At 44.5% G+C, this 71,382-nt stretch overlaps 3 protein-coding genes across 8 annotated transcripts in view; 2 read left to right on the top strand and 1 right to left on the bottom strand.

Annotated features, from left to right (window-relative positions):
* Positions 1–19,379, top strand: part of LOC122554023 (spectrin beta chain, non-erythrocytic 5-like) — a 234,174-nt gene extending 214,795 nt beyond the window's left edge. Inside the window, exons 57-68 of the mRNA XM_043698510.1 lie at positions 1–22; positions 880–984; positions 1,169–1,831; positions 6,227–6,298; positions 10,821–10,907; positions 12,112–12,203; positions 12,573–12,670; positions 15,410–15,473; positions 16,261–16,347; positions 17,648–17,769; positions 17,979–18,113; positions 19,042–19,379. The exon at positions 1–22 is cut by the window's left edge and continues 155 nt beyond it. Coding sequence (XP_043554445.1) covers positions 1–22; positions 880–984; positions 1,169–1,831; positions 6,227–6,298; positions 10,821–10,907; positions 12,112–12,203; positions 12,573–12,670; positions 15,410–15,473; positions 16,261–16,347; positions 17,648–17,769; positions 17,979–18,113; positions 19,042–19,268 — 1,774 coding nt within the window. The 3' untranslated portion in view covers positions 19,269–19,379. The remainder of the gene's footprint in view (positions 23–879; positions 985–1,168; positions 1,832–6,226; positions 6,299–10,820; positions 10,908–12,111; positions 12,204–12,572; positions 12,671–15,409; positions 15,474–16,260; positions 16,348–17,647; positions 17,770–17,978; positions 18,114–19,041) is intronic.
* A 3,279-nt stretch (positions 19,380–22,658) lies between these two features.
* pcmtl (l-isoaspartyl protein carboxyl methyltransferase, like) lies at positions 22,659–54,387 on the bottom strand. Of its 6 annotated transcripts, none has more exons than XM_043698313.1 (10): positions 54,306–54,362; positions 53,635–53,655; positions 53,092–53,216; positions 40,337–40,441; positions 35,655–35,686; positions 29,774–29,878; positions 29,356–29,476; positions 27,718–27,803; positions 25,085–25,254; positions 22,659–22,940 (listed from the first exon to the last, which is right to left on the bottom strand). In XM_043698313.1, exons 2-10 carry the CDS (start codon positions 53,646–53,648, stop codon positions 22,928–22,930), a joined length of 771 nt encoding a protein of 256 aa, XP_043554248.1. In that variant the 5' UTR covers positions 53,649–53,655; positions 54,306–54,362; the 3' UTR covers positions 22,659–22,927. The 6 variants fall into 6 exon arrangements, with proteins under 6 accessions (XP_043554248.1, XP_043554249.1, XP_043554252.1 ...); XM_043698314.1 differs by having other exon boundaries at positions 54,302–54,318; XM_043698317.1 differs by lacking the exon at positions 53,635–53,655 and having other exon boundaries at positions 53,092–53,169; positions 54,306–54,387.
* A 5-nt stretch (positions 54,388–54,392) lies between these two features.
* On the top strand, positions 54,393–68,596 carry ccdc32 (coiled-coil domain containing 32). The gene is made up of 3 exons (XM_043698318.1): positions 54,393–55,375; positions 64,347–64,503; positions 67,626–68,596. Exons 1-3 carry the CDS (start codon positions 55,123–55,125, stop codon positions 67,759–67,761), a joined length of 546 nt encoding a protein of 181 aa, XP_043554253.1. The 5' UTR covers positions 54,393–55,122; the 3' UTR covers positions 67,762–68,596.
* The last annotated feature ends 2,786 nt before the right edge of the window (positions 68,597–71,382 follow it).

The raw sequence follows: 71,382 nt of genomic DNA, 5'->3' as shown, positions 1-71,382 counted from the left end.
TGTAACAAGCAACAACTATGGGGTAAGACTTACCTTATTGGTTATTGCTGGCTCTTGCTGTTTCCCTGGATTGTGGCAGGAGGCAGTAAGTAGGCGACTGGAGGGAACTGGAATTAAGAGGAAGTTCCCTCAATCTGTGTGCGTTCCTTTGGCCAAGACTGCAAATTGCTCTGATTCAGTTCACACAAAAACCAGTGAAACTGAGCTGAGCCAGGCCAGGCCAGGCCTGAACCCAAGGCCTGAACAATGGACCCACAAGCATCATGTTGGAGCTGAGAGCTTACAACTGTCAGGAAAGACAACATTGCAGGACCTGTCCACTGAAGAGAGGGCTGTAGACTGGCACAAGAGAGGTCTTTCAAGTGACGCTTGACAGACTAATGAATAAATGTTCCAACTGTGGGGAATGCCAATACTTGGGACAGTTACATCCTAAATAAGTCCTACACAGAATTCAATGGCTGTATCTTGTAACTGGGAAGGTGACTGTAAGTGGAAGTTTACAACTTACCGGCCACCAGCTTCTGGATTAGAGTGGTGCTGGAAAAGCACAGCAGTTCAGGAAGCATCCGAAGAGCAGGAAAATCGACGTTTCGGGCAAAAGCCCTTCATCAGGAATAGAGGCAGGGAGCCTCCAGGGTGGAGGGATAAGTGAGAGGGGGTGGGGAGAAAGTAGCATAGAGAATCACTGAGATTCTTGTAGAGAGAGGAGGAAAACTTCTTCAAGGCAAGCAGACTTGCAAGAGGATTCGCAGTAGGGTTAAGATCAATTCTGTGTATGTGTGTATCTGTGTGTCAGAGCGTATAGTGCAGTGGGGGCCACCAGCTGTCCCTTGAGCCATCTCCCTTCAGCACTGACTTTCTCATCTCCTCTCTCAGGATTCTGTTGACGAAGTGGAAGACTTGATCAAGAAGCAGGAGGACTTTGAGAAGATGCTGGCAGTTCAGAATGAGAAGATTGGCCAGTTGGAGAATGCAGTAAAGGTCAGGCGTACAGCATAGCTTCAGTTGAAACCCATGTCTCAGCCTGGCGATGGGCGAGAGTGCTGTTGTTAACTGTGTGCCGAACATACAGGGAGACGAGTCTTCGTCTTATCACCTGTACTGTCAGGCAGTTTGGTAACAGATGGAGTTGTGTAATTTCAGACTGTTTTTTGACTGGTTTTAGGGAGAAGGATTCCGAGCGGAGGCGAGTGTGAAGGAGAGAGAACGCAAGGTAGCCCGTGTTCCCTCCCTGAAGAGAAGAGGATCCGATAAGAAGCCGGCGCCATTGAAGATCAGTGAAAAACGCAGATCAGACCTTGGGAGGTCCCCGAAATCCTGGACCAAAGAGACAATTGTGAGCCCAGCCCCAAAGACCCCAACAACACCAGACCTGTTCTTCTCTCCAGTCAGAAGGGCTATCCAGAGAGGTCCAGACACTGCAGAGGACAGGAGACGGGCTTTTGTCCAATCACCTTTGTCACCAAAGTCCTTAAGCCTTCACAGTCCTGAAGCAGGACGTCCATCAGTGAGGGCTTTGAATTCTGTCTCACTGCCATCCAAACTACTCGCCCGGCTCTCGTCCAGCGAGGAGCAAGATCCAACCTCCCTGGCTCAAGGTGGCATCAGCACTGAGGCAGCTACAGCCCAAAGCCCTCCAACTTCTGCCGATTCCTCCCAGGACGAGCTTCATCCAGAACAGGCCACAGCACCAACTGACGGGTGCCAGTTGGACCCTGCGACCAGCCCATTGGAGATACAGGGGCTTACTGGCCCTGGGAACACAGAGCTGTTATCAATCACTGAGGCTCAGCCATTGGACTCAACAGCGGCACCGACGAGTGAAAAGGTAGGAACCCAGCATTCCCTTTGACGTTTTGGTCTTTGGGATGTTTGGCATTAACTTCTAAGATGTTGCTGCTTCCCTCCCTGCTGTCTGTCTGTCTGTCTCTCTCTGGCACTCTATATCTCTCTGGGGTAGATTATTATCTAAGCAATAATCTGGTAGGGCAGTCTGCCTGCCCTTTGTATAAAACCCGCCTGATTTTTTAAAATTATAATTAAACTCCTTGTACTTATGTCTCTATCTCAGTGTCTACACCTTCTGCTGGTCTATGTAAACCTCTCCCTTTCTTTCTCTCTCTCTCTCTTTCCATATTTCTGTGCCTTTCTTTCATAGAATCCCTACAGTGTGGAAACAGGCCATTTGGCCCAACAAGTCCACACTGACCCTCCAAAGAGTATTCCTCCCAGACCCATTCCCCTATTACTCTACATTTTCCCTAACACACCTAACCTACACACTATGGGTAATTTAGCATGGCCAATCCATCTAATCTGCACATTTTTGGACTGTTGGAGGAAACCGGAGCACTTGGAGGAAACCCACGCAGACACTGGGAGAATGTGCAAACTCCACACAGACAGTTGTCCGAGGCTGGAATCGAACCTGGGTCCCTGGCGCTGTGACGCAGCAGTGCCGCCCCGGTTCCTTAGTCCTTGCCATTGCTTTTCCCTGTGATTAGACCATAAGACATAGGAGCGGAAGTGAGGCCATTCGGCCCATCGAGTCCACTCCGCCATTCTTTCTATCCTTCTACCTCTGACCTACCCCCACCTCTCTGCTATTTTGCTTCCAATGTGGCTCATTTGGTATCAGGCTTGTTTCTGAATGGTGGAGCAGGCCCCAAGGGTTGAATGGCCTGCTCCTGCTCCTAGTTTCAATGTTATTTTCTGTACCATTGGTTCTGGGACTCGACTGATTAATTCAGACAGGAATGCCTGTCCTAGCCTCTCAGAAGGTGGGTCAGGGAACATAATCAAACTCGGAGTCAGTTTTCCAACTGTGGGTTAAAATGTTGAGCATTAAGTTCCCAGAAAGTTTCAGGCGGGACTCGTAAATATATCCTGAATATTCTTTACCGCCCCCAACCACTGAATTACTTTCACGTGCACAGAAAACACACGTGTTCACAAACCCATGAGGTATGCAGTACCTAGCAGAGTACACATCATCCTCCAGGCTCCAGTGAGTGTAACCTTCTTCAGTTTCTCTGCTCCTTGATAACCAAGGTGATTCCTTATGCATTAGGGATACAGCATTAGGGATGAAGCCTCTCCATGTTGAATGCCTCATGAGAAATCTCAGTCACATGAAGTGTCTGGCTTGTTGTTAACTGCTTAGAGTGTTGGCTTGAAGACCAACCAGGCTAATAGCCAAGCTAGGCAGCCAGGTATGCTGAGGCCAACAGACCTGACTGGGACAGCCAACTCAGGACCAGCTTTTATCCCATGGAAGCCTCTGATAAAAAGCTCTCACCTCTCTGTACATTCTCCTTGTTGTGTTGGAAGGTCAGTGAAACTGGTGGTGCAGGGGTTGCTAAGTGTAGCAGTTCCTCTGGAGATGCCTGTTGTGCGTAACAGCCATGTGTGGTGGTAATCTTACCATATTAACTCTCACTCTCAGTGCGTTGACAGTGGTACATACCCTGGCAGGGCACTGCAGATCATTCACCCTCTTGTGGCTCTTGAGCCGCACATGGACACTGACCTCTGTAGCCTTTTATGGTCATTCAGGATGGCCTCTAGTTGCCAGCTACATGGAAGTCAGCTTCAGTTCTCTCCCTGATAAGCCTTCAGGAGAAGCCCATTTCTAAAACATGGTCTCAAACATCTCCATGGAGAGAGTGATGAGCAGAGATTGAGAGATGGTCATGGGTTGCAGGAAGTAACTGACTATCTGGTTACCTTTTCAATATGGCACCTGGATGTCACCTCCCAGAAGATCCCAGTGGGCATCAAACAGTTTTACCCACACACCTGTAAAAGGTGGTCTCTTACCCACACATGGAAATGTAACGAGATGAGAAGAACATAATCACTTAGGAAACCCTGACCTATCCCTGACAATAATTCTCTTCCCTGTTTACGTCTGCCTCCACATTCAGTCTCCAAACAACAATTCCACCCGTCGTTTTCCAGATATTAAACTGACAGTCGTGAGGAGTATGTTTAATCATTACTTTAAAATGTCTGTAGAATCCGTAATAATGTTTGAAAGGAATTTGTAATAGTTTGCATTAAATATCAAGGAATCAGTTGTAATTTTCTTGCATAATAAATACTGGTGCATGTGGCCTGGAGACCATTGACCTGGAAGTAGAAACAGTAGGGAGGAAATCCAGACCAGCAACTTTGTGGCTGGCAGGCACAAAGGATAGGTATAAGCAGATGAGCTGGAGGGCAAGCCCCTCCTGATGAAGAGTTCATGCCCGAAACATCAATCCTCCTGCTTGTCAGATGCTGCCTGACCTGCTGTGCTTTTCTAGCACCACACTTTTCGATAATTGCAGACACAAAGAGAACCTAGACAGAGATAGGAAAGAAGAACATGGAGACTTTTTATGAGGAAAAGAAGCAAATTATTCTAAGGAAAAGATCTTTTTTGTTTGGTAGAAAAGGAGACAAGAGTTCTTGAATGCTTTGGATGAGATGGCAGTAATGGTCTAAAACCTGGAAAGCTGTGTAAATAGCTCAGAAGCATTAAAAGAGCTGGGTGTTTTCTCAGAAGTGGCTAACCCTTGAACTGGGTTCTTGATTGAAAATGAAATTATCAGGACTGTCATGATTTCATAGAATTAGCTATGAAGAGAGGTTAGATTGACTGGGTTTGTTTTCACTAGAACGCAGGAATTTGAGGGGTGACCTGATAGAATTTTATAAGACTGTGAAGGCATGGATAGAGTGGAAAGTATGAGGCTTTTTCCCAGGGTGAAGGGATCAATTACTAGGGGACACAGACTCATGGTGCGATGGGGGGGGAGGGAGTTTAAAAAAGATGTGCGAGGCAGGTTTTTCATACAAAGGGTAGCAAGTGCCTGGGATAGGCTGCCAGAGGAGGTGGTGGAAGCAGACACAATAGCAGCATTCAAGAAACACTTGACAAATACATGGATAGGAAGGGAATAGAGGGATACAGAACCTGTAAGTAAAGATAGTTTTAGTATGGAAGGGCAAGCTTGGATGGCCAAAGGGCCTGTTTCTGCGCTGTATTGTTTTGCTGTTTTTTAATTATTGATGGTAATCACACCTGTAAAGTTCAAGGGTGAAAGCTACCCAGCGTGAAGAAAGAATAGCACATTGTTGAGCTCAGTAGTTGTGTATGTGAGGTGCATTGTTGTGGTGTTGCAAGCTGTAAGTTTGTTGTATTGACTATTTAAAGCGAATTTATTATTTTATTTGAAGCATCACTTGTCTGTAATTTCATGTTTCATTTGCGTTAGTTCTGATTTATGAGAAAGGAAAAGTTATAAGTGATGGAAGCAGGTACAATTACAACATTTAAAAGGCATCTAGATGGGTTTATGAATAGGAAGGGTTTAGAGGGATGTGGGCAAAATTCTGGCAAATGGAACTAGATTAATTTACGATAATTGATCGGCTTGGACAAGGGTCTGTTTCCGTGCTGTACAACTCCACAACTCTAAATGACATTTTGTTTGTAAATTGAGATTGTTGGGTCCATTTGGGTATGTTGGTTTACAGATCCCCTGGGATACTGCCACATGGCAGTCTCATTGGCCTTTAACACTGTTGAAGAGCAGACATGGGGTTCCAGAAAGCATTCCTTCATTGTTCAACACCACCAAATGGTGGAATCTAGCTTCCAAAAAATAGACTGTGCATCTGCCTACAAAAAACTTAATACACCGCAATAGTATGTCATTGTCTGTGAAGCAGACCAGAGACTATGAAAACTGCTGCATGAGGGGAGACTCTTTGCACTATTTCCTCTATATTCCCTGCTGCTACCAATTCCAATCCTGTTAGGATTAGCCTATATATTGTATAATGACATTTCTAATTGTAATACAGAGATCACTTTTACTGAGGGGCCCTCCCTTAGATAAATTGCTTCTAAGACGCATCCCAAAACTTAAATTTAAAAATTGGGGGTGCTGCAGTGTCAGAGGTATTGTGTTTCATGTGATATGTTAAACTAAGGGACCCACTGACCCTCTGAGGAAAAATGTAAAAGGCACTTATTCGAAGAAGAGGGAGTTAACACCATCGTCAGGGGTAATATTACTTCCTCAACCAATATTGGCCAAACCAATGATTATCGTATCACTGAATGGGGCATTTCCAACACCCATTTCCAAAATAGTTAATTTGCACATAAACCATTTTTTGAGACATCAGTTATGAAAGATGCTGTATAATCGGGGGTTATTTTCTTCCTTAGGTTTCTGTAGGATATCAGGCGATGGAGGGCACACTCGAGCGAATGCACAAATTGCAACCCGGAGGGATTAAGGTAGGAACTGGTTGGAGGAACAGTAAAGAGGGGGAACTATTTTCAAAGGCTCCACGTGTCAGACAGGTACAGCCAGCTATACGGTCACATTCCCTCTTACAGCGATCTGAGAGCACTGTGACATGTTTCACTTCATTTAACAGTCCTCCTGGGCCTGAGTATAACTGCTGAGTTAACTCTTGGCAGTTTTGAGAAGAGGTTCTAATCCTGATGGGAGTTGGGGCTCAGGCTTGACCCACATTGGGATCTTGCTGGCAGAAATCGGAGCGAGGTGTGGCAATCAATCTGAGTGACACCGGAATTAAGAGGGGAACGAGAAGTGTCAGAAATGTTTAATTAATTTTGGAGTGCTAACACTCCTGTGTGATTGTTACAGCCATGCAGTCATTCCTTGTTGGAACTGCAGTCCAACAGGCAGTTTGATTCAGTAGTGGACTCTGGATGAGAGAAGTCAGTGGATGTTGAGATTAAGACCAAAGGACATAGGAGTGGAAGTAAGGCCATTCGGCCCATCGAGTCCACTCCGCCATTCAATCATGGCTGATGCGCATTTCAGCTCCACTTACCAGCGTTCTCCCCGTAGCCCTTAATTCCTCGAGACTACAAGAATCTATCAATCTCAGCCTTGAAGACATTTAGCATCCCGGCTTCCACTGCACTCCGTGGCAATGAATTCCACAGGCCCACCACTCTCTGGCTGAAGAAATGTCTCCGCATTTCTGTTCTGAAATGACCCCCTCTAATTCTAAGGCTGTGTCCATGGGTCCTAGTCTCCTCGTCTAACGGAAACAATTTCCTAGCATCCACCTTTTCCAAGCCATGTATTATTTTGTACGTCTCTATTAAGTCTCCCCTTAATCTTCTAAGCTCCAACGAATACAATCCCAGTATCCTCAGCCGTTCCTCATATGTTAGACATGTCATTCCAGGGATCATCCGTGTGAATCTCCGCTGGACACGTTCCAGTGCCAGTATGTCCTTCCTGAGGTGTGGGGACCAAAACTGGACACAGTACTCCAAATGGGGCCTAACCAGAGCTTTATAAAGTCTTAGTAGTACATCTCTGCTTTTATATTCCAACCCTCTTGAGATAAGAGACAACATTGCATTCGCTTTCTTAATCACAACTCAACCTGCATGTTTACCTTTAGAGAATCCTCGACTAGCACTCCCAGATCCCTTTGTGCTTTGGCTTTATTAATTTTCTCACCATTTAGAAAGTAGTCTATGCTTTTATTCTTTTTGCCAAAGTGCAAGACCTCGCACTTGCTCACGTTAAATTCCATCAGCCATTTCCCGGACCACTCTCCCAACCTGTCTAGATCCTTCTGTAGCCTCCCCACTTCCTCCATACTACCTGCCTGTCCACCTAACTTCGTATCATCGGCAAACTTCGCTAGAATGCCCCCGGTTCCCTCATCCAAATCATTAATATATAATGCGAACAGCTGTGGCCCCAGCACCGAACCCTGCGGGACACCGCTCGTCACCGGCTGCCATTCTGAAAAAAAAAACATTTATCCCAACTCTCTGCCTTATTTGACCTGATACTTTCTTGTAGAAGATGCAACAACAGGTCACAGGATCAGGAGCCAGTGTCCGACAATGTATCCCTTTTCTCCAGTCAGCCATTGACCCACCTCGGAGTCAGAAGATTGTGGGTTCAATTTCCACTTTAAAGACTCCTGCAGATAATCGGACAGTCCAGCGCTGGACAAAGGGAGGGACAGCTTGTGAATAAGATATTAAGCCAAGGCTCCAATTATAAATGTGTTCCACAACTTTTCTTTCTAATCTTTTTGATATAAAGTGTGTGGGCCCTTTCCTTTTCTCACACGACTGGCTTAAATGGGCCTTTGCACATGTTTCACATCCATGGGGCTTAGAGGGAACATTGCCAAGAGCTCTCCCATTTGGTTCTAAACAATCCAGTGGCACTAGTCAAAGAATTGGAGAGAAAAAACAGACCTGAAATGTTAACTCTGATTTTTCTTCACAGACAGACCTGCTGAGTTTTTCCAGCAATTTCTGTTTTTGTTCCTGATTTATAGCATCTGCAGTTCTTTTGGATTTTATAAAGTATTGGAGAGATCTTGCCCAAGTCCCAGCTAATACTTATTCCTTGACCTACCCCTGAACACATGGTAACATGTCATTATCTAATAAGTTAATGGCTGTTCATCCAAGTATCTAAAATGAAGCCAAACGTTGTTCTGACTGGATTGTAACATTAACTCTGTTTCTTTACTCTCTAGCTGCCTGCCAGACCTGCTGAGTTTCTCCAGAAATTTCTGTCATTGTTTGAAATAATTGGTTGGTTCTAATTTTCCAAAACTTATTGGACTTGGGAAGGTTCCTTTAGATTAGAAAATAGCTAATGTGACTCATTTACCAATAAAGGAGGCAGAAAGAGGGAAACTGCAGGCAAGTTAGATTACCATCTGTCACAGGGAAAACATTAGAAGCTACTATTAAAGATGTTCTAATACTTGTTCAATACAGTTTTGTCAAAAGGAAGCCATGTTTAATTAATTTATTTGAATTCTTTGAAGAAATTCAATTCTAGTCTCCCTGTTGTTGGATGTTGTGAAACTTGAAAGGGTACAAAAAAGATTGACAAGGATGTTGCCAAGGTTAGAGGATTTGAGCTATAGGGAGAGGCTGAACAGGCTGGGGCTGTTTTCCCTGGAGCATCGAAGGGGTAACCTTATAGAGGTTTACAAAATGGTGCATGGAAAGGGTGGTTAGACAAGGCCTTTTCCCTGGGGTGGGGGAGTCCAAAACAAGAGGGCATAGGTTTAGGGTGAGAGGGGTAAGATTTAAATGGGAACTAAGGGGAAATTTCTTTTCACAGAGAGGGTGGTGCGTGTAGGGAATGAGCTGCCAGAGGAAGTGGTGGAGGCTGGTATAATTACAACATTTAAAAGGCATTTGGATAGGTATATGAATAGGAAGGGTTTAGAGGGATATGGGCCAAGTGCTGGCAAATGGAAGCAGTTTAGTTTAGGATATCTGGTCAGCCTGGTCGAGTTGGACCAATAAGTCCATTTCCATGCTGTGCATCTCTGATTCTAAATAACTTGTGCTGTAGTTAAAGAGAAACCAGTGGATGTAGTGTGCTTAGATTTCCAGAAGACATTTGATAGGTTATTGTAGAAAATTAAATATTAAGGATAGAAGATTCCTAATAACAGGAGAGTAGAAATATTAGCGAGTTTTAACACATAAACACATTTATTAACACATAAATAGAAAGCGGGCCATACCACCAGTGCATCATCCGGAGACTCACTGATGATGTTATAGTGCTGAAACATCTGTAAACGAACTTTCCAGCTCAGCGAGCAAACCTACATCCAGAGTAGAAATATTTTTTAAGGTTGGCAGGATGTCACAAGTGGTGTGCCACAGGGGTCGATGTTGGGACCTCAACTCAGTACAATTTCTATAAGTGATGTGGATAAAGGAATAGAAGGTATGGTAGCTAAATTTACTGATGACACAAAGATAGATGGAAATTGAATTGTGAAAAAGACATAGAAACCTACAAAGGGATACGGACAGGTTGTGAGTGGGTAAAGACTTGGCAAATGGAGTACAGTGTGGGAAAGTAGAAAATTGTCCATTTTGGCAGAAAATGGTATGTTATCTAAAAGGTGAAAGATTACAGAGCTCTTAGATACAGAGACATCTCAGTGTCTTAGTTAATGAATCACAGAAGGTACACAGGTACAACACATAATGAAGAAAACGCATAGAATGTTATGTTTTTTGTGAGGGAAGAGAAGTGACAGTTACGCTTCATTTATGCAAGGCATTAGTGAGGACCACATCTGGAGCCCTGTGTACAGTACTTACAGCAGGATGTTAATGCATTGGAAGCAGTTAGAGATGGTAATTGCTAATAGTTGGCGTGAGTGGACTGCATTGTGAGGAAAGGCTAGGCAGGCTGGCTCTGCATCCTCGGGAGTTTAGAAGAAGTCTGAAGTGATTGAATTTAAACACAGAAGATCCTGAGGGGACTTGACCAGGTGGATGTGGAAAGAATGTTTCCTCTTGTGGGAGAATCTAGAAATAGAGGTCATTGTTTAAAAATAAGGGGCACCCATTTAAAACAGAAATTAGGAAACATTGTTTTTCTGAGAATGGACTGTCTTTAGAATACCCTTCCTCAAACATAGTGGAAGCATAATCTTTAACTGTTTTGAAGGGCAGAGGTAGAGAGATTCTTGATGACCATGGGGATGAAAAGCGAGATGTAGGAATGTAGAGTTGAGGCTAAAATCAGATCTGCCATGATCTTATTGAATGGAGGAGCAGGTTCAAAGGACCTCGTGGCCTACTCTTGCTCCTTGTTTATATATTGGTATCAGATTGCTGACTGAGAGAGTTTGCTTAGCACAGACTGGTGACTGCACTTTGGTCCATAACACTCTGCCTCTGAAATTCTTTCGAATGTAACAAAATACAATTTAAGCACAAACGTTGTCTTTTTCACTCCAAACTTTAATTTCATCTTTAGGTCATCTCTGAAGATTGGGTCACCTATTTTGTGACTCTGAAGGAGCAAGCCCTCTGTTTCTACAAGAACGAGAGTGATAGTTTGATGGTGAGTTGTCATTCCCTGGAACAGAGAACTGAAGAATTTGTAAGATAGGAGATTTTAATAATTCGAAACTACTTGTAATCTCAGTGTTAATCCAACCTCAGAACAGAATAAAACATGCTATTCAGCAGATAACACTGCAGAGAGATGGGATGAGAGTTAGATTAATCAAACTGAGAGACCAGGATACTGAGGAATAGAATTCACCTACAATCACTTTCTAATCAAGCACAGCACTGGGATGATACAAAGTAGTGCTCTCTCTACTTTTTTTAAACCGAAAGTAAAGGCTTCTCTATACTGTCTCTCCATAAAATCCTCCCAGGACAGGGACAAATACAGAGGAAAGCTACTTCTACACTATCCCTTCCAAAATTCCCAGAGCAGGGAGAGCACAGAGAGAATAAAGTGTAAGTCTCTTTCTCTACACTGTCCCCATACACTTCCAGGACAGGGAAAGCAGTGGATCTGATGCACAGTAAAGCACCTGGTCAGTAAGGTCCTGATCAGATACTCCTAGACAGTTACGATACTTTAAGAAATTGAATAAAGCTTCCTCTGTAATGAGGTTGGCTTCCAAAGAAAATGGTGAAATCCTCTGCCAGTGCAGGAATTTAAATATTACTTATTCGCAGAAGCAGTCAGAATTTCTGAGTTTGATGTGTACTGAAACCATAGCACTCTAAGAGCATGTGTGTGTGTGAAACTATCCCATACCCCAGTGACAGTTAGTGTGTGTGGGAGCTATACCCCAGTGAGAGTCAGTGCGTGTATGTGGGGGAGGCTGTACTCCAGTGAGAGTCAGTTCACATAGGACCTATATCCAATTTAGATTCAGTGTCTGTATGATAGTCATACCCCAGTGAGAGTCTGTGTGTGTGGGACTGTACCCCAGTGAGATTTAGTGCATTTGTGGGAGCTGTACCCCAATGACTGTGTATGGGAGCTGGACTCCAGTGAGATTGTGTGAGAGATATTTTGGTGGCTGAACACAGCTTTGGGAAATGTCTGGTAGGTGTGAAAGGCACTATATAAATGCAGGTGTTCAATTATTTTCTCAATTTGAGTGATGTTCTGTCCCATTACGCAATCCTTGTCTGAGGTATCCAGTTTCCTTTAAACTCCTCTGTTCTTGGCTCTGTGTCTTGCCATGTTCTCTTTAAGCAGACCCTGCCTAAGCTTTGTGTGTTCCTGTCTCTGTCTATAGGATTCTCCTTGCTCTCCAACCCTCGTGATCAGCGATGCTCGGTGTGAGGAAGCTGCCGACTCTACGGACAAGACACACACTTTCTGCTTACAGTACGTAACATCAGCTCAACAAATGAAGCCTAAACTTTACTTGGTTTGGGACAGTGTTTCCCAGTGTCCCTGAGAGATCACTGTAGAGAGATTAAACTCTAACACTAACCTCAAGCTCCTCTATCGGATATGGCTGGGGTTTTGGGGGCGGGGGGGCGCTCTGGAGGGGGGTGGAGTGAGTTGAAGATTCATTGGCACACTGTTCATGTGCACAGCCACTCTGAAATCATGTGACAGAGTGTGTGTGTCAGTAACTGTGTGTCAGTGAGACAATGTAAGTGAGGGGGTGTGTGAGAGACACTGCATCTGGTGTGTTTGATGTGGGAGGCACTGTCATGAATTATCTGACTATAGTGTTTTTCCTGATAGACTGAGTGACAGAAGTGAGTACCTTTTCTCTGCTCCATCGGGCAGCCTGATTGGCGAGTGGATTCAGAAGATCAGCAACAATGCCGGTAGCTGTGGAGGTGAGAGTCTGCTGTCAGCTAATATCTTCCACTTTTCTCCATGAAGATGCTTCCTAAAACCGAGCTCTTTGACCAAAGTTACCTGTCCTGAGATCATGGGACTCAGCGATTTGTTGTAGGCTGCAAAGTGGCAGAAGTAAACAGCTCTTCGTCTCTTAACAGTTGTTTATCCCTGTGAAACAGTGAAGCTAAGACAGTGTGTGAGAGACGGTGAGGCCTGTGACCATTGGAGTAGGAATAGAGGAGGAGATGACAGCAGGGTACGACTAACCAGACTGGACGAGCTAACCTCACTGTCAGGCTCCATCAGATCTGCCTTGGGCCTCTTGAGAATGATCTCTCTGGTCTTCTCCTCAACTGCCTCTGATATAACCAGGGCAAAGGTGATGGGCTCTGACAACATTCCAGCTATAGTGCTGAAGGATTGTGCTCCAGAACTAGCCATGCCCCAAGCCAATACTAGTTTCAAAATAGATCTAATCAAAGATGTGTAAAATTGCCAAGGTATGGACAAAGTAGGGCAAATCCAACCAGGCCAAATACCACCCTATCCATCTCCCCTTATCAACAGCAAATGGAAGGTGTCATGAACAGTGTTTAGTCAAGGTTCCATCAAGAACACTCGACTCCAGGCCTCTTCATGGACTGGCTCATGCTAAAGAAGGGACAGCGAATTTTTTTTTTCTTTTCATTGTGGGTTTCAGTGGCAAGGTCAGAATTTGCTGCCCATCCCTAGTTCCCCTTGTTGGTGAGCCATCATCTTGACCTACTGCAGTCCATGTGGTGCTGCCACAATGCTGCAGGTCCAGCATTACCACTCGGCCATGAGAAAGGATTGTGGTGATATATTTTGAAATCGAGATGGTGAGAGGTTTGTAAGGGGTGGTGTTTCTATGCATCTGATGCCCTTATCTTTAGGAAAGGTCACAGATTTGGAAGGTGCTGTCAAAGGATCCTGGGAGAATTCCAGCAGGCATCTTGTAAATGGTGGACACTGCTGCCGTGCCTGAGTGAGGGAAGAAATGACTGCTTAAATTGGTGGATGGGTTGCTTCATCCTGGATGAAGATGAGCTTTGTATGTTGTTGGGTCTGCACCCATTGAGGCAAGTGGCGATTATTCAATCATACACCTGACTTGTGTCTTGTAGATGATGTACAGACTTTGGGGAGTCAAGGGAGTTACTTGCTGCAGAATTCCTGGCCTCTGATCTGTTCTTGTAGCCACTGTATTCATATGCTGGATCAGTTCAGTTGTAACGTCCAGAATGTTTAGTGATAGTAACACCATTAACTGTGAGGGTGACTGTCAGATGCTCTATTCTTATAGATGCTCATTGCTAGCTCTTATGCAATGTGAATGTTCCTTGCTAATGACCTGCCTAAGCACAGACATGGTCTCCCTCAATATTTGAGGAGTAGCAAATGGTGTTGAGCATTGAACAATCATCAGCAAACTGATCCTATTATAGAGGGAAGTTCACTGATGAAGCAGCTGAAATTGGTTGGGTCAAAGACCTGAGAAATATCCTGGAGCTAAGATCACTGATCTCCAACAACAACCGTCTTCCTGTGTGCCAGGTATAAGTCTAACCAGCAGCTCCTTGATGCTGCACTCAGACAAATACGGCTTTGTTGTGATTCTCAGACAGAGTGCATTCCCAGCCCCTTAGTTGCAAGTGGTGAGCCTGGTTCTCAACTCTCACCCATCTTGGACCAATTCTGTTTTAGGTCCAGCAGGTCTTGCTAAGTGCTACTAACAATCCCATCTGTCATTTTACTGATGTTTCAGGGGCTGTAATTGGCCTGATTGGATCTACCCTAATTCTTGGTGGACAGGAGAAATCACTTTTTCTTGTAAGCGAACAAAATGCACGGCCTATGAAATATAACATGGATAAATGTGAGGTTATCCACTTTGGTAGCAAAAAGAGGCAGGCAGATTGTTATTTGAATGGAATTAGATTGGGAAAGGGGACTGGTGCAATGAGACCTAGCTATCCTTGTCCACCACTTGGAGTTAGACATACAGATGCAGAAGGAGACAAATACTATGTTGGCCTTCATGGAGAGAGGATTGGAGTACAGGAGCAGAGCTGTTTGGCTGTAATTTACAAGACCTTATGAGACCACACCTGGAGTATTATGTGCAGTTCTGAGGAAGACATTCTGACTAAGGAAGCAGTGCAACAAAGGTTTACCAGATCAATTCCTGGGGGACAGGTTTGACATGTGAAGAGAGACTGCTTCAGTTAGGATTATATTCATTACAGTTTAGAAGAATGGGGTTGGAGGGTGGGGGGGTTGTCACATAGAAACGTATAAAATTCTAACAGGATCAGACAGGTTAATTGCTGGAAGGTTATTCCCGGTGATCGAAGAGTCCAGAAGCAGGGGTCACGGTTTAAGAATAGGGGGTAGGCCATTTTGGACTGAGATAAGGGGAAATGTCTTCACACAGGGAGAGGAGTCTGTGGGATTTGCTACTACAGTAAGTGGTTGAGGCCGAAACACTGAGTGCTTTCAGAAAGAAGTTGGATCTAATTGTTATGGTTAAAGGGATCAAAGAATATGGGGGAGAAAGCAGAAACGAGACTGAGTTAGATGATCAGCCACGATCAGACTGAACAGCAAAGAAGGTTCGATGGCTTACTCCTCCTAATTTGTGTTTTCTACAATACTATTTTACAACCCTCGGGTTTCACTAGCTGATTGTTGACTCTTCCTGTGCTGTTTTCCAGGTTCTAATGAAACAAGCTCGTCAGCTGTCAATGTGTGTCCTTTGCAGTCTCCACAACACTCCTGGTAAATACAGTACCTCTTTCCATGAGTCTGTGTTACAGGGTGACACTGTTACATGTAAGGGCTTTGAGTTTCTCTGCCACAGGGAAACAGGAATTGTAACAAAATACAAGGTCTTCTCTCTCGGACCTCACCTGATCTTCCTGTGGGTGAACAAGACAGTGAGTGCCATGAGGCGACAACTGTTGCTGAATCAAATCTCACACATGCATAACAATCTACACTCATGCATGTACATGCAGGTGTTAGCATATTCCCTATCATGCACAAAAGCTATGCTGTTTCTATCTTCCCAGAATCAGAGGCCAACTATAGCCTCCTGATTGGAGCCCAAGCCATGTTCAGTGGTGCAGTCTGATAATCTTTAAATACTCCGTGGCTTCTGCTTATTATTCAGGCTGAAAGGTAGAGAAAGCAAGTTCCAAACCATGCAGGACAGCAACAACTCACAATTCATCAACGTGGTGAAATTGGAGCACACTCCTTTCCCCGGTTTCCTCATCCAGTTCCCTGCTCCTTCCCTCAGCTTTCTCTCTCTCTCACTCAGTCCCTGCTCCTTCCCCCGGTTTCATCTGTCAGTCCCTGTCTGGGATCTACATGTTCCTTGGTTTTCAATTCTGAGGTGTCTCAGCCCAGTTTGTTCCCTTCTATCCTCTTGGCCTTTCCTCCTTATTCCTACATTCTGGGCCCCACATCAATCCTCCAAGCCAACTGATGACAGCGAGAGGAGATGTTGCACTGAGTGGTGTCACCTGGGATCTCACATTAACACTTGTTCCTTTCTCCAAAGTGATCCATTTATGACCAAATCCCAGCTCACGACGGGGAGTCCGACAAAGAAGGAGAAACCCGGAACCAACAAGGATTTACTTCCCAGGTAGGATGAGGCCCTGAAGGTAAGGGAACAGAGATCATGGGGTGCTTGGTGCTGGGATAATGCAACACAAACCAAAATTGCTGGCGAAACTCAACAGGTTTGCCAGCATCAGCGGGGAGAAAGCAGAGTTACCACTTCAGATCTGGGGGAATGCTCTGTGTTACTATGGGTGCCTGTTAAGGAGCAGTTGTTCCAGACTGTCACATTCTGGAGTTTGCAACTGATAACCTGCTTGAATATTGTAGTTTATGGTCACTGAGTTTCACTCACTGTCATTCCACATAAGATTCTTCAGAATACTATTCCTGGGAATGGTTCTACAATATGTATCTATAACAGAACTCAACCATTTAATGAGTGATATAACATTCTTCTACACATCAGTCATGAGCTTGCGTCAGCAGACGCTTCCTGTCTGTAAATCCTAAACCCCTGTTGGCACATTCTTTCTGAAAATTTGTGCCAACTATTTCTGTTATAAATCTCAATGTCCGCATTCAAAAAGGCCCATTGCCAACTGCTCCTGAGCATCAGGAAACCCTTTCATACAAAATGGTTTTTGAACAATTGTCATCCACCACTTTTCATTGGCAAGTAAGGTCTTACTTTGGACAAGAGATATTTGAGATTAGATTACTTACAGTGTGGAAACAGGCCTTCGGCCCAACAAGTCCACACCGACCCACCGAAGTGTAACCCACCCAGACCCATTCCCCTACATTTACCCCTTCACCGAACACTACGGGCAATTTAGCATGGCCAATTCACCTGACCTGCACATCTTTGGACTATGGGAGGAAACCGGAGCACCCGGAGGAAACCCACGCAGACACATGGAGAATGTGCAAACTCCACACAGTCAGTCACCTGAGGTGGGAATTGAACCCGGGTCTCTCTGTGAGGCAGCAGTGCTAACCAGTGATTTTTGTCCTTTGCACTATCATTTAACATGTTCATTTAAGATTTTCATGGGAGAACTCAGCCCCCTACTCAGGACAGAACTAGTTCTTCCTCTGATGTTTTGGGAGTGTCCTCTGGGGCCAGTGTACTGGAAGCTTTACTCTTTATCTAACTCCATATTGTCCCTGTCCTGGGAGTGTTCGATCAGGACAGTGTCATGGGCATTTTACTTTCTATTTACTCCTAATTTTAATGTAGAAAAGCTTTACTTTCAGTTTAAAGGTGTGTTTGTGTAGAAAGAGCTTTACTTGGTATCTAATCCCGAGAGTGTTTGATGTGGATAGTGTAGATTGTGAAATGAACACAGGGAGATGATGTCACCTTCTTGTGTTTTTAACAGGAGAACACCATCTTTCAGAGTGAAACACAGCAACTCATCGAATTTGTCTCCACAGAGAGCAGGGGGGCAACGGGATAAGTGGAGAAACAGAGACCCTCCGCTGGGAACAAACGGGACAAAAGGTACCTCAGCATCGGCAAAACAATGTTTCAGATAATTGTTCATAAAACTTAGTGAGTGTTTTGAAACATCACGAAGCATTAGGAACAATTACTGGGCTGATATGGCAGCGTGATGAGAGACGGTTCCTGTACTGTGGGCAGTGTAGTGATAGCACCACATTCTCTGCTCCACCATTCACTGACGTGATGTGTCTTTGTACATTTTGCAGATTCCGGTGTTGAGAGTAACTCAACAGGAGACACGCAGTCAGTGTCAGTTCCTCCACCAAAACCTCCTCACACTTACTATAACACCCACCAATATCCAATGGGTGGGGAGCAGGGGTATCATGGCCTGAACGCAGGTTAGTGCTGTCATTTCTCCGTGAATCTCCGGTGTGGAAATATACCAGACAGTAGTCACACTGGCACTGTGCCTTGTATCCCAATCCTCTCCAGCTCACAGCATGCATGGTTTGACCAGCTAAAAGCTTTACCATCCTGCATCCCAGGAACCATACTAATTCCCTCAGGATCAGAGTCCAGCTACCCAGGCGCAGGAGCTATGCCAAAAGGATGGTCCTGGTACAATCTCCAAAATCATGCCTTTACCACGCTCTGAGAGGGTTTTTGCACAGCTACTGGTTATCAGTACCTGATGCCCAAGACTGTAGAAAATATACAGTGGCACAGTAGCTCAGTGGTTAGCACTGCTGCCTCACAGCGCCAGGGATCCGGGTTCGATTACAGCCTCGGACGACTGACAGTCTGTGTGGATTTTCTCCGTGTGCTCCAGTTTCTTTCCACAATCCAGAGATGTGCAGGTTAGGTGAATTGGCCATGCTAAGTTGCCCATCCTGTACAGGGATGTGTAGGTTGAGTGCATTAGTCAGGGGTAAATGTAAAGTAATAGGGTTGGGGAATGGATCTGGGTGGGATACTTTCCAGAAGGTCAGTGTTGGGCCGAAGGGCCTGTTTCCACACTGTAGGGATTCTATGATAATTTCTAATGATAAAGTAGATTACAAGGTATTTGTGAGCGCATTTTGGCCGAAAGGAGGGTCTGTTTCTAGTGACCCCTCAAAACTGCAGACTATGTAGTTTTCAGGAATATACTGTCAGTGCAGTAAGCAGACCACACACAGTGGATCACAACTACAATGAAAGAGGAACCCCAGTGTCATGCCTAATTCCACATTCTGAGAGGGTCACTGTTCACTAAGCCCAGGGTTACTTACAGCTGTACGTAAGGGAGACCAGTATTCCTAATATGTCACTGTTTGTGCCTGTCAGGTAACAGACAGACCTTGGGCAGTACTCCCGATCTGTGTGTGGAGCGAAGGCAGCCTGGACTCTCTGGCAACCGACAAGAGAATGAAAACCGACGCAAGACCTGGGAACCAGAGAGCACAGGGTCACCCAGCAACTTTACCATGCCAACATGGCACCACACCCGGGACACAGACATGGACAGTGGCAAGAAGAAGAATGTTTTCAAGAAGTTTTTTGTAAAAAAGTAACTTGAAACTGCCTTAGCCTTCCCTCTGATAGTAATATATTTTCAGAAAATGCATGGAGCTGAGCTTCACAAGTGTGTGTGTGTGTATATCTGCAAAACGTCATTCTAGAACATAGTGAACGTCTGACTCACCTATTCCAGTCTCTAAGCGTGCAGCTGATTGCTCAATTCCACATCTCAGTTCCCTTAGTATCCTCTCCACTGGGTGCCTCAGCATTCACATCCCTCTGAGTGAATCTCATTATTTCAGTCCGAGGTGGCAGTAACTTTATTCTGAGACTGTACCTCCTGGTTCCACATACACTAGCCCAGAGGAAACTTCCTTACAGCTTCTTTCCAATTAATCTTGAGAATTCCAACTGTTCCATTGAGGTCAATCTCGGAATACCTCTCAGAAATGCAGGCCTATACTGCTCACTGTCTCTCCTCATAAGGCAGTTTCTTTATCCAGGAATTATTCTAGTGGACTTTAGTTACACTTGCATTAAAGGAACCCAGATCTTCAAAACATTGCAGTGAGATTTCTTTTCTCTTGTACTTTGATTGAAAGGCCAACATCCCAAGTTAATGTGCTGGGCCAACACATTAACATTGAGTCCCTCTAAGCACTTGTCATTTTTTAAATGAAGTTCTTCCTTATAGAATAGATCCGTTCACACCACTCAGTAATCTGTGTTCTCTTCACTACTTACTTTGCCATCGTAATTACATCTGTATTAGCCTGGATTAACTACAATTGATCCCCTTATCAAAGCCATTGTCATAGACTAGAAAAAAGGGAAGTTTCAACACTCTCAGATCTTGTCAGAACCCCACTAGGTAAGGCTTCCATTGTAAAATTTACTTTTTTTTTGTTACCTAATGTGATGAAAAGAGTGAGCAGTATCTGTCCCATGTTTCTGTCTGTAACTCGTCTGTCAAACTGAGAGTCTAATACTGTAATAGGCTGCCATCCTTTCCAAATCCATGTGATCCGAATCAATTAGGTACTTTAGGTCATTTAATTATGCTATTTTTGTGACGGCTTTTAGTTAATTTTGCTGCTGTTAATTCATGTTCTACGACTGGGATTTGTTCCATCACTGAATTAGGGTCATCTTACAATGTCATATTGGCTTGACCTGCTAAATCTTCTCCAAACAGAAATGAGGAGCGTGACATTGTTAGCTGAGTCCTGAGCTCGAAGATGGGAGCTTTGTTCCCCAGCTGATGGCTGAATTAATTGCTCTCTCAGGATGGGGAGCAGGACCACCAGCTGAGGTGACTGAGGACAAGATCAGAGCAAATGCACCACATCTGGGAGCATGTACCAGGAGGAAAGGAGCCTCCCTGGTGCCCCTACATATGCCTCAGTGAAAGGCTTGGGGAGAGGAGCCAACAGGCAGTGGAATTTCTGTGGCATTCTCCAGAGGGACAATACTGCATCCTCCGGCCATCCTAAGCTCCGCTGCCTCAGCCCCTGATTCAAATAGTAAAACCTTCCCTCTGTATCTGAAAAAGTCATTCTCTCGCTGTTACTCGTATTCTAAACTTTAAAAAGCACAATAAAATTGAAATTTGCATGGAACGTCTGTCATTCTGGGTTTCACTTCCGAGAGAGGGGTTATCAACTCCTGCACTCAGTCCTTGCTGAAGTTACATCCAACACTCAAGTCGCAGAACAGCAAACCATGCCACAATATATCATACGAAGACTCCTTCAAAAGCACCTTCCAAACCAATGACCACCTCCATCTAGAAGGACAAGGAAACCCCACTATCTGCAAGTTCAGCTCCAAGCCACCCACACCACCCTGAGTTAGAGTCATACAGATGTACAGCATGGGAAACAGACTCTTCGGTCCAACCCGTCCATGCCGACCAGATATCCCAACCCAATCTCGTCCCACTTGCCAGCACCTGGCCCATACCCCTCCAAACCCTTCCTATTCATATACCCATCCAGATGCCTTTTAAATGTTGCAATTATACCAGCTTCCACCACTTCGTCTGGCAGCTCATTCCATACACGTACCACCCTCTGTGTGAAAAAGTTGCCTCACCGTAAACTATACCCTCTAGTTCTGGACTCCCCCACCCTAGGGCTAGTTCTCCTTGTATTCTATGAGATCGAGCCTTGTTACCCAGTGTTCCACACATGCCTTACTGAAGTCCATATAGATCACATCTAACGCTCTACCTTCATCAATCCTGTTTATTACTTCTTCAAAAAACTCAATCAAGTTTGTGAAACATGATTTCACACGCACAAAGCCATGTTGACTATCCCTAATCCGTCCTTGCCTTTCCAAATACAAGTACATCCTGTCCCTCAGGATTCCCTCCAACAACTTGCCCACCACCGACATCAGGCTCACTGGTCTATAGTTCCCTGGCTTGTCCTTACCACCCTTAAACAGTGGCACCACATTAGCCAACCTCCAGTCTTCCAGCACCTCTCATGTGACTATCGATGATACGAATATCACAGCAAGTGGCCCAGCAAACACTTCCCTAGCTTCCCACCTGATCCGGTGCTGGGGATTTATCCACTTTTATGTTTCAAGACATCCAATACTTCCTCCTCTGTAATATGGACATTTTTCAAGATGTCACCATCTATTTCCTTACATTCTATACCTTCCATGTCCTTTTCCACAGTAAACATGATGCAAAATACTCATTTAGTGACTCTCCCAACTCCTGCAGCTCCACACAAAGGCCGCCTTGCTGATCTTTAAGGAGCCTTATTCTCTCCCCAGTTATCCTTTTGTTCTTAATGTATTTGTAAAAACCCTTTGGATTCTCCTTAACCCTATTTGTCAAAGCTATCTCATGTCCCCTTTTTGCCCTCCTGATTTCCTTAAGTATACTTCTACTGCCTTTATACTCTAAGGATTCACTCAATCTACCTGGAAATATCACGGTTCCTTACTGCTGCTGGGTCAAAATCCTGGAAATTGCTCCCAAATGGCACTGTGGATATACCTGCAGCCCAAGAATACAACTTGCTGGTGCCTCCTCAAGGGCAAATAGGAATCAGCAATTCAGATCCAATGAACAAATAAACAAGAATCCTGCCTGCTCACTCTGATGAGACCTTTATAGCTGGGAGGCTATAACTACCCCTCACCTTTTACCCATAAAGCCTGAGCCAGTCTCAGCCCCATCACAAACTGCAACATTAGTCAGCTCTCACAGAATTGACTGTTCCTGCCCACTCTCTGACCCAGAAGTACAATTGGATGCCATCCCCCCCAGGTGCCTTGGACAGATTGGCAACTCCCAAAAGGGGTTCAAACTTTCAGCAGGGGAGGGAAACAGAGGGTGTGGATGGTGCCAGGTGGTGTCATTGGAGTGAGGAAGAGGGGAAGGTAAGCTGCTCTGACTGTTACAGGAAGTGCTCAAGTTGTCATGAGCCAAGGAGAAATTTTATTGTAGATTCTGTCTTCACCGCAGAGACACGCTGTGGGCTGTTCTACAATCATGTAATTGATACTGACCACGCGCATTCAAACCAGTTCACTGATATCCAAGTGTAGCCCCACACCCCACCATCCAAACCTAAGGCTCAGCACTGATTTCCATCGAGCGAAAGTGATACTGAGATCAAAACACAATGTAGGTCAGTCACAGAGTCAGCTCCTTCTCAGGGTGTTGGTAAGAATCTGCCTCCCTCCTTCACAGGTCACTCCTGTAATATGAAAGGCATAATGTCATCAAAAGGGTCCTCCCCATACACTAATTATCCTCATCTTAATCCCGCAAACATACAGTCATAGAGATGTACAGCACGGAAACAGACCCTTCGGTCCAAATTGTCCATGCCGACCAGATATCCTAACTAATCTGGTCCCATGTACCAGCACTTGGCCCATATCCCCCCTAAACCCTTCCTATTAATATATCCATCCAGATGCCTTTTAAATGTTGTAATTGTACCAGCTTCTACCACTTCCTCTGGCAGCTCATTCCGTACATGCACAACCCTCTGCGTGAGGTTGTTTTCAAATTTTTCCCCTCCAGTTCTGGACTCCCCCATCCCAGGGAAAAGACCTTGTCTATTTATCCTAACCATGATTTTCTAAACCTCTATAAGGTCACCCCTCAGCCTCCAATGCTTCAGGGAAAACAGCCCCAGCCTATTCAGCCTCTCTCTATAGCTCAAACCCTGGCAACATCCTTGTAAATTATTTCTGAACCCTTTCAAGTTTCACAACATCCTTTTGATAGGAGGGAGACCAGAATTGTACACAATATCCAAAAGTGACCTAACCAATGCCCTGTACAGACACAATATGATCTCCCAACTCCTGTACTCAAAGCTCTGACCAACAAATGAAAGCATACCAAATGCCTTCACTAGGTGAAAGTGAGGACTGCAGATGCTAGAGATCAAAGTCAAAAGTGTGGTGCTGGAAAAGCACAGCAGGTCAAGCAGCAGAGGAGCAGGTGCTAAAAGGCCTATGTCCGAAACGTTAACTCTCCTGCTCCTCAGATGCTGCCTGACCTGCTGTGCTTTTCCAGCACCACACTCTCGACCTTCTTCACTATCTTACCTACCTGCGACTCCACTTTCAAGGAACTTTTTTTAGATTAGATTAGATTAGATTACTTACAGTGTGGAAACAGGCCCTTCGACCCAACAAGTCCACACCACCCCACCGAAGCGCAACCCTCCCATACCTCTACATTTACCCCTTACCTAACACTACGTGCAATTTAGTATGGCCAATTCACCTGACCTGCACATCTTTGGATTGTGGGAGGAAACCGGAGCACCCGGAGGAAACCCACGCAGACACGGGGAGAACGTGCAAACTCCACACAGTCAGTCGCCTGAAGCTGGAATTGAACCTGGGTCTATGGCGCTGTGCCACCGTGCCGCCCACAATCTTTTTGTTCAGCAACACTCCCTTACCATGAAGTGTACAGGTCCTGCTCTGATTTGCCTTTCCAAAATGCAACACCTCACATTTACCTAAATTAAACTCCATCTGCCACTTCTCAGCCCACCTGATCAAGATTCCCATTGTACACTGAGATAACCTTCTTCACTGTCCACTATACCACCAATTTTGGTATCATCTGCAAACTTACTAGCTATACCTATGTTCACATTAGAATCATTTATGTAAATAACAAAATGTCTTGTGCACAAAAAGCAAAACTAAATCTAATCCAGTTGTCACCTCAGTCTACTTTTGATCATCAGCAAAGAAACAGAGGTGAGGGTCATTGACAGCTGCACTTGCTCAGCAATAACATGCAATTAATTTGGGCTGCACCAGACCTCTCAGTTCCTGATCTCATGACAGCCTTGGTCCAAACATGGATAAAAGATCTAAACACCTGAGGTGAGGACAAATCACCTATCACTTCCCCCCCCTCCCACACACCCATTAATTACCCTCTCATACCCCAAAATCTAATTTCATCCTCTTGTCCCACACAGAGTATCCTCTCACCACGCTTTCCTCCACCCCCCCCCACCCCCAAACACAAAACTAATGAATCTCTCTTCTCCCTGTTCGAGGTTCCGACATTCCCTCAAGCCAATAATCCCCAGCTCAGGGCCTGTTGCAGTGCCATCTGTGGCAGAGCTGGGGATTGTGAGTGGCCAGCTCATATCTCCAGACAAACTGGGTCTCAGCTGGCAAGGTGACCCTCAAGTGACACCCCAGGGAGATTTTGTGTGGGATCTCAGACTGGTGTTAAAAACATGGGTCAGTTCCATCAGATGAGACACAATAAGTGACCCCCCTTCCCCAAACATTCATGACCCTGGCCCTCCTCCCAGTATGTAACCCACCTTCACTCCAATGCGTGCACACCTACCCTCCTAGCTGCCTGTCCCGATCCGTCAGGGGCACATATATCACTCCCATCAATGTGGTGCGGAGAATGGTTCCATCTGCTTTTTTGTCAAACTGCTGTAATGACTGACTTCCCCCACTTGCACCAACTGGAACAACCATACGACCACCAGGCTTCAGCTGATGCAGCAACTGAGGTACAGACAGAACAAGGTACAGGGTCACAGGGCTATACAAACCAAGGGACAGACAGAATAAGCACAGGGTCACAAAGCTGGACAGGCTGAGGGACAGGCAGAACGAGTACAGAGTCACAGAGCTATACAGACCGAGGGACTTCAGAACAGGCACAGGGTCACAGCTGTAAAGACTGAGGGACAGACAAAACGGGTACAGGGGTCACATCCAGACAGACTGAGGCACAGATAGAACAGGTACAGGCTTAGAGCCGAACAGACTAGGGTCAGGCAGAATGGCTACAGAATCTCTGACCCTGCTCTGAATCAAGAAATATTGTCTCTCATTTTAGCAGAGACTTCAAGACACCAACTTGTCCACAGCACAGCCATTCATGTACCATTATAGAATCATCAAAGCAGGAAATGCAACAACCAATTTCTGCACTGAGAGATCCCACAGAATGTAATAATGGGGTAGTCATTAGTGGAGTATTATATCCTGATGCTGCCAAGATTCCTGAATATTGTTAGAGCGGCACCTGTTAAAGCTCAACTCTATTCTTGTCGGAGATAGTCACTGCCTGGCACATGAGGTTCAAATTGGCTACTCACTAGCTCTTGCCAGGATATTATCCAATCTTTGCTGAATTTGGATATGAACTGTTTTAATATCTGTGGAGTCACAAATGGTACTGAAGATTGTACAAGAATTGAATCATAGGATTACAGATAATAGTAATTCTGCTGTTGCTGATAACCCACAGCAGTTCACCTGAGTTCTGGTCTGAATCTGTCCTGTCTCTCACAATGGCAGGGTCACACAACAGGTTGGGAAGGTGTTGGCAAGGTGAAGGTGGAACGAATGCAACGTGGTGATCACAAGTGTCAATAGGCACAACCATGGCCACATGAAACTGTGACAGGTAGATTGCTCAGGATGGATTCAAGTGGAATAGGCTCCCATTCAATAGCGATGCTACCAAGGTGCTCCTGGTGTTGGGCATCAGGGTCACCACAACCCAACCTTCCAACGGTGCAGCACTCCCTCAGCACTGACCCTCCGACAGTGTGGCACTCCCTCAAGTACTGACCTCCAACGGCGCGGCACTCCCTCAGAGCACTGACCCTCCGACAGAGCAGCACTCCCTCAGCACTGACCTTCCGACAGTGCGGCACTCCCTCAGCACTAACCCTCTGACAGTGTGGCACTCCCTCAGCACTGACCCTCCAGCAGTGCAGCACACCCTCAGGACTGACCCTCCGACAGTGTGGCACTCCTTCAGTACTGACCCTCCGACAGAGCAGCACTCCCTCAGCACTGACCCTCCGACAGAGCAGCACTCCCTCAGCACTGACCCTCTGACAGTGTGGCACTCCCTTAGCACTGACCCTCCGACGGAGCGGCACTCCCTCAACGCTGACCCTCCGACAGGGCGGCAATCCCTCAACGCTGACCCTCCGACAGGGCGGCACTCCCTCAGCACTGATCCTCTTACATTGCAGCACACCATCAGCACTGATCCTCTTACAGTGCGGCACTCCCTCAGCACTGACCCTCCGACGCAAAGGCACTCCCTCAGCACTGACCATCTGACAGTGTGGCACTTCCTTAGCACTGACCCTCCATCTGTGCAGCACTCCCTCAAGCACTGACCCTCCGACGGAGCGGCACTCCCTCAAGCACTGATCCTCCAACAGTGCAGCACTCCCTCAGTATTGACCCTCTGACAGGGCGGCACTTCCTCAGTGCTGACCTTCCGATTGTGCGGCACTCCCTCCGTACTGACCCTCCAACAGTGTGGCACTCCCTCAGCACTGACCCTCCAACAGTGCAGCACACCCTCAGGACTGACCCTCCACCAGTGCAGCACACCCTCAGGACTGACCCTCCGACTGTGCGGCACTCCCTTAGTACTGACCCTCCGACAGTGTGGCACTTCCTTAGCACTGACCCTCCACCTGTGCAGCACTCCCTCAGCATTGATCCTCTTACAGTGCGGCACTCCCTCAGCACTGACCCTCCAACAGCGCAGCACTCCCTCAGCACTGACCCTCCAACAGCACGACAGCGCTCCCTCAGCACTGACCCTCTGACAGTGCGGCATTCCCTCGGTACCATATTGCAATGTCAGCTTTGATTTTGATGGTCGAGGCAAAATGTAATGAGTGAAGTTAAATGCAAACATTTCTGTCTTGATTAGACCATGGGTTCCTCTCAGTAAACAATGGCTGACTTCTCAAGAAAAACAACAATAGTATGATGCTTTCAACATAGGAATTATTGCAAGTGCAGAATGTCATGTAATAAGAAAGTACTGTTCCACTTCTATTTTATGCTTTGAGTGAACTCTGTGGAGTATGAACACTTTGTGAACAAGGACTCTGAGCTTGATGCAGCCGAAATTCTCCTTGCTAACAGACTGTGAGGATCTCTGAAGCAGGGTTTAGAAGATTCAAGAAACAGAGACTCGCTTACGTCCTGAGGAACTACAGCCGCAGCTGCACCCACGTGAATGGCATCATAGGGCGCTCTTTCTGGGTAACCACGGCGACCATCTCCCGCTGCAAGACAAGGTTTATGAGGAGTGAGTATTAGGACCTGCTCCAGGCTTCACTCCAGAGTGGATTCACATGCCCCATCTCCAACTGAACCTCGCCTCTGAGGCTGAGAATATCCCCACATCGCTATACTCCTTCCGCATTCCTGGTAAGTGTCCTTCCACGCACCCACTGCATGTACCACCACTACTTGCATTTGCTCTCTGCCACCGAAAACCACCCAGTCCAACCCAACACCACCTCCCCACAATTGCTCAAACCTTCCCCTGTTTTACATCCAAAATTGGGCTGACAGGAGACAGAGTGTGGTGGTAGAAGGCTGTGAGTGTGATGGAGTCGAGAGTGTGGTGCTGGAAAAGCACAGCATCCCAGCAGGAGTGTCAACATTTCGGGCACAAGTCCCTCCTCCTCAAAACGGAGACTCTTCTGCTTCTCAGATGCTGCCTGATCTGCTGTGCTTTTCCAGCACCACACTCTCCATTTTGATCTCCAACAGCTGCAGCCCTCACTTTCACCTGTGTGCACAATGGAGCCCGGACTGCAGTAGGGTACCACAGAGATCAGTGCTGAGTCCCTTATTGCTTGACCTATTTGTAAATGATATACATAAAGTGGAAGGACGCTAAGTAGGTTTGCGGCTGACAAAGGTTGGCCAGGTGGTTGACAGTGTGGTGCAAGATCTCAGGTTATAGGGGGATATAAGCGGATTAGTCAGTCGGGTAGGTCAGTGGCAAATGGAATTTATCCCTGATAAACGTGAGGTGATGCTCTTTGGAAGAAGAAACAAGACAAAGGCAATGAATGGCAGGACACTCGTAAGCTCTGAGGAACAGAGGGATCTGCAGGGGCTTGTCCTCAGATTCTTGAAGGCAGGTTAATCAGGGAATGAGGAAGGCACAGGCATGGCTTTATCAGCCATGGCATAGATTATCATCAGAGCAGGGAGGTCATACTGGATCGGTACAGGACTTTAGTTAGGCCACAACTGAATTACTGTATGAAGTTCTGGTCACGACACTCTAGGAAGGATACGATTGCACTGGGGTGGATGGAGAGGAGATTCACCAGGGTGGAGTGGTTTAGCAATGAAGATAGGTTGGATAAGCTCAGATAGTTTTCATTGGAGCAGGGAAGCTTGAGGGGAGACATGATACAGATGTATAAGATTAGAAGGGCATGGACAGTCTGAATAGAAAGCAGCTGTTTCCCAGAGTTGAAGACAAGGGAACAGAATTTTAATGTGAAAGGCAGGAAGTTGAGAGAAAAACTTTTTTCGCTCAGAGGCTGGTAGTCTGGAATGCACTGCTTGGGATGATAGATGAGGCAGAAAACCTTACAACCTTTAAAACGTATGTGGATGAGCACTTGAAGAGCCATAACATTCAAGACAGTGGGCTCAGTGCTGGGAATTGGAACAATTGTGGGTAACAGTATATTTTTGGCAGCACAGATTCATGGCTATTTCCTCTCTCTCTCCCATTTCTTTCCCGTTTCACACATGTGCATGTGCCCACCACCAAACCTCCCCACCCCCCGCCCAACCCCCATCACGTACCAATCAGTGTGACGCGGCCTGAGCTGAGCAACGTGGCATTATCTGACTCCACGTTGCGAACGGATTGTTCCACTAGTTCTGGGATGTGGTCGATTCCAACCACTACCCCTGTGGCTCCCATCTGTGAACGGAGAGCAGGAGGAGTGTGCAGTAATAAACACAGATCCCAATTATTCCCCCCACCACGCATTCCTCCCCTCCATCCCCCCACCACCTCCAGCAAATCCGTATATTTCCAAACCAGAGTGCTGAATGACTTGCAGGGTTGGTGGTGCTCCCATGTATCTGCTGTGCCTGTAGAGGTTGCAGGTTGTCAGCCCAGTATGAAAGGCTACAATTCCAATAGGGTGCAGCTGAGCAAGCCCCTGCTCCTCACCTGGTGTATCCATTGAGCAGTGACCCTGCACCTCTCACTCACCATTCTAGCCATGCAGACAGTCAGGTAGCCACTTCCAGAGCCCACATCCAGTGCTCGAGCCCCTTCTTGCAGATGATTCTTCAGACATTCCAGTGCATGTGCGTGCTGGAAATGAACAGAAACACGAGAAATTCAGCAACAAGCTTAGTGCAGATTGGCCAAGCCTGGTTACACAGGTACAATAATACAACTCTAAAACAAATGACAGCGGGCTGATGGGGAGGTGCTGGCTCCACACACACACACACACACACACATACATACACAGCACACGCCTTTCTGACTGACTCAGGGTGCTCATCAGTATCCTACCATCTCATCAACACTGACTATGATTCTCATCGTCAACTGATGCAGCATTAGGAGCTTGTCAGGTTAGGAGTGTAGAAAGAGCTTTACTCTATATCTAAACCCTGTCCTGAGAGTGTTTGATAGGGAGTATGTAGAGGATACTTTACCTTTAGTTTAAAACAATGTAGGGAGCAATGCTTTCTCTTTAAAATGAGTACCGGTACCTTTACTTTGTATGTAACCCATGCTGTACTGGTCCTGAAATGTTTGATGGGGATACTGTACAGAGAGCTCTACCTTACATTTAAAAGAATAGAGGGAGCCTTACGCTGTATCTAACCATGTCCTGGGAGTGTCTGATGAGGACAGTGTGGAGAGGACTTCACTTTCTCTTTAATTGAGGGTGCTTTATTCTATACATAACCCTGCACTGTCGCTCCCTTCGGCGTGTTTGTTACGGACAGTGTCAAGGAAACTAGTTTTAGTTCAAAAGAGAAGGAACTTTACTTTCAATATAAAAAGGTTGAGTAGGTTTCTTTTCAGTTTAAACAGTAGAGAGAGCTTTACTGTCCATCGAACCCCTGCTGTCCCAGTCCTGAGTGGAAGAGTGTTGAGGAGCTTTAATTCAAATTTAAAAGAGTATGAAGCGTCTTATTCTATATCTAACCTCATGCTGTCCCTGTCTTGGGAACAATGTTGAAGGAGATTCATTTTCAGTTTAGAAGTGTAAAGTGGGATTTTCTCTGTCTCTAACCCAGTGCAGTTCCTGTGCTGGGAGTGTTTGATGGAGATAGAGTGCAACAAACTTTACTTTCAGTTCATCAAAAACAAATGAAACATTGCTTTCAGTTTAAAAGAATAGATAGAGCTTTATTCTCTTTCTAACCCAGCGCTATACTTACCATTCAGCTTTTGATAGGGTCAGTGAAGAGTGCATTTTGCTGTGAATCTTGTGCTGTACTGATCCTGGGAGTGTTTGATGGGGACAGTCTAGAGAGAGCTTTACTCTGTATCTAACCCTTGCTGTCCATGTCTTAACAGTGTTTGATGGGGATATCAAGGGAACTTTATTTTCTGTTTTAAGGCAAGAGTGGAGAGAGCTTTATAGAGTCATAGAGAGATACAGCCTGGAAAGAGATCCTTCAGTCCAACTCACCCATGCTGACCTATATCCTATATGAATCCTGTCACATTTGCCAGCATTTGGCCCACATCCCTCTAAACCCTTCCTATTCATATACCCATCCAGATGCCTTTTAAATGTTGGAATCGTACCAGCCTCCTCCACTCTTCTGGCAGCTCATTCCATGCATGCACCATCTTCTGCGTGAAAAAGTTGCCCCTTAAGTCTGTTTTAAATCTTTGCCCTCTCACCCTAAAAGTTCTCTAGTTTTGGACACCCCCACCCAGGGAAAAGACCTTTACTTTCAGTTTAAAGGAGTGGAAGTAACTTTACTCTGTATTTAACCCTGTGTTGTCTCTGTCCTAAAGGCATTTGATGGCAACAGTGTCAGGGAACTTTTAAGAGTCAAGGAGCTTTATTTTCAGTTTAAAAGAATAGATGTGGTTTTACGCTTCATTTAATTGCATCTCATGTTCCATGCTGTTCCAGTCCTAAGAGGGTTTGATGGGGGCAGGGACAAGGGTGGTTGACTTTCAGTTTAGAACAGTAGGGAAATCTTCCCTCTGTATCTAATCCTGTGCTGTCTCTAAGCTAGATGTATTTGATTGGGGCAGTTTCAAGGGAAAGTGAGGACTGCAGATGCTAGAGATCAGAGCCAAAAAGTATGGGCTTATGCCCGAAATGTCGATTCTCCTGCCCCTTGGATGCTGTCTGATTTGCTGTGCTTTTCCAGCACCGTATTTTTTGTTGCAGTTTCAAGGCAGCTTCACTTTCAGTTTACTTCCACTTTAAACAGAGTAGAAAGGGCTTTACTCTGTATTTACCCATGTACTGTCCCGGTCTTGGGAGGTGACCTTAATGGCCACTCTCGATGACAGGTCGATGCTCTCTTATGCAGCAAGGGTCAAGTTCGGTACCTACAAAGGGAGTCCACACACACAAACACACACACACACACACACACACACACACACGTCATGTCCTGCGCATCCTGTCAGTGGCTTAGGCAAGTGAAGCATTGGCTAAACTCCCTGACACACCATCATTCTTCAGAAAACACAACCACACAATAAATAGATGCTGCCAGTGTTGGAGGAGTTGAGCTATAGGGAGAGGCTGAGGCTGTTTTACCTGGATTGTCAGAGGCTGAGACCTTATAGAGGTTGATAAATCATAAGGAGCATGAATAGGAAAATAGGCAAGGTCTTTTCTCTGAGGTGAAGGAATCCAAAACTGGAGGGCATAGGTTTAGGGTGAGAGGGCAAAGATTTAAAACGACCTAAGGGGCAACCTTTTCACACAGAGGGTGGTAAATGTATGGAATAAGCTGTCAGTAGAAGTGGAGGCGGCTGGTACAATTGCAGCATTTAAAAGGCAGCTGGATGGGTATATGAATAGGAAGGGTTTGGAGGGATAGAGCTGGGTGCTGGCAAGTGGGACTAGATTAGATTAGGATATCTGGTCAGCATGGACCAAAGGGTCTGTTTCCATGCTGTACATATTTATAACTCTAAATATTCAAAGGCCATCCAGACTAACCACAAATTCCCTAGCTGCCTGTCACCAGAGTCCATCTGGGGAAGACAGTCAGGCATACCATTCAGTATTCCTGTACATCACGGAGGGCTGTTCAGGCATTGTGGAGGACAGGAATCAAGACAGAAGTCTGAAGAAAGGCAGCGACGTTACTGGACCTGTAATCCAGAAGCCCAAGTTAATGTTCTGAGGACGTGGGTTCAAATCCCATCAGAGCAACTGGTCAAGCTCCTCCCAATCTCATACTCATCATCAGATCCAACATTATGTGATCCTGAATTGAATCTTCAACATACTGTTCTAGGAAGTTGTCCTGAATATCTTACAAATTCCTCCTCATGCCTACCTCTGCCTGTCTGATTGTTGCAATCTACATGAAGATTAAAGTCACCAAGATTAATGATCTGCCTTTTTAAAATGCCCTCTGTATCTCCTGATTTGTTCTTCGTACCACCATACAGCTACTGTTAGGAGGCCTATAGAATACTTTCTACCTTTGTCAGTTCCAGTCCCACACTGGGCATCATTATCCAAATAACTGCTCTGTAATGCTTCCATATCCTCTTGATTTGTGAGTCCACATTTCCCCTCTCTCAAACCCTTCCCCCTCTATTTGACTAGTTTAAAACCCTCTCCACAGTCCTAGTTAGTCAATTCACCAGGACATGGTTCCAGCACAAATCAAGCAAAGCCCATCTGACCAGAGCAGCTCCATTCTACCCTAGTACTGCTGCCAATGCTCCATGAACCAAAAGCCAGTCCACTCACACTAATCCTTGAGGCACATATTTAACTCCACGACTTTATTCACCGTTTGCCAGTTTGCCCATGGCTTAGATAGTAATCCAGAGTTTATTACTTTGGAGATTCTGCGTTTATAATTTAGCTCCTGTTTAAACTCTTGCAGCAATACCTCATTTCTCAGCCTGCCAATGTCATTGGTACACACGTCGATAACGACTATTGGATCCATCCCTTCCATCTCAGAGATCTTCTCCAGCCCCAGGGAGATGTCCTTAATCCTGACACTGGGAAGGCAACACATCCTTCAGGAATCCTATTCCCTGCTGAAGAGATGAGTATCTATTCCCCTTATTAGACTGTTCCCGATCACAACTACAATCTCCAACCACTTTAAAGCCTCCCTGCACCAAGGTGCCGTGGTCAGTTTGCTCATTCTCCCAGTAGCCCTCATTTTTGTCTGCACTGTTTACAAGAACCTCGTAACTGTTGGACAATTTCAGCAGATAATGTTTCTCAACTGCAACCCCTTCTGTCCTTATACCTACCTCACTGGTGGTCACACCTTCGTGTCCCTAATCTCAAACCAATTTTAAGTTACCTGGTGTGACCACCCTCTAGTTTGAGGTGACCAAAGTAAATTTCCCTTCCCCCGGGTGGTACATTGTCTGCAGTTCAGAGTCCAGCTTCACCATTCAGATTCAAAGTTACTCCAGCTGCAAACACTGACTGTCGGTGTGCTCCTTCTGAATCACGTTGGTGTCCAGCAGCAATAATTATTTATCCTGTCATCACTATTTAATTTGATTTATTTCATAAATTAATTGCATTTCATTACTTGCTCTTTACAATTTACTGTAATGATGTCTTTTATTAAACAGTAACAGCAGCCAGTTTTAAGAAAAGATAGAATAATAATATCAGAGACCTAAGCACAAACCGGAGACCTGATTTTTCATTTAAAGACCAGAAATATTCACTAGCTTCACTCCTCTCTCTGCACACGGTGACATCTGCAGGTCACTTTTTATCCTCCTCCACTCACCTTCCTCTTGATAGAGTTCACTTCTTGCAGTAGACACTAGTTAAAACCCCTCTAGTCCCATGTGCACAAGTTCCTACTTGAGACAAGTTTCTAGTTCACTTACTGGGCCTTTCTCTCACTCAGATGGTCTCCTTCACACTGGCTGTGCTCCCTACTGACCATTCAGTTTAAAAAAAAATCCTTTCTATTCCCTGTGAATTGTACATGTTTCTCCTTCTTCTTCTATGGGAGATGGGTGTAATTGGTCATTAGAAGGTGGTAGTGAGCTACCTTCTTTAATCACTGTGTTTACACCAACACTGCTTTTGGAAAGGTAGCTGGATTTTAACCCAGCAACACTGAAGGACAGGCAACATATTTCCAAGTCAGGATGGTAAGAGACTTGGAGGGAACTTGCAGGGAGCGGTGCTCCCATGTATCTGCTCCCTTGTCCTTCTAGATGGATGTGGTTATGTGTTTAGATGGTGCCATTGCCAAAGGAGCCATGGTGAGATGTTGCAGTTCACCTTGTATATTGCACGCACTGCTATTAAAGTATGCCAGCGGTGAAGAAGTGAAGGTTGAAGATGGTGGATGGGTGCCAATCAAGCAGGCTGCCTTGTCCTGGATGGTACTGAGTTTCTTGTATGTTGCTGGAGCTACATTCATCGAGGGAAGTGAACAGCATTCCGTACACTTCTCACTTGCAATTGGTGGACAGGCTTAGGGGAGTCAAGAAATGCAGGATTCCCAAACTACGACTTGCACTTGTAGCCGCAATATTAATATATTCATATGGCTTCCCAGTTTAGTTTCTTGTCAACGGTAACCCACACGATGTTGATAGTGAGGAATTCAGTGATGCTAATGACTCTGATAGCCAAACAGCAATGGCTAGTTGGCGAGGATCATTGCCTGGCATTTACCTTGTGCCAATCTCTTGCTTTTCCCCATTCCACTGCACAGCACGTCTAATCCAAATAACCACCCAATGCCCTCGAAAACCTTAACTGAACCTCCATCCGGTCAGAATATTCTATACCCTAACTGGTCACTGAGGAAAAAAGCTTTCTCACGCATCACCTTTGCCCTTTTTTTTGCAAGTTACTTTAAAAACACAATTAGCCTCATTCAGCACACAGTAGTACAAATTGCACACCACTTACCATGTGAGGTGCACTAATGGTGGCCTGATAACCTACAGAAGATGAAAAACAGCAAAGGTTACAATAATTACATAAATGAGAATAAGTGCTTGTAGATGCAATATACACACACACACACACACACACATTGACACACATCCTGCGTCTTACAAAGCAATGACATGATTGCAGTCACCCCCAAAAAAAAAGCAACTTGATTCAAAATATATACACAGGAACTACAAGTCAACTACAAATATATACACACAGACCTTAAGGGACAGAAACTATAATCTGATTGTGTGTGTATACACTTACACACACAAACAGGGGAGAGTGCAGAAGGCTGCAGCACAGAAGGATTTGGGGGTCACAAAAAGCGAGCATCCATGTTAGGCAAGGAATAAGGAAGGCAAATGCAATTTTGGTCTTTTTTACAAAAGAAAATAATGCATAAAAATAGGGAAATCTTGCTAAAAATATAATGGTACTAGTTTGACCACAGCTGGAACACTGAACAGCTTTGTCTCCTTTTTTAAGGAAAGATATATTGCTATTGAAGGCAATCCAAAGAAAATTCACTGGGTTGATCCTGGATGTAGAGGGATTTTCTTGAGGGAAGGTTGAGTAGGTTGGACTTGCACTAATTGGAATTTACAAAATTGAGAAGTGACCTTATTGAAACTTCTCTCAGAATCTTGTATGTTGAGAGGGTAGAGGTGGAAAGATCGTTTTCCCTCATGGGAGAGTCTACGATCAGAGGGCATCATCTCAGAATAAGGGGTTGCCCATTTAGGACAGAGATGAGGAGAGATTTCTTCTTTCAGAGGATGGTTGAATCTGTGGAATTCTTTACCGTGGAGTGCTGTTGAGGCTGATTCATTAAGCATATTCAAGGTTGAGATATGCAGATTTTTAATCAGTGAGGGAATCAAGCCTTGTAGAGAATAGGCAAGAAAGTGGAGTTGACAATTGTCAGATCAGTCATGAATGGCAGAGCAGACTTGATGGGCTGAATGGCCTACTTCTGCTCCTGTGTCTTATGGTCAACCTAAGGAACAGGAACTGCAACCTGATGGTAATTGAGGCACTGAAACTACACTCTGAGTGTTAACATTAACTCAGAGGGGCAGGTTCAGCAGTCTGACTGCCAATATACACACAATCTGAGGGACGGTAACTACATTCTGACTGCACTGTGGGGAACAGCTGCAATCTGCATGTAAATATTTATACAGCCTCAAGGGCAGAAACTACAGTTTGACTGCAAACATATCCTGAGAAACATGCGTTTCAATCTTGATGTAAATATGCACACACCCTGAAGAGGAGAAACCACAGAATAACTGTAAAGACACACACACACAGACTATAAATGAATATAACACAACCTGACAGACTGGAAGTGAAGTCAGACTGTTGTGTACGTATTTCAGTAACTGTGATAACTCACCATGACTTTTCTGACAACACCTTCCAAACACACACCCTCCACTAGAAAAGCAGCAGATATGTGGGAACATTGTGAACTGGAACTATACTACTGTTCCTTCACTGGTGCTGGATTGAAACTGCCTCCCTAACAGTGCCATGAGTGCCCCTACACCCAGGGACTTCAGTGGATCAAAAGGCAGCTCTCCAATACCAACCCCAAGGCAAAAAGGGATGAGCAATGAAATGCTGGCCCAGCCAGCAAAGCCCAAACTCTCTGGATAAACAAGAAAAAGGTTTGATCTGATTGTAGCTATCAATTCTATTTAAGCAAAGAACACTGGGACTGTACAGAGTTAGATTAGGAGCTGAACAGGAGAGGACGGAGTTAACTGTTAAGAAGTCGGAGATGCAAGGGTGGGGGGGGGGGGAGAGCATGACAAGGACCTGCACTTGGAATCTCTTAATGTAAGGAGGTTGTTATGCTGCATCTATCACTCAGTTATGACTGACTGGGAAACTCGCCTACTCTTACCGCCTGCAATAAACACATCAAAAAGGCTTACCACCTTTTTGGCTGCATTACAACACACTTTTTTGTTATTTGTTCTGGGCTGTTTGCTGGGAAGACCAGTATTTATTGTCCAGAAAGCAGTTAAGGGTCAAGCTGTGGGTCTGCAGTCATATACAGTCACAGAGTCCTACAGCACAGAGACAGATCCTTTTGCCCAAACTGGGCCATGCCGACCAAAATGTCCATCCACGCTAACCCCATTTCCCTGCACTGGGCCAATATTCTGCTAAATCTTTCCTATCCATGTATTTGTCCAAATACCTTTTAAATATTGTAAATATAGCCACCTCAACAACGTCCGCTGGCAGCTCATTCCATATGCGTACCACCCTCTGTGTAAAAAGGCTGCCCCAGGTCCCCTTTTATTCTTTCCCCTTTAACTTTCAATTAACGCCCTCTAGCCCTCAAGTCCACAAGCCTGAGAAAAAAACTGAGTGCATTTACCCAATTCATGCCTCTCATAATCTTATAAACCTCTATAAAATCCCCCCCTCAGTCTCCTACACTCTAAAGAAAGAGTCCTAGCTTGTCCAACCTCTCCCTATAACTCAGACCATTGAGTCCAGACAACATCCTTGTTAATTTTGTCTGCACTCTTTCCAGTTTAATAACATCCTTCCAACAACAAGACGACAAAAACTGAATACGATATTCCAAGTGCAGCCTCACCAACATCCTGTGTAACTGCAATATAACTTCCCAATGTGTATACTCAATGCCCTGACTGATGAAGACCACTGTGCCAAAAGCCTTCTTCACTGTCCTGTCTACCTGTAACTCCACTTTCACAGAACTGTACACCTGAACTCCAAGATCCCACTGTTCCACTACACTCCTTCAGGCCCTACTATTCACCATAAAACTCCTACCTTGATTTGATTTTCCAAAATGCAATATGTGGGCCAAAGCAGATAAGACCAGCAGATTTCTCCCTAAAGGACATTCATGAACTGGGTGGGTTTTTATGACAAGTAGTTACTTATTCTAGAATTTTTGAATTCACCGCTGCCATGGTGGGACTTGAAATCATGTCCCCATGACATTAGCCTAGGGGTCTCAGTTACTACTTCAGTTATATTACCACCACCCCACTCCTAAAACACACATAGTTAGTGATGATTTTTTTGTGGATTAAAGAATCGTAAAGAAAGAATGCCCTGGATTTGTATTACTAGTAAATGAGACTGTGTGCCTACTGTAACAAATTGAATCAGACAATTGCTGCTGGTGTCTGCACGTGTGCTTTTAAATGAGTGAGTTTTTTTCCACAGACAGTAGTCAGGATCTGGAAGGCTGCAATTGGAAAGGTAGTGGAAGCTGATTAGATTAATTGTGTTAAAAGGAAATCAGACCTGAAGGTTGAGAATTTAGTGTTACAGATGAAAAGAGATGCAGGACCAAATATAACTGCATTTTCAAAGATCCAGCAAAATGATGGAAGGCTAAATGACCTATTGCTCTGCAGTCTTCAATTCTACAATTTTTGTGACCACATTTTCTTCTGTGACCATCAAGCCCTGAGGGGGGGAGGGGGGACCTGAGCTTCTGGGCCAGAGATCAGGACACTACAATAAGAGGAAGCAATGGTATTATCACTGGTATTACTGGTATTATCACTGAATTGTTCATCCAGGGACCCAGGTAATGTACTGGGGACCCAAGCTTACATCACACCACTGCAGATGGTGGAATTTGAATTCAATTTTAGGGTGCCAAAGTGGCTCAGTGGTTAGCACTGCTCCCCACAGCACCAAGGACCCAGGGTCTGTGCGCAGTTTGCACATCCTCCCAGTGTCTATATCTGTCCGATTTCTTCCCATAGTCCAAAGGTTAGGTGGTTCGGCCATGCTAAATTGCCCATAATGTCCAGAGATGTGCATATTAGGTGGATTAGCCATGGCAAATGCAGGGTTACAGAGATAGGAGAAAGTGAGGACTGCAGATGCTGGAGATCAGAGCTGAAAATGTGTTGCTGGAAAAGCGCAGCATCCAAGGGCTTCAGCATCCTGAAGAAGGGCTCATGCACAAAACGTCAATTCTCCTGCTCCTTGGATGCTGCGCTTTTCCAGCAACACATTTTCAGTTACAGAGATAGGTCAGGGTGTGGGTCTGGGTGGGATGCTCTTCGGAGGGTCGGCATGGACTCAAAAAGCCAAATGCCTGTTTCCACACTGGGATTCCATGTTAACACTGCACCAGAAGCCCGACTGAACACGTGCGGCGCCTTGTTGAAAGGCTTACTCCTGCTGGGTTACCCTTCCATGCGTGGTAAACCCCGCTGGGTTACCCTTCCATGCATGGTAAACCCCGCTGGGTTACCCTTCCATGCGTGGTAAACCCCGCTGGGTTACCCTTCCATGCGTGGTAAACCCTGCTGATATCTTACCCACATTAGTGAATGTCAGATCTGGTGAAGGATACTTGAGAGTCCAGTCCTGAACAACCTAACGCACACAACGCTGCAAAGCAAGGATCTCCAGGAATAGGGAGCTCCAACCTCAGATCAGTCTTGTGGACATTATGTTTAGGGTCAGCTCTTCAACTCAAATCCTACCTAAGCACTGGTCAAATCCCAACTTCAACCCTCAGCCATCAAATTCAGGACCTCCTGACACCTCCCCAACCTCCCCTTCCACCCCCCCCCCGAAAACACTTGCTGGAAGAAGAGTTGGGCTTTATGAAGCAGAGGTAAACTCACCAATAGACTGTGGAGAATCCGCGTACGGATTAGTTCTGCAATACAGTCCCCGGTCTGTAGCCATCATAGCATCAAACACTCGCTGTGAGCGAATCACGCCATTTTCTGCAGGGGGGAGAGAAAACACTGGGTTATTGAAGAGGGCATATAGGCAGCTCCAGAGACAGATGCGAGGTATCCGCGAGCTCTGTAATGCTCTGCAGCTTTTTATTTATTTGTCTTTCTGACTGCGATCTTAAACAGGAAAAGGACTTTCTTGAAACCAAGGGTTGCCCTTTTAAAATCAAGTTACTGGAACTCATTGCGAGTTGTGCTACATTATTGATTTGTTCAAGCTGTGGGGGGATGAGCTAAGGCAGCACACCACCAAACTGGGGGGGGATACAGAGTAGGATTTGGCTGGCAATGGGTAGCTGATTGAGTAATGGACAAGTAGTGGGCGTCACGGGGCGGCTGAGCAGATTGCGGGGCGTCACGGGGCGGCTGAGCAGATTGCGGGGTGTGCACACGCAAGACCAAGGGGCAGGCGACTTTCCAACCTACAAGGAGTAGGATCTGTCTCTATATCTCACTGCATCTACCCAGAAGACAGTCAGCTCCTCTCTCCCACCATTTGCCAGCAGCTGTGAAACTAAACAAAGAATGTGCAAAGCCCCTGTGCCTTTGACAAAAACAAAAATCTGGGAATCTGGAGGAGAACTGAACCTGTTGGGCAGAAAAATTAACATCTTATCAAAACCTGCGGAATGCTGCAATCGAACACTCATAGTCCCACAATCCAAAGATGTGCAGGTTAGGTGAATTGGCCAAGCTAAATTGCCCATTGTGTTCAGGGGTGTGTAGGTTAGGTGCATTTAGTCAGGGGTAAATGTGGGATAACAGGGTAGAAGTATGGGTCTGGATGGATTATTGTTCCGAGAGTTGAGCCAAAGGGCTTGTTTCCACCCTGTAGGGATTCTAAATTCTGAGCAGTGCTTCCTCAATTTTTGTTTCTCTCCACCCATAACACCGTTTTTGTTTGTTTGTATGAGAGTGTCAGCGTTTTAATGGGGGGTTAGAGTTTTAAATAGTAGAGTCACATGATGACAGTTCACGTGGTTAAAGTTTACTCATTGATAATAAATAGTGATTAAGCACAGGAACCTGGACTGAGTTTTCCGCTAACATGACTCACCAGATAGGTAAATCGGATATTTTGTGGACTTTGTTTAAATCTTTAACTTCTGTGACGACACGGGTTGAAGGCTCAAGTATCAGTGCACTTTCCCAAGTGGGTTGTAATAACAGTAACTGAACTCCATCTTGGGGACTTGCACTACCCCCACAGCCTCAAGCACTTCCCATTGGGTCTGGAATTACATCGACATTCAAACTTCTCAATACTGTTGGAAAAAGACTGGTGGGGTGGAGTTTCAAATTACAACTAACTGGTCGATTTGCAAACCCGTGCTGTCACTATACTACAAACCACATATGACAACTGTCCAGTTAAAGGGATGGCTCAAATATATCATGAAAGTCTCAGGCAGAGTCGCAGAATTCATTACCTGTGTCCACGGTCACCATATTGTTGTCACTGGGGTGGCACATTGATAATCAAGCCCTACTATTCCCAGAGTTTGGGCAAAACTTAAAATTTTAAGAAAATACACAATGATCCGCAATTCACCTGATTTTCAAGCCCCAGGTTGACAGAAAGCACAAAACGGGCGTCGGCACTTAATATGATTTACTATTTATTACAAACAATTAAACTCTAAGTTCAGGATACAAACTGTCAGCGTGTAACTCTACTAATTAAAACTCTAATTGCTTTATAAATGAACCCTTAAACACACAGAGAAAGTAAATACATGGATGGAGAGCAATCAGGAAAGAACTATACTATCCTTCCATCATAAGGTCAGAAGTAGGGGTGTACAACAATGATTGCATAACGTTCAGCACCATTTGTGAAGCAGTCCATGTCCAAATGCAACAAGATCTTAACACCCAGGGTTAGGTAGACAAGTGGCATGTAACATTCACCTCACACAAATACCAGACAATGACCATCTCCAACAAGAGACAATCTAACCACTGCCCCTTGACATTCAATGGTGTTACCATCACTGAATCCCTCATTGCCAACATCCTGGGGGTTACCATTGACCAAAACTCAACTGGACTCACCACATATATGGAGTGGCTACAAGAACAGGTCACAGGCTAGGAATCCTGAACTGAGTAACTCACCTCCTGACTCCCCAAAGCCCATTCATTGTCTACATGGCACAAGCCAAGAGTGTGATAGAATACTTCTCTATCTGCCTGGATGTGTGCAGCTGCAACATTCAAGAAGCTCAACACCATCCAGGTCAAAGAAGCCCACCTGTTAGATATAGCCACAAACATCCACTCCCTACACTACTGACGCTCAATGGCAGAAGTGTGTACCATCAACAAGATGCACTGAAGAAACTCATCAAAGAGTCTTAGACAGCACCTTCCAAACCCACAACCAATTCTGTCTAGAAGCAAGAGCAGCAGATACAAGGGAACCCCACCACTTGCAAGTTCCCTTCCAAGCCACATACCATCCTTCAGCGCTGCTGGGTCAAAATCCTGGAATTTCCTCAACGTCATTGTGGGTCAACTTACAGCACATGGACTGCAGCAGTTCAAGAAGACAGCTCACCACCACCTTCTCAAGGGCAACCGTGGATGGGCAATAAAGGCTGACCAGCCAGTAACGCCCATGCCCCACAAGCGAATAAAAAAAACGTTTGATCGCCTTTGTTCACGAGATCTGTTGAATTGGTTCCTGCTGATTAGAAGGTTTCCTCTTGGCCTTGCATTTTTCCAAATACTTTCAATGGTTTGTAAGAGGCACAGGGTGGCTGGGTCACTTCTTAAACAGTCACTGACATCAATGTGTCAGGATGGTAACCCGTAACAAATGCAGTGCCACAATTATTAACAACATATTTTCATGACTTGGATGGGGAAAGTGAACATACTGTAGCCAAGTTAGCAGATGGCACAAAATTTGGTGGGAAGGTAAGTGGTGAGGATGACTCAAACAGTATGTACAGGTATATTGACAGTTTAAGCAAGTGGGCAAAAGCTTGGCAGATGGAATAGAATGCGTGAGGTTAAACACTTCAGCAGGAACAATAGAGGGGCTGAATATTATTTAAATGGAGAAAGATTGCAGAAAGCTGCAGTAGAGAGATTTGTGAACCCTCCTGCATAAATCACAAAAAGCTAACATATAGCTTCAGAGGATATCAGAGAAGGCAAATGGAATGTTGGCCTTAATTTTAAAGGTAACTCACTTTAAACAGATGAGTTTGTGTACGTTTTTTTGTTAAGTCCTATATGAGCTTTCTGATGTGCACTGTGATACAACAAACTGATCACCACAACATTCTGAGTTTATTCTGCTAATTAAAACTCAGCTACTGTAATCCTTCAAATTAAGGCATGGCAAAAACCATTTTGGTGCAGGAGTACAGGTTTTACTGGGGCTTTCCAAAAGGGGAGTGTTATGCATCAAACTGATTGCCCCAAACAATTTAGGAACACATGGCAATGAAAAGTTAGCTCCCACTAACCCCTGATTAAAAAGAATTTTCTTTGTGTCAATTTTGTAGCGCTGCATGAGTTATTACTGGACTTGGAATCGTTTAGGGCAGCAAAATAGCAAACAATTTCAAAATTAAGTGGAAAAAAAAGCTGGGAAAGCAGAGCATTGTTTGCCTCTCCCAATTAAGGGCTCTTTTCAAACTACATTTCAAGGAATTGGAGTGTAAATTAAGTCTTGCTATAGGTAGCAAAAGATGAAGGTGGTGGACGAATATCTGTGATAACAACCTGGGATTGTGCAGCATTGATGCTGCTGTTACAATAACCCAACCTTCCTGTTATAGGTGTGGATAACTTGGCATTTTTTAAACTGGTCTGCACTTCACTGTGGCCAGGCAAAGTGAATAATTATTGGCAGCTGATTTAGAAATATTACATGTGGCCCAAAATACAACTGTAGTCTGACTAAAGAATGATTATTTTGCATTGTTTTTGACAGGCATTTTGCAAGTAAGGATGAAGAGGCCATGCCACTGATGCAGGGCCAAGAGACCAAATGAGTAAATTTCACAGCCAGAGGGCAGTGACGGAGCTCTTGTGTAGACCTGATGAGAACAACAGAGGAGGAGGCATGGCCAGATGATCTCCAAAGGGAGTGCAAGGCTGCTAAACAGAGGCAGCAACATAGCAGTCTCAGTCAGGAGAGACAAGATGCTTTGTGGGCACAGAAGGTGGCACGGTGGCTCAGTGGTTAGCACTGCTGCCTCACAGCACCAGGGACCCAGGTTCAATTCCTGCCTCGGGCAATTGTCTGTGTGGTGTTTGCATATTCTCCCCTCGGCTATATGGGTTTCCTCCGGGAACTCTGGTTTCCTCCCACAGTCCAAAGATGTGCAGTTGAGGTGAATTTGCCATGCTAAATTGCTCGTTGTGTTCAGGGACGTGTGGGTTAGATGCATTAGCCTGGCATAAATGTACAGTAGTAAGGGAATGGGCTTGGGTGGGATACTGTTTGGAGTGTCGGGCCGTAGGGCCTGTTTCCACACTGTAGGGATTCTATCATTCTTACAGAGCGTTATAAAGACTGCAGCAACACGATAAGTCTGCCAAGGGCAAAACACCCCGGAACTTGGGACTCCAAAACACTGCAGTCTGTGCTCAGAATGCTGCAGCAATGCAGTGCCTGACTCCTGTCCAGACAGGACAGCCCAGCCCATGGCAAGCTGCAATGCGAGCACAGAATACTGTTGCACCGCAGTGTACATGTGCCAGAGAAAGGCTGGAGGCCACTATCGGTGCTAACAGCTCTCATTCAACGAGAAATCCAACACTACAACTTTGATTAACAAGCCAAAAATTGGAGTATAAAAATTGGGAATCCTTGCTAAAAATGTATACATGGCATTAGTCAGAATACTGTGAGCAGTTATATAGAAAGGATATACTAACATTGGAGGCAGACCAGAGAGATTCACTAACCTGGTAGAAGGTATGGAGGGGGAGCGTCTTATAAGGAGGTTGAATTGCTTGGGCTTGTGCTTATTGGAGTTTAGACAAATGAGATTGGTCTTATTGAAACATATAAGATTCTTAGGAGACTCGAGAGAGAGTAGATGTAGAAAAGTTGTTTCCCCTTGTATCTAGGATCAGAGGACATAATCTTAGAATAAAAGGTTGCCCATTTAAGACAGTGATGAGGAGGAATTTCTTCGTTCTGAGGGCAGTGAATTCTTGTTGAAGCTTGATCATGAAGTATATTCAAGGCTGACACAGGCAGATTTTTAATCAATAAGGGAATCGAGGGTGATGGGAAGTGATGGAGCAGACCAGATGGGCTGAATGGCCAACTCCTGCATCTACATTATATGGTCTTAAAAGTCACAGCTTACAACAACACGGACGGAAGTAAATTCGGAAAGAGGTTCAGTTATCTTTGTTCGCAAGATCTGTGGATATGTTTTTTGTGGATTGGAAGGTTTCTTCTCAGACTTCCTTTTCCAAATGATACCACTGGTTTGCAACATGCACAGGATGGCTGGCTGGCTGGCTCACTGATTCAATGTCATTGACTTATCGGTTAAAAGTCACAGTTTACAGCAACTGTTGAAGGAAAGATAAACTGGTTTCCTGCGGGTTTATAGTGAATTTTGATTGTGGAGAACAGGAAAAGACAGCTCCTGAGGTGGAGATCTGATCAGTTCTCTCTGCATTTTGTTCCCAGCTCCAAGCTGTTCAGTTATGTGAGCACCAATCACATAGTCATTCAAAAGGTCTTTGGTATCAATAACTAGTCACCAGTGTATAGACCAAACAATGTTTTTGTTATTAACCAAAGCTCCATGTGTATACAGAACCCTCAACTCCAGCTGGTTTGCAACCTAAACTTCAATTTCATCTCCTCCAAGCAACTGCATGAACGTTTGCTATCAGGATCAAGTTTACTCGTTTTATAAGCATGCAGCAATCCTTGCAAAACCTGTACTTTCCCATTTCAGTCAGAAGTTTTAAGAAGCACAATTTGAGAGATCAGGGTCAGTCTGCAATGTGCGTGTGTGTGCACGCGCATTCAGAATCTGAGCGTACCAGAATTTGGGGTTAGTGCACGCGACCACTGTGGGGGTGCTCAGAGTCTGAAAGAGATCAGTATATGTGCATGCAGTCATTGTGTGCAATTAGAGTGTGACTGAGAAAGATTAGGCTCTGTGCAGTGATCAATGTCTGTGCACATGGTGAATGTGTGTCTCTTTAGGGTTGTCAACGTGTGCAATCCCTGTACGTTCAGAACCAATGTATATTCAGGGACTGTGCGCATCATCATTGTATGTTGAGGGTCAGCGTGTTAAGTCACTTTGTGCTCAGAGTCTGCGTTTGCATTCATTCATTCTCTGCTCAGGGACTATGTGCATGTTTACTGTGCGTTTAGAGTCTGCACATCAGTGTTCAGAGTCTGGGTGGACGGAGAAACCTCAATTATCTGGCATTCGAATATCAGATTATCTAGCAAAATCTGGATGCTTGGCTAAACTATGTTACCCGGCACTCGACTAATCAAACGAAATACTCCCCATCCACATCCTTCAGATAATCGAGGTTCCTCTGTACATTCATTGTGCATTCAGGATATGCTTGTGAGCACGTTCATTTTGTGTTCAGGACGTGCATGTGCGCATTTACTGTGGATTCAGGATTTGTATCTGAAGGCAACTGAGCAAGATCAGAGTACACGGGAGGAAAAAAAAGCAGGGCAGTACTGGCTCAGTGAGGCTAATGTCAGTTGCAGCTGTGCTTGTGAATTAGTACTGAAAGCAATTTCTGCCTCCAAGGCAGTATGGACCCACAAAAGGAGGCTGATCAGTTTAGAACATGAGCAGTTGAGGCAGTCCATGACAGTGACTTCTTGCGATTGAGACTCAGAGTCAGATCAGAATAAGTAAAAAAAAAATTGTAATAACTGAGGTTCAATGAGATTTGATGATCTACTCTCTTATTAAATGTCTGGTGTGCATTACCAAAACTACACAGCATTACTATTACTATGATATGGAATGTTTGATCAGTCTATTACTAATACTTAGCATGTGTTAATTGAGTTTTTTTTTAATTCAGTCATGGAATGTAGGTGTTGCTGGCTGGGTCAGCATTCATTGGCCATCCCTAGCTGCTCCTTGAGAAGGTGGTCACCAGCTGCTTCTTGACCTGCTGCAGTGTGCTCTCTGTAGGGAGGCCCACAATATCCTGCAGGAGGAAATTCCAGGATTTTGACCCAAAAACAGTGAAGAAACAGTAAAATATTTCCCACTGAGAATGTTGAGTGGTTTGAAGGAAAATTTGCAGGGTGTGGTGTTTGCATGTATCTGCTATCCTTGGCCTTACCTATGGTTGAGAGGGTGTTGACATGGGGTCTTTGGCAAATTTCTGCAATGCATCTTGTAGACAGTACACACAGTCAATGGTCAGGGGAGTGAGTGTGGTGCCAATGAAATGGGCTGCTTTGTCCTGGATGGTGTCAAGCTACAACTGTTGTTGGAGCTGCACCCATCCAGACAAGTGGGTTGCATTCCATCACACTCCTGACTTGTACATTGTAGATGTGGAAGCTCTGGGGAGTCAGGTGGTAAGTTACTCGCCCAATATTCCTAGACTCTGACCTGCTCTTGCAGCCATGTATTGATATGACAATTCCAGGTATAGAGTCACACTGCATGGAAATAAACCCTTCTGTCCAACCAGTCCATGCTGACCATAATCCCAATCTAAACTAGTCCTGAACTTGTCCCATATTCCTCCAAAATGTCTTATTCATGTACTTATCTGAATGTGTAATTGCGCCTGCATTCACCACTTCCTCTGGAAGTTCACACACGAATTACTGCGTAAAAATATTGCCCCTCATGTCTTTTTGAAATATTTCTCCTCTCACATTAAAAATATGTCCTCTTGTCTTGAAATCTCCCACCTTAGGGAAAAGACACCTTACTGTACCCCTCATGATTTCACAACCCTCTGTAAGGTTACCCCTCAACCTCCTACACTCTAGTGAACAAAGTCTCAGTCTATCCAGCCTCTCCTTGTAACTCAAAACCTTCCATTCCCAGCAACCTCATAGTATAACAGGGCAACCAGAGCTGGACAGTACTCCAGCAGGGACCTCACCAACGACCTGTACAACCTTAGCATAATATCCCAACTCCTATACTCAAAGGTCTCAGCAACGAAGGCAAGTATGCTAAATGCCTTTCTAACCACTCGAATGCAAACTTCAACGAACTATGTACCTGAACCCCAAGGTGTCTCTGTTCTACAGCACTACCCAAGGAGCTACTTTTAATTCTACAAGTCCTGCCCTTGTTTGTTTTACAAAATGCAATCTCTCAAACTTATCCAAATTAAACTCCATTTACCACAGTTGTATCAAGTTACTTGTCATTGGTAATGTTTACGATGTCGACAGCGGGGATTCAGTGAAGATAACACTATTGAATGCCAAGGGGTGGTGGTTAGTTGAACTCTAATTGGACATAGTCATTGCCTGGCAATATTATTGGCCACTTGCCCACCCAAGCTTGTCCACATCTTGCTGCATTTGAACATGGACTGTTTCAATATCTGAGGAGTCACGAATGGTGCAGATCATTATGCAATCAGTGAACATCCCTATTTCTGCTCTTTTGATGGAGGGAAGGTCATTGATGAAGCAGCTAAAGACGATTGGGCCTGGGACACTACTCTGAGGAACTCCTGCCAGAAATGTTCTGCAGCAGAAATGACTGACCTCCAACAACCACAACCACCTTCCTTTGTGCCAGGTATGGCTCTAACCAGCAGAGTTTTCACCGATACTCACTGATTCCAGTTTTACTGGGGTTCCTTGACACCACACTCAGTCAAATATGGCCTTGTTATCAAGGGCTGCCATTCTCACCTCACCTCTGGAATTCATCTCTTTTGTCCATGTTTGAATCAGGGCTATAATGAGGTCAGGAGCTGAGTAGCCCTGGCGAAACCCAAACGGGGCTTTGCTGAGCATGTGCTGCCTTATAGCACTATTGATGGCACTTTCCAACACTTTACTGATGATCGAGAGTAGACTGATTGACTGTTAATTGACTGGATTGGTTCTGACTTGCTTTTCTTGAACAGAATGTACCTGGGCAATTTTCCACATTGTTGGCTAGTTGGCAGTGTTGTACCTTTAGACATAAGTTGCACATTTAATGCTGATTGGATTACTGCTCGAAAATCCTGTAATAAGGTTTATTGTTATTTGTTCAAAAGTCACAGAATCTTGCACCTTTATTCTCTTTGCAAATCCCCTGGACCTCACACTTTATCCAGTTATCTGTGTTTCTGGCCAGATCACAACCTTTGGCAGTTTAGTCTGGGATTGCAATTATTTCGGAATTTTCAAATCCTGCAATTACTGGGACTAGCTGAGGTTAAATTTGATACAATTTTCACCGGAAGTTAACTACAACACATTCAAAACCCAAACGGCTTTTGTCAGTTGCTACAACTTTCCAGAGAGAAAAGGTTTATCCGAGAGATTTGCAAGAAGTAACCAATACGAGGTCAATATCTCTGGCAGAAATGTTGGAGTTGAGAGTTCAAAGCAGAGAACAGGAAAGTAGAGATAATAACATAGCTATGGGATTAGAATGAGAAGAGTCTAAAGTTAGTGGAACACAATTTCAGTTAGCTAAACTTCTTGAACTATAAAGAACAAGGCAAATGCTGAAACTTGAACTCCAAGCTTGGTAAGGCAGAACAGAGATTAGATTAGATTAGATTAGATTAGATTAGATTACTTACAGTGTGGAAACAGGCCCTTCGGCACAATAAGTCCACACCGACCCGCCGAAGCGCAACCCACCCATACCCCTACATTTACCCCTTACCTAACACTACGGGCAATTTAGCATGGCCAATTCACCTGACCTGCACAGAGATAACAAAAGAAAGAGAACAAAGAAATCAGAAACCATTCGTTAACTAAAGAAAAACTGAGGTTATATAGTTTCAAGGAAGCTGGTCCAATGAACAAGAATGATAGTAGCGAGAATAAAAATTGTCTTCAAAACTCAGTACGTAATCATTGTCATAAGACAGGATATGCATGCGTATATTGTTGGAGATGGAGTGATATTCTCACTAGTTTATTATGAACACTTTAAAAGTCTTCAAAAAAAAAAGGACAATACAAACAAAAAGGAATCTGTGTTAGAACAGCACAAGAAACAAGTTCCCTCAGAATCTATTGGAATGTGATTCTTCATTGAATGTTGCCACAGTGTATCAGGTTTCTACAATTTACAGCAGTTTTATCTGTAAGGAACAAATGTTCCATTTCTCCTCCAACACAATTAAGCAAATTAATATTTTAAGAGCTACCAAAGAAATCAGTCATTGATGGTGGCTAATGATACAATTTGTGTTCCAGGCAGCTTAATGAAAGAAAAAGTATTAGTAGGGAATCCCTATGGGTTTAATGAACCTGTTACTTTTTACAAAGTTATTATACAAAGCAACTTAGTAGTTGAAATTGTTAGCGTAGGAATTGTTCCTAGCTTATCTTCTAAAACATGGAATTTATACAGTGTAATGATTTGGCAGTGCAGGTACTGTAGTTCTTCTATAACGCAATGGTTATGTTTTTGGGCAACCCCAAATTACAGAAAAAAATCATGCTTTAGAAACAATGCTTAAAGTGTTGGCGGTATAATCGCGTTACAGCTAACTCACGATTTAAAAGTTCGCACTTTAGAAATAATGTCCCCAATTCACCAATTGCATTACAGCCAATGTGCATAAACAAAGTGCATGTTATAGCAGAACGACCTGTACGCAAGTCTTGAATCTGTCAAGAGATCCAGTTGAGGCATAACAACTTTTGGACTATTTCCCAAGTGAGCAGCAGCTACAGCCCATGTTTGTAAGGCTGGACAAGTTAAAATAGTAAAGCAAATAACCCAGGACAAAGAAAAGTTAGTCTTAGAAGTGCCCTGAATATCAGATGTAGCAGCAGGTAGTAGGCCGTGCTAAAGGGACACTGAACGTTATCAAGAACCAATTTAAAACTGAAAGATGAGTTTGCTAATGAAAAATGCAGCAGCAACACTTGGAAGTAAAACACTTGAATGAGGGCTTGAAAGATGTGATAAATGTCATAGAAACAAATTCAATCAAGATAGATCTTCAATTAATATTTGGTGAACTTCAAGTACATAAAGTCTCTACAAAGTATTGTGAAAAATGCCTTGAACAGGAGAAGGAATTCCTTAGGAATCAAAGAGTCAGGTGTAATCAGATCTAAAAGCCCGGACTGAAGAACCACAGAATTTTTATCTTGAAAAGAGCTTTGAACGTTTTAAACTCTGATGCAATCTGGAGAACGAGAATGAGGAGAGGTATGGTTTGGAAGAGTTGGCACAATGTTAAGAGCAGAATATGTTAAGAGCAGAATATTTTCAGAACAGAATGAGGGTCTGATGCATAAATTAAGCAGTCAGTAACCATACAGGAAAGGACATTGTGTGTCCACAACACACAGATTGCAGAAGCTCAAAGTGGCAGCTCCTTCTCAAGGGCAATTAAAGAAATAAATGCTGGCCCAGTCGGTGATGCCCACATCTTCTGAGTAAATTAAAAAAACATGCTGTCTGTGCAAAATGGTCAAACCTGTGAGAGGGTTCTGCACATGACTCTGAAACCAAGGCAAACAAACTAACCGGAACAGTTACTCAGCTGAATGAGATCACCCAACCTGAAAAGGAAGTAGACTATAAGGCGGTGAACAAATATTTGGAGGAAATGTTGAACAATCAGTGGGGAACAAATGAATGTGCACAGAAGGCTATGGTACATTGCTCGAATCAACGAGAAAACAATTAATAGCAAAACTCACTCAGTGTGGGTTTATTAATCTGAAACAATGAAGTCATGGAGGAAATGATTGAGGAAGCAAAGTGTGAAGCTGGCTGTCAATCAGAAACAAATGTTTTCCATAGAAAGGAGCTATTAAAAAGTATGTTTCTATCAACAGAGGAGAAAAAGAACAAACTCACATACTTTTGTAGTCAAATTGAAAAACATACCTGGAAACTCTTTATATTATGAAATATGAAAAATGTGCAAGTGAAGAATGGGAGGCCATCACAATAATGGTTTAAAGTTACACCATGATAATTGAAAACCGATGGTACAAAATACACCTGGAGACTGGTCAAGAAGAACTGAAGAGTCATAACAGATTCAAAAGTTAACTCTGTTTCTATGCTCCAGACCTGTGGAGTTTCTCCAGCATATTCCATGTTTCTACAGGAAACAGTCTGTCCATCATCACAGAGCGATCGTGATCTGACTTAATGTGGATGTGCATCATTATTGTGCATAACGAGGGCCTGTACGTACAGCTGCTGTGTGTAATGAGGGCCTGTACGTGCAGTCACCGTTAACAGGAATCTGCAGGGGTATTTTTTCCACTGAGGGTGGTGGAGATCTGCATCTCACTGCCCAAAATCCTGAAAACATTTAAAAAGTATTTGGAAACACACATCAAGTGCCAAAGCATACAAGACTACAGATCTAGGAAGTGGGATTATGCTGAATAACTTCTGACTGGTCAATGCAGACACAATCGGCCAAATGGCCTCTTTCCAAGCTGTATGCTTCTACAATCTTTTGATACTTACTTTTAAGATTCTGGATTAGATATGAATGCGAGCTTCCAGAGGAGGTCCACGCCATTGTCCTCACAAGCAATACTCCTACTGGAAAAATAACCGAGAGCCTCAGCATGGTCATCATATCCCTTAAACTGAACCAAAGCACAGTGATTAGCTCCGACATCAACCAGCACTCAACCTAGAAATACACACAAAACACCCAAATATTACATCCTTTCCCTGCCTTTCTCACTCCAGCAAGTTAATCTGTTCAGCGAGTGAGCAAGAAAACTGAATATAATATGGGGAAATGTGAATATTATCCACTCTGGTTGAAAGGATGGGAAAGCAAAATATTTCATGAAGGTAATAACTGGTGGATGTTGACAGTCAGTGGAACCAAGGGTCCTTCTAGGCAGCCAGTTAATACACAGTACAAAAAACAATTCCTGAGACAAACAGTATGTTATCATTTATTAAAGAGCAGTTCAAAACTAAGATTAAGGAAGTCTAACTGCAAAACCTTAGGGCTTTGGGGAGAGCATCTCAGTGGTACTTTGGTCTCCTTACCTGAGGAAGGTCATACTTTATCTTGTTGGAGTGCAATAAATATCCATTAGACAGAGTTCTTGAATGAGGGGGTTGTCTCACAATAGGAATGAACAGAAGCTGAGTAAATTGGGCCAATATTTTCTAGAAGAATATGATCTCATTGAAACATACAAGATGGCTAGAAATTGACAGACATTACAAGGTTTTGCTCCCCCAGTTAGGAAATCCAACACAAAAGAGGTGCACTGTCTCAGAACAAGGGAGGCAAAATTTCCTCACTCACAGGATTGCCTATTTTGAGTTGTCTACCCCAGAGGATTACAGATGCCACAGTAGTGGACATATTTAAGGAGAGGAGCAGATGTTAGGTGTTGAGAGATATGGGGATTGGACAGGGTAGTGGAGTTAATGCCCAACAGTCAACTCCTGTTCCTTAACTTAGACCTTATGCCTGCCTCCCTCCCTCCCTCTCTCCCCTTCCATCCTCTCTCTCCCTCCATCTACATCTCTATCAATCTCTCTCACATTCAGTTTCACTCTCACTCTCAGTTTCTCTCTCCCTATCCTCTCTCACACTGACAGTTTTCACACTTAGCTTTTTCTTCTTTCTCTCTCCACACCCCCTCCCTATCTCTCATTCGTTATCTTTTCTTTCTCTCTCCCTGCCCCTCAGGGCCTCACTCACTCACTCTCTCTTCTCTTCTCCTGTCGCGCTGGCGATGACGCAGTCACTGCGCGCGGTGTAGGTCCCGGATGGAGAAGGCGGAGCGGTGTCCGTTACACCCCCTGACCCCTGACGGCCCCGAACCCTGGCCCTTCCGCGCGTAGCTGTCTGTCCCTGTCAGCCTGACTGTCAGCCACTGCCTGTCCCTGTCAGACTGTGTACAGCCCACCATTGTTTACCTGACTGACTCTCTATGTCTCTGCCTGTCCCCCCTGACTGACTCTCTATGTCTCTGCTTGTCCCTGCCTGACTGTATCTATCCGTCTCTGCCTGTCCCTGTCTGAATGACTCCAAATCTGTTAGTCCCCGATTGATTCTGCCTGTGCCTGTCTGACTGACTGTATCCATCTCTGTTAGTCCCTGATTGACTCTCCCTATCAGACTGACTGTATCCACCTCTGTTAGTCCCTGATTGATTCTGCCTGTCCCTGTCTGACTGACTATCCACCTCTGTTAGTCCCTGATTGATTCTGCCTGTCCCTGCCTAACTGACTGTATCCACCTCTGTTAGTCCCTGACTGATTCTGCCTGTCCCTGCCTAACTGACTGTATTCACCTCTGTTAGTCCCTGACTGATTCTGCCTGTCCCTGTCTGACTGACTATCCACCTCTGTTAGTCTCTGACTGATTCTGCCTGTCCCTGTCTGACTGACTGTATCCACCTCTGTTAGTCCCTGACTGATTCTGCCTGTCTCTGTCTGATTGAATCTATCCATCTCTGCAATTCCTACCTGACTGACTCATTCTGACCATTTGTCTCAGTCTGACTTGCTGTATAGGTGATGGATGCTGGTGACATGGAATCTAGCGAGGACCTGTGGGAGCGGATTTGTGCTGGACTGGCAGCTCAGACGAGTGACGGAAATGAAACTGAAGCCCCGATCAGAAGCTCCCAGCCAGCATTTTTCTCAGAAATATTTGACCCAATTCCTGGGAAGGTGCTAAATGTGGACTCAATCAACAACAACGAAGATCAGACAAGTGTCACTCCTTGGACTCCACTGGCAGATTCACAGCAATATTTAGCAGTATTGGGTAAGTGCACAATTTAAAATGTTCTACTCAAAGTGTCGTGTCCACACTTTGTCAGTGTGTTGAACGATTTTAGGGAAGGTCACAGCACAGTGACTGATTTAATGTGCCTTTGTCTACCCCAAACAGGCAGATATCTGATCTACAATACAGTCACCAACACCAAGGCTGAGACACAGTCCCACATCTTCACCAACTAATTTCATACAGTCTTGGACTGTACATCTACCTGATATAGTCAGTGGGCTCTCCTACACTCTGTGTCCAGCTGGTTCAATCTAGTGTAGCCAGTATAGATGGTCAGTGTAACCTGTGTACTATTAATATCACTTCTTATTTTTCTTTGGATACAAAATTGGCTTGAAAGTAGGAGATGGAGGAGGGTTATTTTTTGAACTAAAGACCTGTGACCAGCAGTGTGCTGCAAGGATGAGTGCTGGCTCTACTACTTTTTCTTATGTATATAAATGGTTTGGATATAGGAGGAATGGTTAGTAAGTTTGCAGATGACTCCAAAATTGGTGGTGTAGTATATAGTGACAAGGGTTATCTCAGAGTACAAAAGGACCTTGACCAGATAGGCCAATGAGGGTCTAAAACTGGCAGACGGAGTTTAATTTAGACAAATATGAGCTGTTGCATGTTGATAAGGCAAGTCAGGGCAGGACTTCATGATAAGGTCCTGGGGAGTGTTGCCAAACAAAGAAACATTGGGGTGCAGGTTCATAGTCCCTTGAAGGTGGATTCACAGGGAGACAAGGTAGTGAAGAAGGTATTTATTACACTTAACTTTATTAATCAGTGCATTGAGTATAGGAGTTGGGATGTCATGTTGCAGCTATAAAAGACATTGGTGAGGCCACATTTGGAATACTACATTCAATTCTGGTCTTCCAGCTATAGAAAAGATGTTCTTAAACTTGAAACGGTGCAGGAGAGATTTACAAGGATGTTGCCAGGATTGAAGGATTTCAGCTATAGAGAGAGGCTGAGTAGGCTGGGGCAATTTTCCTTGGAGCATTGGAGGCTGAGGGGTGACCTTATAGAGGTTTAAAATCATGAGGGGCGTGAATCGCCAAGGTTTTTTCTCCAAAGAAGGTGAGTCTAAAACTGGCAGGCATAGGCTTAACGTAAGAGAGAAAATAAAAGGGATCTAAGGGACAAAATGTTTTCATGCAGAGTGTGGTGCGTTTATGGAATGAGCTGTCAGAGAAAGATTGTTACAATTGCGACATTTAGAACATAGAACAGTACAGCACAGTACATGCCCTTTGGCCCTCAATGTTGTGCTGACCTTTTATCCTACTCTAAGATCAAACTAACCTACATATCTTTATCATCCATGTGGCTATCCAAGAGTCACTTAATATCCCTAATATATCTGACTCTACTACCACTTCTGGCAGTGCATTCCACACACCTATCACTCTGTAAAAAAAACTACCTCTGACGTCTCCCCTAAACCTTCCTCCAATCACCTTAAAATTATGCCCCCTCATGATAGCCATTCTCACCCTGGTAACAAGTCTCTGGCTATCCACTCTAACTGTGCCTCTCATCATCTTGTACACCTCTCTAACAAGTCACCTCTCTGTCTTCTTCGCTCCAATGAGAAAAGCTGTAATTCCATCAACCTTTCTTCATAAGACATGCCCTCAAGTCCAGGCAGCATCCTGGTAAATCTCCTCTACACCCTCTCTAATGCTTCCACGTCCTTCCTATAATGAGGCAACTAGAACTGAACAAATATTTCAAGTGTGGTCCAACCAGGGCTTTATAGAGCTGCAGCATAACCTCATGGCTCTTAAACTCAATCCTTCTGCTAATGAAAGCCAACACAGCATACGCCTTCTTAACAACCCTATCGGCTTGAGTGGCAACTTTGAGGGATCTATGGACCTGGATCCCAAGATCCCTCTGTTCCTCCACACTGCCAAGAATCCTGCCTTTAACCCTGTAATCTGCATTCAAATTTGGCTTTGCAAAAGGAATCACTCCACTCTTTTCCAGGTTGAACTCTATCTGCCACTTCACAGCCCAGTTCTGCATCCTGTCAATGTCCTGTTGCAACCTATAACAGCCATCCACACTATCCACAACTCCACCAAACTTTGTGTCATCGGCAAACTTACAAGCTCACCCTTTCGCTTCCTCATCCAAATCATTTATATAAATCACTAGGAGCAGAGAACCCAGAACAGGTCCCCTCAGAATACCACTGGTTATCGAGCTCCAGGCTGAATACTTTCCATCTATCACCGCCCTCTGTCTTCTATAGAACATAGAACATTACAGCGCAGTACAGTCCCTTCAGCCTTCGATGTTGCACCAACCTGTGAAACCAATCTGAATCCATCTAACTTACACTATTCATTCTCATCCATATGCCTATCCAATGACCATTTAAATGCCCGTAAAGTTGGCGAGTCTACAATTGTTGCAGGCTGTGCGTTCCATGCCCCTACTACTCTGGGTAAAGAAACTACCTCTGACATCTTTCCTATATCTATCACCCCTAAATTTAAAGCTATGTCCCCTCGTGCTAGCCATCACCATCCCAGGAAAAAGGCTCTCACTGTCCACCCTATCTAACCCTCTGATTATCTTATATGTCTCAATTAAGTCATCTCTCAACCTTCTTCTCTCTAATTAAAACAGCCTCAAGTCCCTCAACCTTTCCTCATAAGACCTTCCCTCCAAACCAGGCATCATCCTAGTAAATCTCCTCTAAAGCCTTTCCAAAGCTTCCATATCCTTCCTGTAACACAGTGACCAGAACTATACCCAATACTCCAAGTGCGGCCACACCAGAGTCTTGTACAGCTGTAGCATGACCTCATGGTCCCGAAACCTGATCCTTCTACTAATAAAAGCTGCCCGTATGCCTGCTTAACAGCCCTATCAAGCTGGGTGGCAACTTTGAGGGATCTAAGTACATGGAAAAGCCAAATGTACATGGGCCAGCCAATTCTGTATCCAGATAGCTAAATTTCCCTGTATCCCATGCCTCCTTACTTTCTGAATGAGCCTACCATGGGGAACCTTATCAAACGTCTTGTTAATCATAGAATCCCTACAGTGTGGAAATAGGCCCTTCAGCCCAACAAGTCCACACCGACTCTCCGAAGAGTGACACACCCAGATGCATTCCCCTACCCTAATACTCTACGTTTACTCCTGACAAATGCATTTAACTACACATCCCTGAACACATTGGACAATTTAGCATGGCCAATTCACCTAACCTACACATTTTTGGATTGTGGGGGGTAACAGAGAACCCGGAGGAAACCCATACAGATACAGGGAAAATGTGCAAACTCCACACAGACAGTTGTCTGAGGCTGGAATCAAACCCAGGACCCTGGCACTATGAGGCAGCAGTGCTAACTCCTGAGCTGCCATGCTGCCCTAAATTCATATGCACCACATCCACTGCTCTACCTTCATCTATGTGTTTTGTCACATCCTCAACTAATTCAATAAGGTTTGTGAGGCATGACCTTTCCCTCACAAAGCCATGCTGACTATCTGTAATCAAGCTATGCTTTTCAAAATAATCATAAATCCTGCCTCTCAGAATTGTCTCCGATAATTAGCCCACCACCGCCAAAACACTGATTGGTCTGTAATTCTCAGGGTTATCCCTATTCCCTTTCTTGAGCAAAGGAATTACATTTGCCACCCTCCAATCATCTGTACTACTCCAGTGGATAGTGAGGACACAAAGATCATTGCCCAAGGCACAGCAATCTCTCCCCTCACGTCTCGTTGAAACCTTGGATATATCCCGTCTGGTCCAGGGACTTACCTGTCCTCATGTTTTTCAAAATTTCCAGCCCATCCTCCTTATTAACATCAACCTGTTTGAGCATATCACCCTGTTTCACGCCGTACTCATAAACGACAAGGCCCCTCTCACTAGCGAATACTGAAGCAATGTATTCATTAAGGACCTCCCCTACCTCCTCAGACTCCAAGCACATGTTCCCTCCACTATCCCTGATCGGCCCTGCCCCCAGACTGGTCATGCTCTTGTTCTTCACATAAGTGTAGAATGCCTTGTGGATTTCCTTAATCCTACCCGCCAAGACTTTTTCATGCCCCCTTCTAGCTCTTCTAAGTCCATTTTTCAATTCCTTCCTGGCTACCTTGTAACCCTCTACAGCCCTGTCTGATCCTTGCTTCCTCAAACTTAAGTAAGCTTCCTTCTTCCTCTTGACTAGATATTCCACATCTCTAATCATCCAAGGTTCCTTCACCCTACCATCTATACCATAGTAGGACAAACCTATCCAGGACTTGCAACAAGTGATCCTTAAACAACCGCCACATTTCTGTTGTGCATTTCCCTGAGAATCTGTTCCCAATTTATGCTCTACAGTTCCTGCCTAATTGTAATTCCCCCTCCCCCAATTAAATACTTTGCCGCTATAAGCAGGTCCACTCTGAAGACCTCCTCGTGGGTCTGCTCCTGGGCCTGGCCAAACTGGCCATTAACAGGTCCAGGCAGCGGGCCGTGGAGGGGGTCGTTAGGGCCGACTGCCTGCCCCTCTTCCGCGGTTACGTTAGAGCCCGGGTGTCCTTGGAGAAGGAGCACGCGGCGTCGACCAACACCCTGGAGTTGTTCAGGGAGAGGTGGGCGCCGCAGGGAGTGGAGTGCATTATTTCTCCCTCCAACTCTATTTTGATTTAGTCCCTACTCTCCTCTTCACTGTTTTAATCACACAGCACTGCCCTTTGATGTGAAGGGCAGTGTTTGTCACTGGTCACCCGGGTGTTTTCCTATCTTCCTGGTGGTGGAATTTGAATAAAGATTCATGCACTTTGTGTCTTTCACTGTGTCTCACACCTATACACACATCATGGGTGCTGGGGAAAAAATAAGCACTACCGCACTTAGGTGGTAGTGTGGGGGTTAAATTTTAAAAAGAAAAAAAGAAAAAAAAGTAAACAGGAGTGGTCGACCAAAAAAATAAATAAATAAACAGGTCCAGGCAGCGGGCCGTGGAGGAGGTCATTATGGCCGATTGCCTGCCTCTCTTCCGCGGTTATGTCAGAGCCCAGATGTCCACAAACACCCTTGAGATTTTCAGGGAAAGATGGGTACCTCAGGAAGTGGAGTGCATTATTCCCCCCTCCAATTCTATTTTGATTTAATCCTTGCCCTCCCCTTCACTGTTTGATCACATAGCATTGCCCTCTGAGAAGGGCACTGCTTGTCACTGGCCAATCGGGTGTTTCCTTTCTTCCTGGTGGTGGAAGTTGAATAAATTGTACACCTGTTATCTTTCACTGTGTCTCACACCTGCAAACACACAACATGGGTACTGTGGAAAATATAAGCACAGTTAGGCGGTAGTGGGGGGGGGGGGGTAAAGTTAAATATATATATATATGTATATATAAAACTAGGATTTATCACTGTTAGGCAGTAGTGTGGGGAATTTTTTAAAAATTAAATACTTTCCCATGCCATCTGCTCCAATCCCTCTCCATGACTATAGTAAAGGTCAGGGAGTTGTGATCACTATCACCGAAAAGGCATCTGGATGGGTACATGAATAGGAATGGTTTAGAAGGTTATGGGCTAAATGCTGGCAAATGAGACTAGATCAGTTTAAGATATCTGGTTGGCATGGACAAGATGGACTGAAGGGTCTGTTTATGTGCTGTACAACTCTATGACTCCATAACTTTATTTTGGATTGTGGACCAGAATGGGAAAATGAGACTGCTGTGCACTTTTAAAAAGACGTTCACTGGAATTCATGCGTGTCATTATTCTTTTCTTCAAATAATAGAAGGGGATGTCTGAGTTGGTGCCACGGGGTGTGTTTGCAGAACAAACTTCATTCAGAGACAGAATGCTAATTGGTTAGTGCAATCTGAAGCAGTTATGGAAACCAGGAGCCATCAGCCTGACAACAAGAACTCTGATTGGATTATGGGCAGGTCAACAGCTACTGCATGAACAATACAGAAGCTGAGGGTCTCCAGATTACAACAGACAGCTTCCGTTTCTCTCTCAGTAGTAATGTAACCAAAAACTCAAAGATGGAAATTCTCTCCCACTGTTTGCCATAAGCTGTTGCTTCTAACGAGTGACGAAAGACTGAACAAATTATGAGTCAACAACTATGTGTCTTATGACTATAAAATGTATGAGCAATAGTAAGCCATCCAGCCCATCAAGTCTGCTCTGCCATTCAATGAGATCATGGCTAATCTGATAATCCTCAACTCCACTTTCCTGCCTTTTCCCCATAACACTTGAATCTCCTTACTGTTTAAAAATTTGTCTATCTCGGCCTTCAACATGCTTAACAACCCAGCCTCAACAGACCTTTGCGCTAAAGAATTCCTCAGAATCACGACCTTTTAAGAGCAGAAATTACTCCTGAGCCGCTGTTTTAAATGGGTGATCCTTTATCCTGATCCTGGACTCCCCCACAAAGAGAAACAACCTTTCCACATTTAACCTGTCAAATCCCCTCACAATTTCTTTTTCAGTCACTTGTCAGATATAGGCATCACAGGCTGGCCAGCATTTTTTTATTGCCTGTACCAAATTGCCCTTGAGAAGGTGGTGGTGAGCTGTCTTCTTGAACTGCTGTCGTCCATGTGCTGTAGATTGACCCATAATCCCATAAGGGAGGGAATTCCACTGAAGGAACGGTGATATATTTCCAAGTCAGGACGGTTAGTGACTTGGAAGGGAGCTTGCAAGGTTTGGCGTTCCTATGAATCTGCTGACATTGTCCTCTAGATAGAAGTGATCGTGATTTGGAAAGTGCTATCTGAGGATCTTTGGTGAATTTCTGCAGTGCATCTGCTGCTACTAAGCGTCACTGAGGGTGGGAGTGGATACTTTTGAATGTATAGCCAATCAATGGTTCAGGCTTCTTGAATGTTGTTGGAACTGCATCCACCCAGGCAAGTGGGGAGTATTCCACCACACTCCTGGCTTGTTTCTTGTGGACGGCTTTGGGGAGTGAGGAGGTGAGTTACTCATCTCAGTATTCCTAACCTCTGACCTGCTCTTGTAGCTACTACCTATATGTGGTGAGTCCAGTTGAGTTTCTGGTCAGTGGTAACCCCAAGGATGTTGGTGGGGAGTGGGGGGGAAGGGGGGAATTCAGTAATGGTAACATTATTGAATGTCAAGGGACAGTAGTTAGATCATCTCTTCTTGGAGATTCTCATTGCTGACATTTGTGTTACTTGTCACTTTCAGCACAAGCCTGGATATTGTCCAGATCTTGTTGCATTTGAACATAGACTGCTGCGGTATCTGAGGATTTGTGAATGATGCTGAACATTGTGCAATCATCAGTGAACATCTCCACTTCTGATCTTATGATGGAGGTCACTGATGAAGCAGCTGAAGATGGTTGGGCCTAGGACAGTTTCCTGAGAAACTCCTGCAGAGATGTCCTGAGGCTGAGATAACTGATGTCCAACAACCACAACCATTTTCTATGCGGCAGGTTTGACTCTAACCAGTGGAGAGTTTGCCCTTGAATTCTTATTGATGCCAGTTTTCCTAGGGCTCCTTGATGTCATACTCGGTTTAATGCAGCCTTGATGTCAAGGGCTGTCACTCTCACCTCACCTTTGGAATTCAGTTCTTTTGTCAGGAGCTAAGTGGTTCTGGTGGAACCCAAACTGGGCATCACTGAGCAAGTGCTGCTTGATAGCACTGTTGATGACACGTTACATCATTTTACTGATAATCAAGAGCAACTAATGGGGCGGTAATTGGCTGGGTTGGATGTGTCTTGCTTTTTGTAAAAAGGACGTACTTGGACATTTTGTGTAGATGCCGGTGTTGTATGTTACATCTTATATCAAGAATCTTGTATGTTTCATTCAGGTTGCCTCTCATTCTTCTAAATTCCAACAGGTGCAGGCCCAACCTTCTCAACCTGTCCAATAAGAAAAGTCCTGTGTACACAGGATCTACTTTAGCACTGGAGGCAGTTCAGAGAAGGTTCACTTTCTCCAATACCCTTCCCTAGAAGAGGGGCCCATAACTGTTCACAGTTTTCCAGCTGTATTCTGACTAGTGCCTTGTGTAGCTTTACCAGGCCTTCCTCATTTCAATACTCCATTCCCTTGGAAATAAAGGCCAACATTCTATTTGCCTTCCCTATCACCCACTGAACTTATATGCTAGTTTTTTGTGATTTATGTTTGAGGACCAGTGTTCCTCTCTTTTTTTCTGCTATGTCGGCCTCCAAGGTATTTGCATGGCAGAAACTTCCGGAACTGGACGGTAATGCCGCAGTTGGTATCAGCAAGGAGTAGAATATCAGAGGTGAAACGTGAATGAGGACTTCCAAATCCCTCTGTGCTGATGCTTTCTGCAGTCTTTCTCCATTGCAACAAAGAACTGCAAGGATCTAGAAAAGGAGATCAGAGATAAGAAGGACTTGGAAGAAGCATAGAGGACACTACATCAAATCCTGTGGACTGGTGCTATTGAACTGTGTTTCCCCAGTGTTTATGTATGTGTATGCAAGAGGGTAGAATCTAAACTGTCAGATTTAGAACTTGATCATTCATATCTTGTTTTCCTGCGATTAGAATTGACTTCTTCATATTAATACTGGTTTCCTGTTAACTATTGAAACTTGGTCAGTGATTTCTGTTAACCTGAGTCCATCAAATAGCTAACTTGGGGAATATTGAGTAATTTGCTTAAATCTTTAATTTTCATGATGACCCTGGGAGTAGTAGGGCTCAAGTATCAGCACACTTTCCCAACTGGGTCACAATAGCGCTTTACTGGATTGTGCGTCTACCTGATGTGGGCTATGTAATGTCCTGGACTCTGTTTCTAACTAATGTGGTCAATGTTCTGTCCAGGTCTGTGTGTCTAACTGATGCAGACTGTCTATTGTCCTGGACTGTGTGTCTCGCTGATATGGTCTTGACACTTTCATGAACTATGTGTGTGTTTTTTAAACAGAAAATCGCCTGCGAAAATTGAAGGGTCTGAATGAAGAACCAAGTTCAAAAGAGATGCTGCTCAGTCTATCACAGACAAAAAAGGAATGTTGGGATCGTTTTCTGCATGACCAGTATGGCTCCAATTTGTACAGCAATGAATACGAGATGGACCAGAGGTAATATGTGATCTGCAGTTCTCTCGGGTATGCATTAGGTCTCTCAAAGTCGAGAGACACATCACAGTTCCCCGAGCGATTAGGACATGTCATCTGCAGGTCCGAGTATTGAAACAGGTGATCGGAGTGGGAGGGGTAGAATCAGGGTATCTATGTCCCTTTTTTGCAGCAGTAACTCCCACAATTCAAAGTTTAATGAAAAACCAGTTTGACAAGCAGATGGAAGATAAGTTTTTAAGTGCAAAGTTTGGCATGTGGGAGAGGGGAACGTGTGGGGCGTTGAGGGATCTAGAGGGAGAGGAAGTATGTAAAGATTTAGAATTTGAAATCCCTACAGTATGGAAACAGGCCATTTGGTCCAACAAGTCCACACCGAAAGAGCATCCCACCCAGACATTCCCCTACCCTATTAATCTACGTTTCCCCCAACTAAAGCACCTAGCCTACACATCCCTGAACACTATGGGCAATTTAGCACGGCCAATTCACCTAACCAGCACATCTTTAGACTGTGGGGGGAAACCAGAACATCCAGAGGAAACCCAGGCAAACACGGGGCGAATGTACAAACTCCACACAGACAATCACCCGAGGCTGGAATTGAACCAAGGTCCTGACTGGGTGACTGAGGAGTTTGGCTGGCAGGTTGATGGGTGAGGGGGGCAAGCAGCAAGAGGCAGGGTGGGGGGGGATTAGGTGACAGGGTAGGGTGACAGGTAAGTGGGTGAGGCGGTGTGAACATAGGAACTAGCAACAGAAGCAACCAATCGGCCCCTTGAGTTTCCTCCTTCATTCAACAAGATCATGGCTGATCTCTTTGCATTTCAATTCCACATTCCCAGTAACCTCTGATTCCATTACCTGACAAGAATGTGTCCACTTCCACCTGAAAAATATTCAGTGATCTCACATCCTCCACCTCCTGAAGTAGAGAGATGCGAGCCCTCTGAGAGAAAATATTTGCCTGAAAGGCCAACACCTAACTCTGGACTGACCACAAGAGGAAATATCCTTTCCTCATCCACCTTGTCAAGATCATTCAGGATTTTATACACTTCAATCAAGCCACCCTTCACTCTTTCAAACTTCAATGTTAACAAGCCCAGTCTGACCAACTTGTCCCCAGAACATAATCCTTTCATTCCAGATAGTGATTGAATAAGCCTCCTCTGAACTGGCTCCAATCCCTTTATAGCTTTACTTAAATCAGGAGACCAAAACTGCACACAGTATCTGAAATGTTCTCTCACCAATGCCTAGTTTAACTGAATATATCTGATTATAACTAATCAAATGCTTACTTTTCTGTTTAATTGCTCTTGTAATAAAGGATAGTACCCCATTAGTCCCTTTATTACTAGCTGTGCCTGCATACTAGCAGTGTCTACATCCTTTATAAGCACAACATTACTCTTTGAATTTAATTGGAACACAGAAATGACTGCAAAGACTAGTGGTTGAAGTGTTCAGTGCGAGTGCTGGGAGGAGAATGTGGTCAGTTTTCTAGTTAGCCAGGATTAGGCAGCTTTTAATTCTTCTAATTTTTCCTAAGTAGGTGCTGAGGTAAGTTAGAGCCCTCTGAGCTCTCTTCCTCCGATTCCCAATTCGGAGGGCAATTCTGGAGGGTGCTAGACGATGGGTCATTGCCAATCAGAAGTTTAAACTTCACGGGCGATTACCATGTTGTGGCCTGTAGATCAGGTCATACGAGAGTCCCATGGCACATCTCTCAGGATATGCCTGGTCTCCAGCTATCTGGAGATGGGAACAAACAGGCCATTATTTCACGGATTCAGGACAGCCAGCACCAGGCACAGCTGCTGGGTAGATCTCAGCCCTCCCTCAGATCCATGCCAGTACCTGAGGTACATATTTCAATACACTGCACACAGCCACATTCCACCTCTGTTTACTTGTGCTTTTAACACAACATAATTTCCTAAGCTACTTTACAAGAGAATTTGACCCCTGAACCTCTTCAATAGCAATAGGGCAAATGAATGAGAGCTTGGACAAAGAGTTTATGTCTGAAAGGTGTCTTGAAGGAAAATTGAGAGGCTTTGGAAGGAAGTCTCACCACTTCGGAAGGAAGTCTCACCACTTCGGACAGCTTGGGTTGAAGTTGTGGCTCAATCCAGTCAGTGCAGATATCTTTTAGGGCTATGGGGCAGAATGAGATTACAAAGTTAGACAGGGGATAAAGCCATGGAAGTGTTTGAAAATAAGGATGCCAATTTTACTGCTCAACCTGTTGCCAGTCTGGGTCACCAAGCACACTAGTGAAAGGTGAACACGACTTGCTGCAAGTCAGGATCTGAGCAACAAAGATTTGGATGACTTCAAGTTCACAGAATAGTGCTGCCTTGAAATGGTCACGTCCGGAGGCAATAAAGGCACAAATGAGGGGATAAGCAAGAGCACGGATGGAATCAGGCAATATTTGGGAAGTAAAAGTAGGTGGTCTCAGTGAGGGTGCCAATTGTACATTTATCTCTGGGTTCAAATATAACACAAAGGTTGTGGGTGAACTGGTTTAGCTACATGCCAGTATACACAGATTCATTATTTATATATTCTTATGTACATATGCACAGATTTTAATATGATTTGGATATATACACACCCTGATATAAAAACATAGAATGTCATGTACACATGCTGATAAATATACATAAACTCCTATATTCCTCCACATGCATATGCACACATGTCATTTCTACATGCGTATGCTCTCATAAATACCTGCATGCACACACAAAAATGCACATACTGAGATATTCTCTCACAGGTATAGACTTACATACATGCGTACTTGTTTGTCACACGCGCGCACACACGCACGCACGCACTAAATCACATGGACCAGTAGTTTTAAAGCACTATGGAGACCAGACTTTGACATGTCACTGTGATTATTGAACATCCAAAATTAGCTCTGATCTAACTGGCCCTTTAACTAGGAAGTGGAAGATGTGGAATTGAGCTCACCCTTTTCCATGCTTTGGATTATTTGGCATATCTGTTCAGTATCTAAAGATTCTCTGTCTGTAGCATTGTGTATAGTTTTTGGAAGTCCTTGCTGTGTTTATTCTGGTCTGTAACTATCTTCTGTATTTGTTCAGTGCCATTGACCACTTCAAGCGATGGCTGCAGCCAGAAAGAGTTCCGGTCAGTACAGAGGAAGTTCAGTACCTGATCAACCCTGAAGGACAATCTGCTAACCAAGAGGAACCAAAGAGTGAAAGCTGTGATCAGTGATGACCCACACCACCCATGCCCTTGCCCGTGTCTTACTGAAACATCCAGCTGGCCAAATGAGGCCAATTCTGTCACCAAACACTGAGCTACCGAGCTGCTTTAACATTCAGTGCTGGATGAAAGGGGAAACACCTAATCTTGATGATGCCTACTGCTGAATTCAGTCCCTTCATATTGGCTTATGTATGTTCTAGAAATAGAGGGACAGTGCAAATGTTCTCAGGACTTCTCCCACTCCATTATAACTGATAGCAATTGACTTGTATGAAGTGACATTCCAGCAATGCTCTGTCTGTAGAGCAGGAAAGGAAGAGACAGAGTTCCTGAGAAGGAGCTCACCAATCACTAACTTGATTTGTGCACCCTCCAGTGCATTAATGGACCTGTACAGTGGAGAATTATGGACTGATGTTTGTCAAGAGGTTTGCACCCAAGGACATCTCATTGTGCAACTCATCAGTGACAGTATTTATTCATTGGCACATATTCTCTCTGCTCCTCCAAATTGTGACAAGTTTGAAACAGACCAACAGCCAGATTTTCAACACATCAAAACTCTCACCTGTTTTTGCAACTAGATTTCTGATTAATCCCAGTCTCCCTAAGACAGATTTATTGTTTTTACTATAGCAGCCTATCTGTGTAAATGAGGGTACAAACACTTAAAGGGGACAGTTCTAAGCTGTTACAACTATGAGAGGAGGAATGTGCTGATAATCAAGCCCCACTACTGCATCAGTTGCCCATTAGTATAAATCTGTTGGTTCATTCACTGAAATGGCCACTTGTTTCTCTCTTGTACTGCTATCTACAATAAAAAGAGCCTTTCACCATGCTTCTTTAATTAACTCAAAATAATCTATCTATTGTAAACAAATCTAATCTTAAAACAAGTGGTAAACACTGGTTAACATCAAAGCTGGAAATAGGACTCTACCTGCTTCATCGCAAATACTGACACGCCCTTACAACACAGAAGGACACAGTCTCTGCAGAAATTATGGGTTTATTTTCAAAGGCAAAAATACCCCTTTGGGCCAAAGGTCAACAAAAAAAGGGAAAAAATGTAATGACTTTTTGTGATCCATTGAGTTTTCTGTTAATGAAATTAAATTGCTGATAGCCAATAGACTGACGGAAGATGTTCAAATCTGACTGCAATCTAACTGGATCTGTAGTTACATTTCAGCTTTTTAAGTTTTGCACAGTAGTCAAAAATACTGGTGTTTGGAAAGTTTATCAGATTCCCAGGAACGTCTGTTAACTGAAGGAGAGGTTCTGGGATGTCTTCCTGACTGACTACTTCAGTCTAGAGAGGGTTGCTAGTTTCTCCAGTGATTAAGGACACAAACGCCACCTTTTCTCTCTATGAAAGCTTTCTTCAATGTCAGTTAATTTTTCTGTAAACACATGGCTTGGAGCACACATCACTTTGTTGACTTTGTTCCTTGATAAAACAGATGGAAAATCCTTTTCAAATCACAAAATGTCCAATAGAGGCAATATCCTTCTTTGTTCACAATGTGGCCATCACTGCCTGAGCAAGCATTTATTGCTCTTCCCTAGTTACCCTTGAGAAGGTGGTGGTGAGCTGCCTTCTTGAACCACTGCAGTCCACGTGTTGTAGGTAGAGCCATGGTGGTGTTGGGGGCGGGGGGGGGGGGAGCAGTGCGATTTCCAGGATATTGACCCGGTGTCACTGAAAGGACAGTGATATATTTCCATGTCAGGGTCGTGAGTGGCTTGTCCTTCAAGATTATAGTAGTAATGAGTGTGGAAGGTGCTGTCTGAGGATTTTGGCAAATTTCTGCAATGCATCTTGCAGGTACTAAACATTGCTGCTACTGACCGTCAGTGGTGGAGGGAGTGGATGTGGTGCCAAACAGGCGGGCTAGTTTGACTGGATGGTGTCAAGCTTCTTGAGTGTTGCTGGAGCTGCACTCATTCAGGCAAGTGGGGAGTATTCCATCACACTCCCCTGACTTGTGTCTTGCAGATGATAGATAGGCTTTGGGGAGTAATGAGGTGCTTGCTGCAAGATTCCTAGCCTGACTTGCACTTGTAGCCACTGTACTTATATGTATAGTCCAATTCAGTTTCTGGTCAAGAATTACATGCAGATATTAATAATGTTGAAGTATACAACAAGCTGATAGAGCAATTCCATCTCCTTTGAGATGTCGGGATAAACGTGATTGCATGTAAATTTGTACTTGGATGTCATGAACCTTGCAGAATGATTGTCCTACATCTAACAACTATGCTGTGACAATCCTAATTTCAATAGAGCAGCTTTTTCTTATTCACTCATGGGATGTGCATGTCACTAGCTGGGCCATCATTTCCTGCCTATCCCGAGTTGTCCCTTGAGAAGGTGGTAGTGAGCTGCCTTCTTGAACTGCTGCAGTCCATGTGCTGTAGGTTGACCCAAAGGGGGAGAATTCCAATTGCAGGATTTTCACCCAGCGACAGTGAAGGAACAGCAATATATTTCCCAAGTCAGGATGGTGGGTGGCTTGGAAGGGAACTTGAAGGGGGTGGTGTTTTCATTTATCTGTCACCCTTGTCCATTTAGATGGAAGTAGTTGTGGTTTGGAAGGTGCTGTTTAAGGAGCTTTTGCTGAATTTCTGCAGTTCGTCGCATAGTTCACTTCACTGCTACTGAGCATCGGTTGTGGAAGGAGTGGATGTTTGTGGATGTGGTACCAATCAAGCAGGCTACTAAATCATGGATGGTGTCAAGCTTCTTGAATGTTGATGAAGCTGCATTCATCCAGGCAAGTGGGGAGTATTCCATCACACTCCTGACTTGTGTCTTGTAGATGGTGGATAGCCTTAGGTGTATCAGGAGGTAAGGATTACTCAGCACAGTATTCCTAGCCTCTGACTTGCTTTTGTGGTAATTGATATTGCAAGTCCATTTCACTTTCTGGTCAATGGTAACCCACAGGATATTTTTAATGGAGGATTTAGTAATGTTCACACTACTAAATGTCAAGGAGTTATGGTTACTTTGTCTCTTATTGAAGAGGATCATTACCTGGCATTTGTGTGGCATGAATATTATATGCCAGTGGAGAAGACTGAGAAAGATCATTCACTTAGCACTTCAGACTGAAGATTATTGCAAACATTCAGGCTGAAGATTGTTGCAAACATTCAGCCTTACATTTTGCACTGATATACTGGGCTTTTCCATCTTTGAGGAAGGTGGTATTTGTGGAGCCTTCTCCTCCAGTGAGTTGTTTACCTGTCCATCACCAGTTATAACTGGATGTAGCAGGACTGCAGAGCTTAGATCTGATCCTTTTGGTTGTGGGATCATTTACCTCTGGCTATCACTTGTTTAGTGGCTTCACCAACTTGACTCCTCATTTTCATGTCTATCCGATGTTACTCCTGGTATGCCCTTCCACACTCTCCACTGAACAACCCCCTGGCTTGATGGTAATAGTTGAGTGGGAGATATGCCAGGCCATGAGGTTGCAGATTGTACAAGAGTTGATGGCCCACAGAGCCCCACTAATGCCCAGTCTGGGTTGCTGCATCTGTTTAAAGTTTGACCTATTTAGCATAGTGATGATGCCACACAAGATGATGTAAGGTATTATCAGTGTGAAG

Source organism: Chiloscyllium plagiosum, chromosome 10, assembly GCF_004010195.1.
Source record: "Chiloscyllium plagiosum isolate BGI_BamShark_2017 chromosome 10, ASM401019v2, whole genome shotgun sequence".
NCBI classification, from domain to species: domain Eukaryota; kingdom Metazoa; phylum Chordata; class Chondrichthyes; order Orectolobiformes; family Hemiscylliidae; genus Chiloscyllium; species Chiloscyllium plagiosum.
The sequence above is the reverse complement of the archived record's forward strand: the minus strand, read 5'-3'. Positions and strand labels throughout refer to the sequence as shown.

What these genes read in the sequence shown, in the direction of transcription:
- pcmtl (XM_043698313.1), bottom strand. An exon ending in TCTAATCCAGAATCTTAAAA is followed by an intron (nt 40,442 to 53,091) that starts GTAAGTATCAAA and finishes TCCCCCCTGCAG; the next exon opens with AAAATGGCGTGATTCGCTCA. An exon ending in GGATTCTCCACAGTCTATTG is followed by an intron (nt 35,687 to 40,336) that starts GTGAGTTTACCT and finishes CATCTTCTGTAG; the next exon opens with GTTATCAGGCCACCATTAGT.
- ccdc32 (XM_043698318.1), top strand. Translation starts at nt 55,123, where the DNA reads ATGGATGCTGGTGACATGGAATCTAGCGAGGACCTGTGGGAGCGGATT. An exon ending in GCAATATTTAGCAGTATTGG is followed by an intron (nt 55,376 to 64,346) that starts GTAAGTGCACAA and finishes TTTTTTAAACAG; the next exon opens with AAAATCGCCTGCGAAAATTG. An exon ending in GAATACGAGATGGACCAGAG is followed by an intron (nt 64,504 to 67,625) that starts GTAATATGTGAT and finishes GTATTTGTTCAG; the next exon opens with TGCCATTGACCACTTCAAGC.